Source organism: Pelodiscus sinensis, chromosome 31, assembly GCF_049634645.1.
Source record: "Pelodiscus sinensis isolate JC-2024 chromosome 31, ASM4963464v1, whole genome shotgun sequence".
NCBI lineage: Eukaryota > Metazoa > Chordata > Testudines > Trionychidae > Pelodiscus > Pelodiscus sinensis.
This window is the reverse complement of record NC_134741.1, coordinates 12,637,367-12,698,581: the sequence shown is the minus strand read 5'-3', so window position 1 is coordinate 12,698,581 and position 61,215 is coordinate 12,637,367. Positions and strand designations below refer to the sequence as shown.

Here is a 61,215-nt window from a genome sequence, read left to right as displayed (position 1 = left end):
TTTAGGCCTGCTGACTCCATGTTACTGACCTCAGCTGTGCCCAGACCCAGCCCGGTCCGTCACATGCCCCCAAGTAGATTAAGTTATTGCGGTTCTGGGGAATTTTTGTAGTGCCACCCCCTAGTAGGGTTAGTTGATATGATTTTGTTGATGTGGTTGTGATACCACCCCAAGTATGGGAAAGTGTATTGAGTCTGGACATAGAGAACTATAGGTTCCTTATTTTAAGAAGAATAAGGGATCTTTCAGAAAAGGCTTTATTTTCTGAAAGATCCGCGTCTAGACTGGCGCTTTTTTCCGGCAAAGCTCCGAGCCGGAAAAAAAGCGGCAGCCATTTTTATGCAAATGAAGCAGGGGGGGATTTAAATCCCCACTTCATTTGCAATTGCAATGTGTCTAATTTGCATCCCTTTTACGGAAAAGGGATGCAGTCTAGTCACAGCCTGAGTGATTAAAATGGGTGGCAGTCTAAGAATACCCCCACACTGCTGAAAGGCACTCCTGCATACTACATGTACATGCATCATGGTCCAAGGAACTGTAGGCATTTGACAAAGTGGAATTTTATACATGTGATAATCCATCTATTTAGATAAAACTCTATGCCTCAGAGATTTAATCAAGTGGGGGATCTGAAAAGGAAAGTGGAAACATCAAGAAAGTAGTAATAACATTGTTAAAAACCCTTGCATTAAAGGAGGAAGAAATTAGAGCCCTGAGGAATGAAATTGAAGCTCTGAAAAGCAAAAAAAACAAACAAAAAAACCCAAAACAAAAAAACCCCTCCCTACAGTGAGAGAGAGAACTCACAAACAGCAGCGCCTCTGTGCCAAAATAATGTATTAGAAGAGGGAGGAAAGGATTTCTCAGCTGGTGCACCCATATCAACTGTGCCGCCTCTCCCAAGCTTAAGGGGGGAATTTGGCACAACATCACCCCCCTATTCCTTTCTATGCCCAGCCCCATATGGACCATTGCCAGACATCAATGAAGATAGACAGCAGGAGGAGTACTTAAAAGAAGTACTCGGGATCTTTTTCAGGGGGGATAAGGCAACATGCCACATTTATTGATCACACATAGAATAATCAACACTTATCATATGCAATATATATATATATATATATATATATATATATATATATATATATATGTCACTCATGCACTCACACACACACACACACACACACACACACACAAGCAAACTCCGTCTTGCTGTTGTTACCAACGAGTTGCTCCCCTTAACTTCACTGGCCAGGTGAATTAGATGGGGGAGGGGTGGAGCCGGGCTTCTGCCGATCTGGATCAATGCTCCGATGGTGACAAGATGAAACCCGGGGTCCTCTGCAAGACACCTCACTTTTATAGCAGCCCTTTCATATGCAAATATATCCCAGATTCAAAATCTAGGTCTGTGTCCGTTGGTCCCTTTGTGCTGCAGAGAGGGTGTTTTCCAAAGAAGGTGCCTGCTTCTAATCCCCAAAGCCGTCAATATGTCTGCTCTTCTATCTTGAGCCCACTTGACACCTTGGGTCTAGCTTCCACCCCCTCTTCAACTGTTGAGGCTGTCTGGAGGTGCTTGGCTCCCAAGTCTTACTCATTCACACCTCATTCATTCAACAGGGCAATTGATTACAGAGTGGGGGGGGAAGAGAGTAGGGGGAAGATCTTATTCTACTCCTAGCAAAAGACATTTTTATCACTTTAACTATATACTCAGTTTTCTACAAGTTTTTTATATAGGGTTCTAATACAAAGTTACAAGGTTATATGGAGAGGCACAATGCCAAGTTATATGAAGTAATATATATAATACATAGATTTATCTACAGAGGCATGAAAAATATACAACAGCCTCTCTGGCTGGAGCCTCAGGCAACCCAAGGATATTTCACAAGGCATGAATGGGGGCCAGTCTGGCAAAATATTAATAAATAGTCAAAACCTTCCCCTCATATGCCGTTATATTTGGCTTGAGGGCATGGGCGAAGGTAAATTAAAAGCCACCCTAAGTCAACCGGTAGCAATTGAATTTGAAGATGTAATCACTAAAAGCTAATTTGCCCTAACAAGGAGACACATTTTGCAGCGTAGATCTCTTTACAGAGCAAGGGGAAGTGATCTACCCCAGAGTCAGCAGTATTGGAACACCCCTGCTGCAGCTTGGCTGCTATGAAAACCCCTGTACTAAGAAGTTTAAAAATTATTAGCTGACTTCAACAATAAACATTTGAATTTACCGAATGAAAGGAACCAGAAACTGTGGAGGCTAATTAAAAAGCCCACCCTTCTTATTAAATTAATAATGGACAACAACTGTGTCATTGAAAAAGCCATTTAGCAGGAATCAAGACAGACAATAGAAGGAAAAAGCATGTGTTAAGGGGGTTAGAGGTTTGGAGCCCTGTGGGGGCAAAATAGAAGGAATAAGGAAAGTAGTAATGCCGACATTGGAGGGTTAATAGGAATGAGGAAAGTTTTCATTTGAGGAACAAAGCAAGTGATTAAGGGTATGCGAAGGTGAGAAGTTGACTCCTTGGGAGAGTGGAAGGAATTAAGCAATTGTATGTGTGAGGAGAAAACCTGCTTTAAAAATGACTACCTATCTCTTGCAGCCTCTTTCAATAATCCAGGCAAAGAAACAATCAAATTTAAACATTTGGCTACAGACACTTGGTTAAATCTGCTAAAGGGGAAATAAGGAATTCTATTGACACTTAATTGGTTAACTGCATAAAAGAATGAAATCTATACATTGTAAATTTGTAAATCTGCTTTGTAAGTTTCAAATTAATTGGTTTTATTTCATTTTGAATAATGCCCTCTCACTTAAAATTGCAAACAGACAAAGCACAATTTAATTAGTGCTGCTTTTTCGGGGTATTCAATCCTCAAGGTTAAATTTGCTCTCTAAGAAAACAAATTATTGTTTTCAGAATCCAAGCCCAGAAACTTCACTGTGTCTCTGTTCAAGGCTGAGTTGATAACATTTTTTGGCTTCCTTTCAGATCCAAAGTTGTATGTGCTACAAAATACAGGACTATGTAGCACTTTAAAGACTAACAAGATGGTTTATTAGATGATGAGCTTTCGTGGGCCAGACCCACTTCCTCAGATCAAATAATGGAAGAAAATAGTCACAACCATATATACCAAAGGATATAATTTAAAAAAAATGAACACACATGAAAAGGACAAATCACATTACAGAACAGAAGGGGGGTGTGGGGGGGGGGGGGGGGAAGGAAGGTGAATGCCAGTGAGTTAATGATATTAGAGGTGGGGAAGAGGAAATGTCTGTGAGTTAATAGTAACATCCCACATGAAGACGGATTACAAGCTATTAGAAACACTATCCCAGAGGACACCACTGCCAACCTGGTAGCAGACCTATGTAACTTCGTTCTCACCCGCAAATATTTCCAGTTTGAGAACAATTTATATCTCCAGATCAGCGGCACAGCCATGGGTACACGCATGGCCCCACAGTATGCTAATATCTTTATGGCTGACCTAGAACAACGTTTCCTCAACTCCCGTCCCCTTTTACCCCTTCTCTACTTACGCTACATCGATGACATCTTTATGATCTGGACGCATGGCCAAGAAACACTGAAGACATTCCACAGAGATTTCAACAACCTACACCCCACCATTAACCTCAGCCTGGACCATTCCACACGAGAGATCCATTTCCTGGACACCACAGTACAAATCAACAATGGAAAATTAGACACCACCGTCTACAGAAAACCCACTGACTCATACAGTTACTTACATGCTTCCAGCTCCCATCCAGCACACACCATACGATCCATCATCTATAGCCAAGCCCTTCGATACAACCGCATCTGCTCTAATCCCACAGACAGAGACCAAAAACTTCAGGATCTCTACCAAGCATTTATAAACCTCAACTACCCACCTGGAGAAATAAAAAAGCAAATTGAAAGAGCCAAACGAATACCTAGAAACCATCTACTACAAGACAGACCCAAGAAAACCAACAATAGAACACCACTTGTCATCACCTACAGCTCCCAACTTATACCTGTCCAACACATTATCAATAGATTACAGCCTATACTGGAACAGGACACTAAGCTCCAAGAAGCTCTGGGAGACAGACCCATAGTCTCCTATAGACAACCACCTAACCTCAAGATGATTCTTACCAACAACCACAGGACATACCACACTAATACCAACCCTGGTACTTTCCCTTGCAACAAACCCCGCTGCCAGCTTTGTCCACATATTCACTCTGCTGACACCATTATTGGGCCTAACCAAGTGAGTTATAAGATCAAGAATACATATTCCTGCGCCTCCAGAAATATAATCTATGCTATCATGTGCCGAAAGTGTCCGTCTGCTATGTACATTGGACAAACGTCTCAGACACTTCGCCAAAGAATCAATGCCCACAAAACAGACATTAGACAGGATCACAAAGAAAAAACAGTTGCTTGTCATTTCAACCAGAAAGGACACTGTCTGAATGACCTGCTAACCTGCATCCTACTTCAGAAGACATTCAAATCTGCACTTGAAAGGGAATCCTCTGAACTGGCATTCATGCTAAAATTCGACACTCTCCGCAGGGGAATTAACAAAGACTCCAATTATCTCACCCATTACAAAGATAGCTTCCCCAATTATCACCTCTAATACTATTAACTCACAGACATTTCCCCTTCCCCACTTATAATATCATTAACTCACTGGCATTCACCTCCCCCCCCCCCCCCCCCACATCCCCCTTCTGTTCTGTAATGTGATTTGTCCTTTTCATGTGTGTTCATTTTTTTAAAATTGTATCCTTTGGTATATATGGTTATGACTATTTTCTTCCATTATTTGATCTGAGGAAGTGGGTCTGGCCCACGAAAGCTCATCATCTAATAAACCATCTTGTTAGTCTTTAAAGTGCTACATAGTCCTGTATTTTGTTTCAGCTACACCAGACTAACACGGCTACATCTCTATCACTATTCTGTATGTGCTACAGGCTGCCTCAGCTATTTCAAAGAAATATAAAACCTACTGTCCCTCAAAAGTAAGCCTGTAACATTTGTGGAAACCATTTCATATTTAGCTAGAAGCCATTCTGTATAACAAAAGCCATTTCAGTTTCTTGTGTCTGCATGTATACTAGAGGGAGTGAACTGGTTTTCACTGAGGTGGGGAGAGGCCAGAAGGATGCGCTGTTGGAATGTGTTAATGAACTATTTTGAGCTGAAACTCTCACTCCCTAAAACCTGTTTTTTTCTTTGTTGATAATAATTCCTCTTTGAAGTTTGCTTTGATGGAATGCCCTGGCATCAGACTTGTTTGGTTAAGGGTATAAAATACTAGGATTGATTGTGTTGAGCAGCCATACTGGGCCCGGCTCTGAATAAAGCCATACACAGATGACCACAACTATGAGGAAACTAGTAACCCCACCATTTCAATAATAGCTACTTGCCCTGCTACTCGTTAGTGCCTGATGCCTTAAAAGGCCTCAAGAATCATGGACTTACATGGGTTTCCATTAATAATTAAAACATCCTAGAACCATGCTGTGGACGCACTCATAAGAAAGCTCTGATTGCCATTCACAGAATAGCCACCAAAGTTTTATTTCATGTTCCCTAGATACCTCCAATATCACAGAAAGACTCTTCAGTCTAGACATGCCCACAGACGTGGGGCTTCTTTTCACATCTCTGTCTATGGGGGGGGGGGGGGGGGGAGAGAGGTGCTAAGGAGAGATAGGTTACCACCCCACTGGTCCCTATGGCCAGCATGGGGCTTGAACCCATGACCTTGGTGTTTTTAGCACCATGCTCTAGCCAACTGAGCTAGCAAATCACAGGAGTGAAGCTTGTAAGTGGCCCATTCAGAAAGGCTCCTCAGGCAGCTGCAGGGATGTTGTGGGCTCTGGAATGGGGGGGCAGGAGCACTGCTTACAGATGGGGGAATTAGCTCAAATGGCAGAGTGCTCACTTAGCATGTGCATTGCAGTGAGATGGATGCCACATTCTTCAGTGATGGGAAATCCCCATTTCTCTTTTCACAGGCACAGCAAGCCAGGAGGCTAAGGGCCTCCAGCGGCTCCTACTTGCTCTCCCCAAAAGCCAGCCCTGCTGGGGCAGAAAGCTGCTGGGCCCCAGCCTCCCTTGGCCTGGCCATGGCAGGAGCTGCAGAGACAGAGCTGCCCCTCAAAGGTCTCCAAGGAGAGTTCCTTCTCCTTCCCCCTCCTCTGGCTGAGGCAGGGGAAGGACTAGCTGGCTTGTGGATGGCTCAAAAGCACAGCCAGGCTCTCCACAGAGCTTCAGCTTTTCAGTCTCACACTCCCAGCCAGCTGAGAGATTCATCACCTTCACCTGCTCCTCTGGCCCTGGGGCCCCCACTTCTCTTTTGGGAGTAGCTGGGAGGAAGCCGGAGACTCTTCCTGGGGGAGGGGGGGCTCTGCCTCCTTCCACTCCCCTTTCCAAGTGCCTGGCAGCTGGCATGTCACACTGGGGCTGGGAGCCAAGCAGTAAAGGGGCAGCTGGACCCTCCACCACAGGTCCCTGTAGGCCGGGCGCTTGTGCGGCCCCACAGGGAGAATTTCAGACCCACCCGCCTGGTGGGAAGAGCCATACAGCAGCATGTGGCAGCCCTGCATTAATGAAGGGCTTCTCCCAGCAGGCTCTGGGCACTGTCACTGGACGTGGGGAAGCTTGGGGGGCCTGGTTGGGGGAATAGAGGTGGAGGAGAGTGGGAGCTGCTTTAAAAAAGCCTCTGCAGCTGGCCAGACAGCTCTGTGCCCCCCGCCCCTCCACTTCCCTCTCTCCATCCACAGCCCTGTTCTGTGGGGCTGCTTTAAAAAAACCTCCTCCTCATCTCTCAACAGGTAACTCCAGCTGCTTGGCTCCTGTTCAGAGGGCCAGGCAGGAAGCGCCCATAAGAGAGAGCAACCCAGACCTAAGAATGACTCTGCGCTAACTGGGTGCTGCCATCCTGAAGTTCACTGTCTGCCCATGTGAGTCAGTATGTCTACACTGCACGGCTATTTTGGGATAACAGTGGTATCCCGAAATAGCGACCCTGTGTCTACACACACCACCTGTTATTTCACCATCGCAATAAACCTTTTGCATGAGGGATAAGGGATGGCTTGAAATAGCACATTATTTTGAAATTTGACACTAGGTACATGCACCAAATTTCAAAATAAGCTATTTTGAAATAAGTTCTAAATGAGATGTGCAATTTGCATTACACAAGTTGCTCATCATATTTCTAGTTTAGGGTGCTGTGTAGATGTATCCTCAGTCACTGATGAGGTTCACAAATACAAATAAATGAATAAAATCTGCAGAAGGATTTCATCCCTCAGCCTTCCACAGAGCTGAACTGCCCCAGCTTTGAAGAAGGAAAGATTTGTGTTATGGAAACAACTGAAAGATGTAAAACTCTGTTTCCTAGATAACGGAGCATTATGGGCACAAACAGCACTCCGCATCAAGACCATTAAATAACAGAACCTTTAATTTCAAGCATAAAGTGAACCTATTTCATTTCATGTATCCATACGAATCATGTTGTCTGCTAAATCAAGAAGATGGACAATTTCATTTTAGGCCTCAAAGGAACAGATACCAAATGGCAACTGAACATGTTGCAGTGTTAATGTTCTTTTTATTTGATTTCATATTAAATAAAGTCACATGCTTTGTTAATTATCCTTTGTTTCAGTATTTTTTCTTCTATTACATTATAAAAATATCTCTAGCTAAGCTGTTTGTTAGCAATCAGTGGGCACCATGGTGGTGCACAACTGCACACGACCTCACTAGTGGTGCACATTATGAAACTCCTCCCATGGATGGAAAATCTGCTATCAGAGACAATGGATTTCAGGAATGCGGATTTTGGTAAGCTCAGAGAGCTGATAGTCTTGATTCCCATGGAACCTTGCCTAAGGGGAAAAACAGCTGAAGAGAATTGGCAGTTTTTCAAAGGGACATTGTTAAGGGCCCAAAAGCAAATTATTCCGCTGTGTCAGAAAGATAGAAAATATGGCAAAAGACCACCTTAGCTTAACCACAAGACCTTGCATGATCTAAAAATAAAAAAGGAGTCATATAAAAATGGAAACTATGACAAATTACAAAGGAAGAATATAGGCAAACAACACAGGAATGCAAGGGCAAGATTAGAAAGGCAAAGGCACAGAATGAGCTCAAACTAGCTATGGGAATAAAGGGAAACAAGAAGTCTTTTTATAAATACTTTAGAAGCATGAGGAAGACCAAGGACAGAGTAGGCCCACTGATCAATGAGGAGGGAGAAACAGTAACAGGAAACTTGGAAATGGCAGAGATGCTTAATGACTTCTTTTTTTGGTCTTCACCGAGAAGTCTGAAGGAATGCCTAACATAGGGAATGCTAATGGGAAGGGGGCAGGTTTAGAAGATAAAATAAAAAAAGAACAAGTGAAAAATCACCTAGAAAAGTTAGATGCCTACAAGTCACCAGGGCCTAACAAAATGCATCCTAGAATACTCAAGGAACTGATGGAGGAATCTAAGCCTCTAGCTATCATCTTTGGAAAATCATAGGAGACAGGAGAGATTCCAGAAGACTGGAAAAGGGCAAATATAGTGCCCATTTATAAAAAGGGAAATAAGAACAACCCCAGAAACTAAAGACCAGTTAGTTTAACTTCTGTGCCAGAGAAGATGATGGAGCAGGTAATTAAGGAAATCATCTGTAAACACTTGGAAGGTGGCAAGGTGATAGGGAACAGCCAGCATGGATTTGTAAAGAACAAATCGTGTTAAACCAATCTGATAGCTTTCTTTGATAGTATAATGAGTCTTGTGGATAAGGGAGAAGTGGTGGATGTGATATACCTAGACTTAGTAAGGCGTTTGATACGATCTCACATGATATGCTTATCAATAAACTAGGCAAATATAACTTAGATGGGGCTACTATAAGGTGGGTGCATAACTGGCTAGATAACTGTACTCAGAGATTAGTTATTAATGGTTCACAATCCTGCTGGAAAGGTATAACAAGTGGGGTTCCACAGGGGTCTGTTTTGGGACTGGCTCTCTCCAATATCTTCATCAACAATTTAGATATTGGCATAGAAAGTACGCTTATTAAGTTTGCAGATACCACCAAGTTCAGAGGGGTTGCAACTAATCTGGAGGATAGGGTCATAATTCAAAATGATCTGGACAAATTGGAGAAATGGTCTGAGATAAACAGGATGAAGTTTAATAAAGACAAATACAAAGTGCTCCATTTAGGAAGGAACAATCAGTTTCACACATACACAATGGGAAGCAACTGTCTAGGAAGGAGTATGGCAGAAAGGGATCTAGGGGTTATAGTGGACCACTAGCTGAATATGTCAGCAGTATGATGCTGTTGCAAAAAAAGCAAACATGATTCTGGGATGCATTAACAAGTGTGTTGTGAGCAAGACACGAGAACTCATTCTTCCGCTCTACTCTGCGCTGGTTAGGCCTCAGTTGGAGTATTGTGTCAAGTTCTGGACACCGCATTTCAAGAAGGATGTGGAGAAATTGGAGAGGGTCCAGAGAAGAGCAACAAGAATGATTAAAGCTCTAGAGAACATGACCTATGAAGGAAGGCTTAAAGAATTGGGTTTGTTTAGTTTAGAAAAGAGAAGATTGAGGGGGGACATGATAGCAGTTTTCAGGTATCTAAAAGGGTGTCATAAGGAGGAGGGAGAAAACTTGTTCATCTTAGCCTCTGAGGATAGAACAAGAGGCAATGGGCTTAAACTGCAGCAAGGGAGGTTTAGGTTGGACATTAGGAAAAAGTTCCTAACTGTCAGGGTGGTCAAACACTAGAATAAATTGCCCAGGGAGGTTGTGGAATCTCCATCTCTGGAGATATTTAAGAGTAGATTAGATAAATGTCTATCAGGGATGGTCTAGACAGTATTTGGTCCTGCCATGAGGACAGGGGACTGGACTCAATGACCTCTCAAGGTCCCTTCCAGTCCTAGTATTCTATGATTCTATAATTTTGAACTTTTTGGCTACATCTACATTGGCGCGATATTGTGCAAAAACTCTTTAGCGCAAGAGTTCTTGTGTTAAAGTAGTTGCACAAGAGAGCGTCTACATTGGCCAGAACTCATCGTCAGAGCGATACGCTTTTGCGCAAGAGAGCTCCTATATTGGCGGGACACTCTTGCGCAAAAGCAGGAGCCCGGAACCACTTTGGTGAGGTTTGGATTGGCTTACAGGGGAAATCCTTGGTGAACTTAAGCACAAAAAGGAAGCTTACAAAAAGTGGAAACTTGGACGAATGACCAGGGAAGGATTTAAATGTATAGCTCGAGAATCCTGCAGAGTAATCAGGAAGGTGATAGCGCAATTGGAAGTGCGACTGGCAAAGGATGTGAAGGATAACAAGAAAGGTTTCTACAGGAAATGTTAACAAGAAGAAGGTGATCAGAGAGGGTGTGCGGCCTCTACTGGATGAAGGAGGTAACCTAGTGACAGATGATATGGGGAAAGCTGAAGTACTCAATGCTTTCTTTGCCTCTGTGTTCACTGATAAGGTTGGCTCCCGGACTAATGCGCTAGTGACGCAAGATGAGATGAAGATGGACAGCCTGTGGTGGGTAAAGAACAGGTTAGGAAGTATTTAGAAAAGCTAAACGTACACAAATCCATGGGTTCGGACTTAATGCATCTGAGGGTACTGAGGGAGTTGGCAAATGTAATTGAGGAGCCTTTGGCCATTATCTTTGAAAAGTCATGGAGATCAGGAGAGATCCCAGATGATTGGAAAAAGGCAAATGTAGTGCCTATCTTCAAAAAAGGGAAGAAGGATGATCCAGGGAACTATAGATCGGTCAGTCTTACCATGGTTCCTGGAAAAATCATGGAAGGGATCCTTAAGGAATCCATTTTGATGCACTTGGAAGAGAGGAAAATGATTAGGAATAGTCAGCATGGATTCACAAAGGGCAAGTTGTGCCTGACCAATCTGCTTAGCTTCTATGATGAGGTAACTGGCTCTGTGGACATGGGAAAATCAGTGGATGTGCTATACTTTGACTTTAGCAAGGCTTTTGATACAGTCTCCCACAATATTCTTGCCAGCAAGTTAAGGGATTATGGATTGGATAAATGGATAGTAAGATGGATAGAAAACTGGCTAGAAGGCCTGGCCCAGCAGGTGTCTCGATGTCAGGATGGCGGTCGGTTTCTAGCGGAATGCCCAAAGATTCGGTTCTAGGACTGGTTTTGTTCAATACCATTATTAATGACCTGGATGAGGGGGTGGATTGCACCCTCAGCAAGTTTGCAGATGACACTAAGCTAGGGGGAGAGGTAGATACGCTCAAGGGCAGAGATAGGGTCCAGACAAATTGGAGGATTGGGCCACAAGAAACCTGATGAGGTTCAACAAGGACAAATGCAGAGTCCTGCACTTGGGACGGAAGAATCCCAAGCATTGTTACAGGCTGGAGACCAATCAGCACAGGATATTTAAATCACAGCTCCATTTGCAATTTTGAACGTCTACATTTGCAGGGCTTGCCAAACTGCGGTGAGCCCCGCTCGCCAGCCGCACTGTCCCAAACTTGGCTCTTCCGGGTTGCAATCTACTCGCCATGGATGAGTAGACTGTATTATTTGTCAAGCCCTGTACATTTGCATTCCTCTCTCAAAAGGGGATGCAAGTGTAGACATACCCTCAATTGAGGAGACAAAATCTTGCTGCCCCTGGCATCCCCTGTCTCAGGCTACATCTAAACTGCAGACTAGCAAGATGTGACCTACAACTGAAACTCCTTTTCAAAGAGAGCATCCACACAGAAAAAGCTCATCGAAAAAGCGATCTGCTTTTGTGAAAGATAGAACCCACACTGAAGCTATGATTACTATGCATGTAGTGGCCACAAGTGCAACTGCTTTTTCCTCTTTCCTTATATTTTCAAATAGTTCCCTCTTTCCTATTCACACATGCCTTTTTCCAAAAGAGCTCTCTTGGAAAAAGGCTTCTTCTTCATAGAAAAAGATTGCTGCTGTCAGAAAAACTCCTCTGCTCTTCTGATTTTTTTTTTTGAAAGAACGCAACTGCAGTGTGGATGTAATTCAGTATCTGTCAGAAATCCAGCAGTTTTTCCAAAAAACTCTACAGTGTAGACACACTCTGACAGGTCCCAGTGCATCCAGAATTCACCTAAGTTCCTAGTGGAATAGGGTGGGGATATTATTGTAGCTTTGGGGGTGAAACACACCACTGCACTGTGATCCCTGTAAAGTAAAAGCAGTTTTCCATCAGCTTTCTGGGGCCAAAGCAATAGACCACGAGCTGTTAGAAACATCCTGCACTAAGAACCATCCGTGTCCTGGTTGGGTTTGGGCAATCATTTCAGGGAGGCAGTCTACCAAACAAACAAGGAGGGGAGTGACATGGTTTAGTTCTCGGTAGTTGGTGGTAACCTCCAGGACCAGGTTTATATATGGGCCATATTGGGTCACTGAACCTGCAGGTTCCTGTTCCAATGAGACCTCACTGCTCCAGGATTTCTATGGCAGTGGGAAGGTCTTGGACAGCAGCTCAAGGGATAGGATATTGTCTGACTGCAAGAGGGGTCCCCCTCGATTCTCACTGAGAAAGGATACTACCAGTTTTGACCAGACTCTTCCCAAACTATCAACAAAAAAAGGAAAATGTGTTTAAAGGTTAATGCTGTGGCTGACCCTAACCCACAAACAGAGCCATTCCGGACACATATTAATTATTTACATATCCCACCACCTTCCTCTTCCTTTTGGTACTGGGGGCTATTTAACCCACCCTGCTGGCCCTGAGTTTTAGTGAGGGGCCAACAGTCCATTTGCCCACAACAGCAACACCATTGGCTGTAGCAGCTGTTACAGGGCAGAGGCCCCACTGGCCACATGGAATTAGGACAGGCCCAGATCAGTTTATCAAGTATCCTGATAATCAAGAGAATGGGGAGTTGGGGGGCTGTGGCTCCATCTAGTGGCCACAGGAGGAGTCACCTGTTTCAGGCCCTATGTGCACTGGTTGGGGGATTCACATAGCAAGCAGCACAATGGAAGGGGGGTCAGAACAGGGCTCTACTGCACACAAATCCCAGTATCTGTACTGTCTCCAGGTGATAGGACACCTGCTGCTAATATCACCCTCACATGGCTCCTCACAGCACCCCAGCTGCCCCTGCCATGGTGTAGGCAGGAAAGGATTGTTGCACCAAACTGACAGAGGGAGGAACAAAGGCTGAGAAAGGCAAAGGGCCTTGTCTAAAGTCACACAGCCAGTCACACAGAAGCCCTGATTCTGAAATTCATCCTCAGTCTGGAGTTTCAATCCCTGACTGATCAGAATAAAGTGACCTCCAATGAGGTACAGACCCACAGCCCTGCCTAGGGATTGCTCAACCAGTTGTTTAGAAGAACTAGAACAGGGGTGTGCAAAGATTTAACCTTCCTGCCATGAGCTGTACCACTCTCCTGGGAGAGGGGGAAGGGCTCTCCATGGCACACCCAATGGACCACCTGTTGCGAATGGACACTTACCATTAATAAGACCATAAGAAGAACATTAGAATGGCCATACTAGGTCAGAACAAAGGTCCATCCAGCCCAGTACCCTGTCTACTGACAGGGGCCAATGCCAGGTATCCTAGAGAAAGTGAACCAAACAGGTAATGATCAAGCAATCTCTCTCCTGCCATCCATCTCCATCCTCTGACAGAGGCTAGGGACACCATTTCTTAACCATCCTGGCTAATAGCCATTAATGGACTTAATCTCCATGAAATTTATCTAGTTCTCTTTTATATAATTACATCTGAGCCATTTTTGCTAGTGCTGCAGCTGGGGAGATCAGTTTAATTTATATTATAAAACAGGTTAAGCATTTTGACTTCCTTGTGTTACTTCATTTTAAATAAAGTAAAATATATCCAACACACAAGATGTAAACGTTTTCTTTATTTAAGGCAAGGGTGGAAAATCATTTTTTGGTTGGGGGTCACTGACCTGCAGAAAAAAAATCAGCTGGGGACCAGCTTTAGTATCACACCACACAGACCAGCATTTCTCAAAGTGTCCATAGGTCCCCATGCAGTGCCCCTAGGGCTCCTCACTGATCAGTGGATGAGATTTAGGGCTGTGCTTGCCGTGGTCGCTGGGTTTGGTTGGTTACTTCAATGACAATCCCATGAATTTGTTTTCACAAGGAATTTTTTCATCATTTAAAGAATCCCCACCTGCAAACTCACCCTGTCTGAAAGCTCCTAGGAATTTTCCTCTTGCTCTTTCCAGTGCAGAGGGCAGAGTGTCTGGTGGGGGAAGGGATAAGAGAGGTGCGATGCCAGGCTCTCCTATTTATAACAATGTCCCCACTACGAACTCTGCTTTTCAGTTGTATTAGAGACCAGACAGAGACACACTCAGGTATCGAATATGAAAAGGTCTGAAATCTTCTGTTTCCTCTCTCACTCAGGCACCTCCCAGCAATGAAGCCAACATCCCTGAAGCCTCACACCTGTCCCAGGAGAGACAAGCTGTAAATGAGATTTACTTTTCCCTCCTCATACCTTCCCACTTGGTTTCTCAGTCACTTACTGCCTCCTATTATAACCTAGGTGTTGCTATTACAGGAACTTTACCCATTTTGATCCCTTTTACACTAATGGGAGTGTTCAGAGTTTACAAACCCCTGGCTCAATTTTCAAGGAGTTGGATCTATTTGCTCAGTGTCTCTAAGGAGAACAGCATGATGGGGCCAGCATTCTCCACATGGGAATTGAGGCAGGGGATGGTTGACTGCCCAGCCCAAATTCAATAGTCTCAGATACATACCATAAATTAGCGTATATAACCCGCACTCGTGTATAACCCACACCCATTCATAACCTGCGGTTTTTCCTAAATGTGTAAAAAACTCTAAGATAATCCATGCACGTGTATAGCCCATGGGTTATATACCCTACTTTAAGGTACCTGGTAATTGCTGACCGGCCTGCAGGAGGGGAGCCGCACTTGCACACAGGCTCCGTGCAGCCACAGCCAGGCACAACTCATCCTCCTCCGGGTGGGGGAAGGGAGGATCAGAGAGCAGAGGCGAGTGGGCCAGCCTGCGGAAGGGGAGCCACGCTCGTGCCCAGGCTCCACTCAGCCAGGTGTAACCCACCATCCTCCGGGTGGGAGGAGAACAGAGAGTGCAAGCCAGCTGGCCAGCCAGCAGGAGTGGAGCTGAACTCACGCCTAGAGAAGTAAAAATAAACATATAGATCCCACGAGAGGAGTTGTGTGTGTAAAACTTTGTATAACTCGCAGGTTATATGTGCTCAAACATGGTAAACCACTTTCCCCTCCTCCATCCCTTCTACATACCTTTGAACTCCCTCAGAGTCTCCGACAGCGCAATCCTTTTCTGGGAAAAACTGCTGATTTGTTCTTCTAGTTCAGGAGAAATCTCCTCTGGCAACTGGAACTGCCCCATCTCATACCTGGACAGAAACAATTTTTGGCCCGTTAGTTTCAACTCTAACAGGCGTGGAGTTAGAATTCCTCTAATTCTCCTACCCTGAGAACAGGAGCAACACAGCCCATGGCCATGAAACCTTCCCCTCAAAGGTCCCATCACTGTTCTTCACCTATGGCCCAGAGACCAGCTAGGGAACAAAAGTGGAACTGAGTCTCCATGGCCATCTCACTCCTTGGCCTCCACCTGGGAACCTCCTGTTCCTCAGCACCTTAAGGGCTGTAGAAATCTGCCCACTGAGAACTAGACTGAGACACCAGCTCCCCGCTCCCCAGATCCTTCCACACAGGTCTCCAAGCAGCTCTCGGGTGGGACAGACTCTTGATCCCTGCTGCCTTGGGCTCAATGTGCCCAGCAGTGACAGGGCCATGTTCTAGCCCCACAGTCCTGAGACAGCCAGTCCTGGGGAGGTGACAGCTCTAGGAAACTCATGACATCAAACTGTGTCCCTGAATGGGGAATTCCAGAGTCTTCTGTGAAATGGTGAGACACTCAGAATTAAATGAGTCAGAGACATTTATATCCAACATCTGGTGCTAACATCAGCTCCAAGCTTTCTACGTGTGGTGCAGTATGAGGGGAGTGAGAGCCTGCTCAAGGTGCTTCTAATGTCCTAGAGAAAAGAGACAGAAAAGAAACTCAGCCCCATCGGAGACACACAGGGGACCTCAGGGAAGGGATTTTGCAAATACAGGGAAGAGACATCCTGGCCTGACCCCAGGGCCATCGATTCCCTTAGCAAATGTGGCTTTGCCATCTCTAATGTCTCTATGCCTGCAACCCTACAAAAATTAACTGTCACTCACATGTCAGCAACGCACAAGGTGTTACACAGAGATCTGACAGTTGGATCCCAGTGCTTGAGATATAAAAGACTCCTTCCCGTGTAGGGAGCTGGGATGTTTCTCTCTGTCTCACCTGCAGGAATTCACTCACTGGCTTCTGACACTTTCCCTCAGGATGGGAAATCTGTGTGGAGAGTTTCCTGAGTGAGCCATTCTGGAGCTTGACAATCTCCTCATTCAACCTATCCAGCTGAGCCAGCAGGAGTAGCTTTTGTTCCTCCAGGAACTGCCTCAGCTGCTGAAACTCAGCCACAATCTTCTGCCTCTCGACTTGTGTCTGCTTCTGTACGAAAACAGGGAGAGGGCTGCTTGGGGTATGGATGCAGCCTGGGGCCCTTTCATTGGGAGGTGACTGCGTAGCCATCTTGATCTCTTTGCTGCCTGGAAACTCAGTGGCTTGGCTAGTTCTACCACGTTTGCCAACCACCAACTGGGCTGGAGGGGTCTCTGCTGCTCAGTGTCTCTGCAGTGAAGTCTGAGGGGAGCCTGGCAGAAATTGTGCCCACACTCAAGAGTGACAGGGGCTGTGAAATCCTCCACACAGAGACTTTCCATGGCTGCCTCCAGGCTGGGGAGCAGGGGTTGTGTCACTTTCCTGAGCTCAGCAATGGAGGAGCAGGTCCAGAGGGCGGTGTGTGAGGTACCAGCACTGAGGATACAAAAAAAGTCAGAATTAAAAATCAAAAAAATCAAAAAGTTTTGTTCACCCACCGCCCACGCCAGGGCCTCCATTCAGGCCCCTCAGCCACCTGCTCCAGCCAGAACCGCCCCTCCCATCTCTGCGGCCCTCATGCCACGGCCCCTCCTCACCCTGTGTTCAAATCCCCCTCTCCGCACACTCTGCAGCCTCTCTGCGCCCTGGCCCGCAGTCCCCCCACACCCAGCCTGGTGGGAGCATCAGGGAGCGACCGCCCCGCCCCCGCCCGTTCTCCCTGCCCCGCGCGTTAATTGGAGCCGTTGCCCACAAAGCGCCAGCCAAGCTGGTGTCAGGAGCCGCCCCCCCGCAGCGATTAAACCGCCCGGCCCCGGCCCCAGTCCCACCTCCGCCCCCCTTTGCTCCTCCACTCATCCCCCCCCTCCTGTGCCCGACGCTGCCCGGAAGCGGAAGTAGCCGCGCGGTGAGTAACGGCTCCCTCAGATTTCGCCCCTAGCGCCGGGGTTCCTGCCTCCCGCTCCCCAAAATCTCTGAGCTTCTGACAGCAACCGGTAAAACTCTAACCGCCCTGCACCGCTCCCCACACACGTGTCACGTGTAATATCGGTTGGTGTGAGATGGGGGGGCTGAACCCAGATGCCCCGTCTCAGTCCTGCAGCGCGAGGCCGAAGCTGTTGGGTGAGAAACTCCCCCCGCGCCGGGACGGAGGGTCACGTGAGCTCCGCCCACAGGCGCCCCCGCACCTCACCTGGGCTTCTCCGAGTCCCCAGTCCTGCCCCGCCCCCCTCAGAACCGGCCGCCCAGCAGTACGCGGGGGGCGCGGAGTGGAGGGGCTCAGGCCGCGCGTGCGCAGCGGGCCAGCTCCAGAGGGAGCTGCCTGGCCCGCTGGGTTGGGCTCCCGGGGCCGAGCCCCCCGTCCTCCACTCATGCGCGTGACCGGCCCCTCGCCCGCTGAGCAGCTGCCGCCGCACTCGGAGGGCCTCGCGGAACGATCCAGCCCGGTCTGCGCCTGCTCCAATCGGGCAGCCTCAGGCCTGAGACTAGCTGCTGGGGCCGCTGTATCCCGGTGCGTGCTGGTCGGGGCCGAACTGACCGTGCGGCCGGGGGGGAGTCACAGGGGGCAAAGGGAGCACGGGCTGGAAATGGGTGTGGAAGTGGTGAGGAGGCCAGGGGGTAAATGACACGGGGACCCATCCGTGGTGTTTGCAAAGCGGCCCGTAGGGCGGGGGGTTTCCCGGGGGACGGGGGCATCTGACTGGCCGGACGCAGGGAAACGTTTTAGCAGCAGCCCCTGTTCTGCGTCTGTGTCCGTACCAAGGGACCTGGCCTGCTGTCAAGCAGGGAGAGACAGGGAAGGGGGAGACAACAATATTTGTTCATTTTTTTAATTGTATCCTTGGGTATATATGGTTGTGACTACTTTCTTCCACTATTTGATCTGAGGAAGTGGGTCTGGCCCACGAAAGCTCATCATCTAATAAACCATCTTGTTAGTCTTTAAAGTGCTACATTGTCCTGCATTTTGCTTCAACTACCCCAGACTAACACGGCTACATTTCTATCACTATTCCCCCCCCCCTTGTTACACATGCTGGAAATAACCCTGGCCCACCCCGCAGGGCTGGAGCATGCCCAGGCAGAACCTGGTGCTGGCTCGCAACCGGGCTACATCTACACTGGCAGCTTCTTGCACAAGAACTCTTGCGGAAGAGGTCTTGTGCAAAAGCATATGATAGTGTAGACGCTCTCTTCTGGAAGAGTTTTTGTAGAAGAGATGTGCTTTTGCGCAAGAGCATCCATGGCAGTGTAGATACTCTCTTGTGCAAGAAAGCTCTGATGGCCATTTTAACCTTAGGGCTTTCTTGTGCAGAAATTCATGTTGCCTGTCTACACTGGCCTCTTGCACAAGAGGGCTTATTCCTGAGCGGGAGCATCATAGTTCTTGTGCAAGAAGCCCTGATTTTTATACAGTAGAATGTCAGTTCACTTGAGCAAGAACACACGGCCAGTGTAGACAGGCAGTAAGTTTTTGTGCAAGAGCGGCCGCTTTGGCGCAAGATCGCGCCAGTGTAGACACAGCCCCGGAGTCACTGACCCGCTGCGCACGCGCAGTCTCACCCCACCCCAGATTCCATACAGTGCCAGCTGGGTTTTCAGTGCATCCTGCCCCCTGCTCAGGCTCCACGCACCCCTGCTGTGATTAGCCCTGGAGTGAGCCAGCAGCAGCCTCTGACTCCGGGGTGAGAACAGAGGGAGGTAGCTGATCCCTCGCAGCGGTCACTGCGCATGTGTGATGGACCGGGCCGTGTCTGGGCACAGCTGAGGGCGTCCGCTCAGGGCGAATTGCTCAAATCCGGGGCTCCTTACAGCCCCCCCAGACTGGTGACCTCTCCAAATAGGCCACAAACCAGTCCCACAGAGCACTTCAGCAACCTGCCTGAAGCCTCCCGAGCAAAACCCCTCCAACACCCCAGCAATATCCGTGCCCCAGATGGCCCCGGGCCTATACACAGGTGGGGGGGCCTAGCACCCAATCCCACCTACCCCGAACAAGTTCTGTCCGGTTCCAAGAAACCAGCCACAGATCCCTGGTCAATTTACCCTCTGGACCTTACCCACAAATCACGCTGGGCCAATCCTTTAGAATCTATATCTAAAGGTTTATTATTACAAGAAAGAAAAGCATGAGAGTAAGGTTATTAAAGTACAGTACATTACATGCACCGAATCTCCCAGTCCTCAATGCAGGCTCTAGCAGAGATGTTGCAGCTGCTGGTTTAAAAGTTCTTATTGCACATCCTACGATCAGGATGGGTTCACAGGTCTTCCAGGCTCTTCAATCCCTGCAATGCTGCCTCTGGGATGAAGTGCTGAGCTGAGAACAAAATGGCATTGACCACATGGCCTCTTTATACCCCCTTCCTGGCCTCTTCTGGTCTCAGCCGGTCACCTGGTCCTCAGCCTCTCTCTGCTGGCAGCTCTTGGGTCTCCGCCCTCCTGCTATAGGTGTGTCTTTGGCCCATCAAGTGCCATGTTCTACAGGGTTTCCCTACTCAGCCTGTCCATAGCAATGCTTAACCACATTCCAAGAAATATTCAGCTCCCACACAGATTCCTATCTACACACATAGACATTATATACTCACATAAACAGTGTACACAGGATCAGCAAACAACAAGCTCCCATTCAATACCCCACATGGCCCCCTTCTATATCATTGTTGGGGCCAGCACCCCCACCTATGGGTGCAGCAGCGATCTGGCTGCTTCCCTCCAATTCAGTAATGTGACAGCATGCGCTGCAAATTATGAGGGAGCCATTGCTGCAGTTAGTCGCCAGCTGCTTCTGGCAAGCGCTGGGTTAGGGATGGGGCCAGAGGAATCGGGAGCTGTGGGGCTCGGCCAAGGAAGTCAGGAGGAGTGTGGGTGGGGACAGGTCATGTGTCCACTGGGGAGGTGCTAAGGAGGAATGGGGGTTGGCTGAGGCTGGGGTGGATCAATTGCTGGGGGGGGCCTGTGAGGGGAGGTATTCCCCAGGATGGGCTGCGTGGGGGTGTAACACATGGCGGGGGGGCGGGGATCAAAGATCACATGACACTGGCACCAATCTGGTGACGGGGGGGGGTTGTTACCTGGGGCAGAGAGAATTTCTCTGGCTGGGCCCCACCCTGTGGGTCAGGCTTCCTCTGCTAGCCTGGTGGGGTGAGCATGTCAAAGATGCAGCTCTCCTGAGGTGTCTGAAGGGGGGTGGGAGCAGAAGGGAGCTTGGGGCAGGGTAGTGGGGTGTGTGGGGGTGTGCAAGGTCCAGTGGGGGGTATGAGTGGGAGGTTGCGGGGAGGGATCTGAGGAGGGGATGGGGGCAGTAGGGAGGGGAGGGTGTAGGAGACAGGTGTGACCTGTAGGGGATGTAACAGTGCAGTTCATTAATCGATAACCAAAAGCTAATTTGTTATTGCTATAGACCAGTGTTTCTCAACCTTTTTTTATAAGTACCCCTTAAAAAAAGTACCCCAGTACCTACTGATTTCAGACACATAATTTGTTTTCTACCACTGCAACACGTTTGTTTAAACAACTTAATCGTTGCCGTTCTTCCATGCTATTAATGGAGGATCTATGGGGTCTGAGAGAGAAGTTGGGTGCAGAAGGGAGCTTGGGGTTTGCGATCTGGGAGGAAGTTTGGGTGAAATAGACCATTGTTTCTCAACCTTTTTTTATAAAGTACCTGTTTAAAAAAAAATACTCCTAGTAACTACAGTTTTCTCTCACACATTTTTTTTCCTACCATTACAACACATTTGTTTAAATAGCTTCATCATAGCTGAGCATGCGATGAAATTTTTGGGTGTAAAAGGTACAAAAATAATAAAGAACTGTAGAACTTAAAACAAAAATTCCATTTTCTCCAAATTTCAGTTGTGTTGAAGTACCGCCAGACTTCCCTTGAGTACCCCAAGGGTAGTCATACCACTGGTTTAGAAACACTGAAATAGGGAATCGTGACCTGGGGCGGAAGTGCAGGGATTTGGGCTGTGACCAAAGGTAGTGAATTTGGGTGCAAGGTCTGAGCGTGGGTTATGAGTGTAGGAAGGGATACAGTGTATGGGGATGGAGCAGGGGTATAGAATACTTGGATTACTTGGGGTAGGGATGCAGAGGGTTGGGGATTCAGGGGCTGGGGTACCAGAGGCACCCCTCTTGGAGGAGGGTGTGAAATGGATCAACCCCCTTTGGAAACCTCTTCAATTGCCTCTGTTGCCCTGACAGGTTGAAGTATCACATCCACACTTTGCTCCAGATCGTCCCATCTTGTTGGAGGCAGGGCAGGGAAATGGCTGTGGTGAAGCCAGCTCAGGTAAGGAATTTTGTGAGAGCTGTGTGTGTGAAGGGGGCTTAGTAGAGGGGGAGGGCAGAAAATACCCAGGTGAGGCAGGAAATGTGGAACTAAGGTTGAAGAGGATCCTAAAGGGAGCAGGAAAGAATCCATTGATCATCCTTCATGTAGGAACAAATGATACGGCTAGATTCTCGCTGGAACGAATCAAGGGAGACTATGTCAGGTTGGGGAGGACGCTTAAGGAAATCGAGGCTCAGGTGATTTTCAGTGGGATTCTGCCTGTTCCTAGAGAAGGGCAACAAAGCTGTGATAGGATTATGATGCTCAATAGGTGCCTCAGGCAGTGGTGCTATAAGGAGGGCTTTGGGATGTATGGCCATTGGGAGGCATTCACGGACAGAGGACTGTTCTCTCGGGATGGACTTCACCTAAGTAGGGAAGGAAACACATTTCTAGGATGGAGGCTGGCACAACTGATTAAGAGAGCTTTAAACTAGGAATTTGGGGGAGATGGTTGGGAGATGTCCAGGTAATCTCTACGCCGGATTTTAGCATTGAGAGGGAGGAAAACGAAGTAAGAAAGGATATAGCCAGGGTAGGAGAATGTACATAAGGAGGAAGGGCAGAGTGGATACTAGTCTAATAGGTCATATCGGAGGTAAAATGTCCATGCCAAATGGGGTAAAGAATGTGAGTGAGGTGAAACAGCAAAAATTAAGATGTTTGTACACCAATGCGAGGAGCCTAGGTAACAAAATGGAGGAACTAGAGCTACTGGTCCAGAAAGTGAAACCAGATATTATAGGAATAACAGAAACATGGTGGAATACTAGGCATGACTGGAGTACAGGTATTGAAGGGTATGAACTGTTTAGGAAAGACAGGAATAAAGGTAAAGGTGGTGGAGTAGCATTGTACAGTAAACTTCCGATAATCCGGCACCTTTAGGACCCAGGGGGTGCCAGATTATCAGCTATGCTGGACTATCAGAAGGGGGGGCTATGAGGGGTCTGGAGTGGGGTGGGAGAGGATGCCACCCCAGACCCCTCATAGCCCACCCTTACGATAGTCCAGCTCTGCCCCAGGTGTTCCTGATTCAGCCGCTGCTGGTCAGTTTCAGCAGCAGCTGAATCGGGGATGCCTGCAATAGAGCAGCTGGGGCGCTGCCCAAAGGACGGCGCTGTGGGACCAACCCGGCAGGACCCCAGCTGCTCTGCCCCAGGGGTCCCCGATTCAGCCGCTGCTGAAACAGATCAGCGGCTGATTGCAGGAAGCCCGGGGCAGAGCTGTCCTTTGGCACTGCGGGACCAACCTGGCAGCACCCCAGCTGCTCTGCTCCCAGCTTCCCCGATTCAGCTGCTGGTCAGTTTCAGCAGCAGCTGAAAGGGGGAAGCCTGTCTGGCTGCCACAGCACTTCTGGGTTCCTGATGGTGCTGGACCATCCGGAGTCCCAGAGCATTGGATGCTGGACTAATGGAGTTTTACTGTATATCAATGATGAGGTAGATTGCAAAGAATTAAAAAGTGAAGGAATGGAGAAGACGTTTGTCTGGGCAAAAATCACATTGGGGAAGAAAACTATTAGATCCTCCCTTGGGATAGTGCTTGGGGTGTGCTATAGACCACCAGGATCTAATTTGGGTATGGATAGAGACCTCTTTAATGTTTTTAAAGAAGTAAATACTAATGGAAACTGTTTAATCATGGGAGACTTCAACTTTCCAGATATAGACTGGAGAGCAAATACTGATAATAATAATAGGGCTCAGATTTTCTTAGATGTGCAGGCCACAGTGGGTCGGTGAGATTCTGTGGCCTGCATTGTGCATGGGGTCAGACTAGATGATCAAAATGGTCCCTTCTAACCTTAAAGTCTATAGGTGTGTCTAGACTGGCAAGATGTTGTGCAAAAGCAACTGCTTTTGTGCAAAAACTTGCCAGCTGTCTACACTGGCTGCTTGAATTTGTGCAAGAGCACTGACTTTGTAATGTACAAAATTAGTGCTTCTTGCGCAAATACTTTCCCGCTCCCGCTCAGGAAAAAGCCTTCTGGCGCAAGAATACTTGCTCAAGAGGACCAGTGTAGACAGGGAAGAATTGTTTTGCGCAAAAAAGCCCCTATGGTTAAAATGGCAATCGGGGCTTTCTTGCGCAAAATCGCGTCTAGACTGGCCACAGATGCTTTTGCGCAAAAGCACTTGCCAATCTAGACACGCTTTTGCGGAAATACCTTTAATGGAAAAACTTTTCCTTTTAAAAGTATTTCCAGAAAATCATGCCAGTCTAGACGCAGCCTATGTGTCTATGAAATGGGCAAGGTGGGATAAAACTTCTGGTACATGCTTAGCCTAGGGCCTGATGGTCTGAACAGGCCCATTGGGAGGGGGATGAAGTTCTATTTCTGAAAGAGAAAACACCCCATGGACAGGTGTGGGAAACTAACCAGAGTCTCCATTGGTCTATCAGTAGCGACTTGTTGTCGTACTTCAGTAACTTCAGTGGTCTATACTGTCAGTGTGAGTGTCAGCGTCAGCGTAATCTGGTCAGGGTTCTTGGGGTTTTCCCGGAGCACTCCTGACAGAACCTCAGTCTACTCCATCGGTGATGATAAACTTTCGGCTGCATGCCAAACTATCTGTGCTCACTTTATCTAGAGTGTTAGAGCCCGTGCACTTGGGTCAACACAGGATATCTCTGAGAGCCCCCGGAAACAACAGATGCAGGCAGGTTTGAATTCAGTCGAGCAGGTTTATTGTCAAATGCAAAGCTCTAATAGTTGGTAGCAGAGATCCTACAATGCTACACCACTGTGCCTTATGGCCTGCGTTGACAAGGTACCAACACCTAGCAGGCCTATTGCCATATAACAGACATTAACAGCAGTTAGTCAGAGTTAAGCCGCTGTACATTCTGTACGTTTTAGCAATGACACCTGCCGTTCAGGCCCCTAGTGCGCCCCTCCCTCTCTCCCTCCCCCCAAGGTCGGCTAGAGAGCACCCTTAGTGGTGTTCTTTTAGAGACAGGTACAGGTGCATCACTTCTTTACATACCAGGTTACCACCCTCTGTTGCCTAGTTACCACCCTTACCTAACAGAAGGAGGGCTTACTTACGTAAGTGACCTTCATGCTGTCAGTTCCTACCTGGTCCTGAACCTAGGTCGGTAACTGCATAGCTCCCAGGGAGTCCTTGTACCGACACATTCCTTACTAAGATGTTCTGCAAATCTCTTTTAGTGTACAGTCTATACCTGGTGCCTCCTTACGTCCTAACTGACCTGCTCACACAGTCATCCCTCGGGCCTCTTGCTTGACTAATATACTGCTGAACCAAAGTCTTGCTCACTATGTTACAGGCCTCTATTTAGGCCTGCTGACTCTATATTACTGACCCACAACTTACTACACTAGCCAGGATGGGCAGGGAGGGTGTCTCGAGCCTCTGTTTGCCAGAAGCTGGGAATGGGCAACAGGGGGTAGATCACTTGGTGATTCCGTTTTGTTCATTCCCTCTGGGGCACCTGCATTGGCCACTGTGGGCAGACAGGACACTGGGCTAGAGAGGCCTTTGGTCTGACTCAGCCTGGCCTTTCCTGTTGCTGTTCCTCACATTGGAGACCGAGCTCACTAGCCAGAGGCTGCTGGGATTCCTGTCCCCGTGGCCTCTGCAGAACTCTGCTTCCCTGGTAGCCTGTGGCTGGCAGGTGAGTGACTGAGAAGACCCTGCTGGGAGGCACAAAGATCTCTCCCTTCTCTCTCCCCTGGAGCCTCCTGGCCTTTCTGGGCAGGATTGAGGTGAGATTCTACTCCGGCTTCCTCTATTGTGAGTAGTGGGGCTCTGGCTGGGGCAGCAGATGCTGAATGAGGAGCCCTGTTGTTTCAGATGCTGGTGACGTTCGAGGAGGTGGCTGTGTATTTCACTGCGGGGCAGGGGGTGCTGCTGGGCCCTGCTCAGGGAGCCCTCTACAGGGATGTCATGCAGAACTACGAGATGGTGGCTGCATTGGGTAAGGATTCCTGTTACCTCAGCTACCAAAGTCCTGGGGCCAGCGTTTCTGCATCGGCTCAATTGAATTAGAGTGGAGTAAGACCTACAATCCCCATGTGAAAGACACTTGAATCACCATGCTTCCTTCTGAGGAACAGGAGAGTCAGATACCTAGGGGACATGCTAATTCAACTTGGGGAGAAGAGAGCTCAGATCTCTGGCCCCAACCCAGACATGCAGCTCATCCCTTGCTGCAGCTAGCCCCATGTGAAACTTTGTCCAGCTTCCCAGGCAAATGGTGTCCTCTAATTATACACCCCTCCAAGGCTAAGATTACCATGAGCCTCAGTCATTGTAAACATTCTGGCCTGGGCATCCTCCCTCAGTGAGTCACCCCCAAATTCACCTCCACATTGAGATAGTGGTGCAGTGTTCAGAGCATTACTACAGGACAGATATAGACAGATATAGGAGGGATCCGGGAAAAGCTATGCCTAAGTCTAAGGAATGTCTGCTTTTTCAGAAAAAATTCTGAGAACACAGACATGTTCTTTCACCATCCTTTTAAACCTTGTTTGAGGAGGAGGAAGAGATGTCTCAAAAGAGAAGGTTTTACTGAAAGTTGGTGTGGTATACACGGGCCAAATTTTGGAAAAGCCTCTTTAAAAAAAAAAAAAAAAAAAAAAACAGAAAGAAAGCAAAATTTGCATACTTTTTTCAACGTTTCTTTGCAGTGTAGACATAGCCTTAGAGTGGGCAGGGTGAAGGGCAGAGGCTACAGCAGAATTACTGAGCATGCTCAGTGCCCCTACATTCTCCGTAAGTAGCACAGCTGTACAGGGAGCAGCTTTCTACATACCACAGGTCTCATTGCTCCCTGGGAGCCTTGCAGGGCATGTAAGAGTTTCCCCTTCCTTCCCCAGGAGCAGTTCCCCGGTGCCCAGAGCTGCAGATGAGCAGGTTGGCCCGAGGCTGCTTCCAGTGGAACTTGTTGTGCTCCTTGCCCAAGACCCAGGGAAACTGCCACCACATCCCAGTGTGTGTGGGGTGGGGAAGCAAGCCCTGGAAGGAATCAGAAGGGGGTTGAAGACGGGAACAGGGATTTGTGAAGTGGGGGCAGGGGAGATGCAAGAGCTGGGAGCAAGAGCAGCCTGGCTGAGGAAGCGAGAGACCTAGGTTGTACAGAAGGAAATGGGGGAGATACAATGGCAACTCTCCCACCTCATGGGGCAGGTGGGAAGACGGCAGAGGTGACTGGTGGTAGCAATAGGGGACCCCATGTCCCGGACAATATTTCAGTTGCTAATTGCTACTAGGGTGCACCAAATGCCCCCAGCCTCTGTGGGTGCCCCTCCCTCTGCAGGCACCAGTCGTCCACCCAGCAGCGAGAAGGGAATTCTTTACATTTTGATTTTTTTAGTGTTGTAGATATTGGCAAACTGGTCCATTACAGACTGGCAGCATTTCATTTGCATATTTGCATATTGATTTTTCCATAATAAATATGCAAATAAAATCTTCCTGGTCTGCCAACATTTGTGAATGGGTTTGCTGGTCTGTGGTATAAAGTGGGAAGCCCTGATCTAGTGGATATGGCTGTGTGAAAGCTGAAGCCAGACAATTTCAGGCTAGAAAAGAGGCACAAATGTTTGGTAGGCACGATGATGAGCTACAGAAATCCATGGCCACAGGAAGTGGTGGATTCTCCTTCTCTTGATCTCTTCAACTCAACGCTGGCAACTTTCTAGAAAACATGCTGTGAGGAAACAGAACTTTGTGCTTGGATTTCTGGGCTAAGTGTAGTGGCTTGTGCCACAGAGGGGATCAGACTGCAGGGCTAACGTTCCCCTTGGATACTGCAAATCTATGAATTTTAGGGTCTCATCCTGCAAACACTCATCACGCATGCTTAACTGGCATTAACTTCACTGCATCTCTGTTGTGGAGAGGGGTATAAAGTCTCTGTTGGTTTAGTCCTTATGAGAAGGCCTGAGTCTGTGCTACAAATAAATGGAGGAAATTGAGGTATTTTAGCTGCAGGAACCTAAATTTAGACACCTAGATCCATGCTCAGGCAGCATAATTAGTGGCTTGTTTCTTGAAAACACTGGGGCTACATCTACACTGGCCCCAAATTCCAGAAAAGTGATGCAAAGCAGGTAAGTCAGAATAGGGAAATCCACGGGGGATTTAAATATCCCCCGCGGATTTAAATAAACATGTCCGCCGCTTTTTTCCAGCTTTCTACAAGCCGGAAAAAAAGCGGCGGACATGTTTATTTAAATCCGCGGGGGATATTTAAATCCCCCGCGGATTTCCCTATTCTGACTTACCTGCTTTGCATCACTTTTCCGGAATTTGGGGCCAGTGTAGACGTAGCCTGGGTGCTCAGAACTGAATCCCATTGTTACAGGTGCAGTAATGTTGAAACTCAAGCCAGGTGACAGAAATGAATGTGGATTTGGCATCTAATTTGTGCGTGGTGATTATGGAATATCTAGACTCAGCAATTGCCCACAATGGCAGAGTCTAGCATATCCATCACTAGGGACAGAGTCTGGGGAGAATGGGGGTGTGGAAAAGGATTTAAAGCCCCTTTTGAAATGTCTCCAATTCCCCTTCTTCCCCTGCTAGGCTGCAGAACACCCATGTCTGTCTCCGGCTCAATCCCTGGCCTGCACAGCCAGGGACAGGAAATGGCTGTGGCGGAGCCAGTGAGCTTTGAGGAGGTGGCTGTGTTTTTTTCTGAGGAGGAATGGGCTCTGCTGGACCTGGGCCAGAGAGCCCTCTACTGGGATGTGATGCAGGAGAATTATGAGGCTGTGAGCTGGCTGGGTAAGGATTCCTGTCCCCTCGGGTATCAGAAGCTGGGTGGGCTCCAGAGTTAGATTTGGTTCAGGGACTCTCATTGCCAGGGCTTGACAAACAGCGGTGAAATCTACTTGCCAGCCCTGCACTGCGCATGCGCAAGACCCGCATTGCACATGTGTGCACCGCCAGTAAATTGGCGACGGGCTGAAATCTACTCGCCATGGGTGAGTAGAAACAGCGATTTGTCGAGCCCTGCTCATTGCCCCCATCTGCGATGTCAAGAATATTTGCCCCAATAATCCTGGCTCCTGTGTGAGAGAATGTCCCCTCCATGCCCCCTTCCGACAGGAAGTCGGGATCAGGAGTGTGGAGCAGCCAGCCAATGGTTCATTTTCCTGCTCTGACAACTTCCCCTGCCTCATTCTGGCCCAAGTACAGCATCTGAGCCGAGGAGCAGGGTGAGCCGAGCCCCCAGCCAGGAGCTCTCTGGACAGAGCCTTTGGGGCTCTAGAGGTCTGCTGGGTCCTTTCTCTCCAAGCCCTAGTGACCTGCCAAGTGGCAGCAGCTATCTGACCCCTGCCTGGGGGCCTCAGTGTGAGACCTGCCAACCCTGAGAACTCCTTCTGAGCAGTGTGTTCCTGTCCTGCCCTGGCATGCCAGGAGGATGGAATGGGGTGTGAAGGACACTTAGTTGTACCCTACAGAGTGCATCAGAGCACTCAGCTCCTTGGGGAATAAGCTGGGCTATTCCTGAGGCAAGGGGGATGCACCTGGCCTCCAGGAGAGTGGGTCGTGGGATCTTGTCTGTGTAAGATACGGAAGGAGCTTCTCTGGGTGGGAGACTCAGATCCTGGCTCTGGAAGCAATAATGGTACCGACCCTAATGAACAACATCAACTCTTCTTTAATTGCTCCCCAAACAGGATTTTCACTCTCTAAAGCTCATGTGTTCTCCAGGGTGGACCGAGGGGAAAAGCTGCAGATTCTGGATCTTCAGGGTTGTAAAGAAGGAGAGATCACCAGTGACACCCACACAGGTGATTAGTCAGCTAAACTGATTCACAATCCATTTTCTCTGTTCTTGTAGCAGGTGGCTCTTGTGCAAATTCATCAAGTCTAACTGACCCTTCAGCCTGTCTTCAACTCCAGTGTTAGGGTGCTGGGTGGGCAAAAGGGTTATGTGGAAGAAGAGTCTACTTGGCTTCAATCTTTCCAGCCATTCTTTGAGCGTGTTCCCCCTTTTCTATTTCTGTTTTAGAGTTTTCTTTCAGCTAAGCAAAGGAAATAACTCTTCTCTGGATTCCCTGTCCCAACAGGAGGTGGGACACTGACTGAGAACCATGAGAAGAATTTTCAGCAGGAAGAACCAGCACGAATGGCTCCATGTGGGATGTTATTGGGAGGATCTGAAGGGCATGCTACTCAGAGTCCTGAGGAAGGAGAGGCCTGTGAGAGTCAGTGTAGCTCACAAAGGCGGCAAGAAAAACATCCAAGGAAGGGACAGGGTAAATCCAGTCACAAGAGCAGAGGGGTGAAAACAAACACAGAAAATGTTCAACAGAAAATCCCCCATCAGCAGTCCCCCTGTGCTCACAGTGACTGTGCAACTCTTATTAAACATGAAAGAGCCCACATAGAGGATAAACCCTTCAGCTGCTCTGACTGTTGGAAAAGCTTCAGTCGGAGCTCAAATCTTCTTACTCATCGGAGAACGCACACAGGGGAGAAACCCTTTAGCTGCTCTGATTGTGGGAAAAGCTTCAGTCGGAGCTCAAATCTTCTTCTCCATATGAGAACCCACACTGGGGAGAAACCCTTCAGCTGCTCTGAGTGTGGGAAAAGCTTCAGTTGTAGCTCTAATCTCCATATCCATTGGAGAACCCACACAGGAGAGAAACCGTTCAGCTGCTCTGACTGTGGGGAGAGCTTCATTCAGAGGTCATATCTTCTTATCCATCAGAGAACCCACACGGGGGAAAAACCCTTCAACTGCTCTGACTGTGGGAAAAGCTTCATTTGTAGATCAAAGCTTAATACACATAGGAGAATCCACAATGGGGAGAAACCCTTCAAGTGCTCTGATTGTGGGAAAAGCTTCAGTTGGAGGACACAGCTTGTTAGACATCGGCAAACCCACACAGGAGAGAAATCCTTCATCTGCTCTTGAGTATGGGAAGAACTTCAGTAAGAATTCAAACCTTGTACATTGGAGAACCCACACAGGGGAGAGACCCAATACCAGAGGGCTACGTCTACACTGGCCCCTTTTCCGGAAGGGGCATGTAAATTTCATGAGTCGTCGTAGGGAAATCCGCGGGGGATTTAAATATCCCCCGCGGCATTTAAATAAAAATGTCCGCCGCTTTTTTCCGGCTTTTAAAAAAGCCGGAAAAGAGCGTCTACACTGGCCCCGATCCTCCGGAAAAAGCGCCCTTTTCCGGAGGCTCTTATTCAAAGTATTCAAAGTAGGAATAAGAGCCTCCGGAAAAGGGCGCTTTTTCCGGAGGATCAGGGCCAGTGTAGACGCTCTTTTCCGGCTTTTTTAAAAGCCGGAAAAAAGCGGCGGACATTTTTATTTAAATGCCGCGGGGGATATTTAAATCCCCTGCGGATTTCCCTACGACGACTCATGAAATTTACATGCCCCTTCCGGAAAAGGGGCCAGTGTAGACGTAGCCGAGGTGGGGAAAACTTCTCAGCAAGCAGAATCTGGCCTGCCTAGGGCTTTGATCCTGCCCATGAGTCAGTGCCAGGCCCCACCTCCTTATGGGCATGTGCTGCAGAGGAAGGAGCTCAGCCCTGCCCCTCTTTCTACCAAGCAGCCCCTGGAAGTTTTGGAGGGTTTTTTTAATTTGTTTTTTGGCTTCTCACTTGTGTGGTGTCCAGCTGAGTTTTCTGTGGATCAGTGACCCCCAACTGAAAAATGGTTTCTCCACCCCTGTCTTAAATAAAGGAAGACATTGAAACTTTTTGTGTTGGCCATAAAGTTTTATTTTGTTTAAAGTGGAGTTTGACAGAGTAACACAGTCACAATGCTTGATCTGTTTTATAATGTAATTAAAACTGATCTCCCCAGCTGCTGCACTAGCATAATGGCTCAGGTATAATGATATAATTAACTGTGTGTGTCCATTAGCAACTTGTAGTATGTGGAAAGGTTTGCATCAACTCAGTGTGTGTGGTGGAAAGAGTGTGGCCAAAACACAGGTCTCACTGTGAGCAGGCTTTGAACCTGTGCAGGGAAACTATTGCATGCGTTCCCAAACTGGGGAGAAGTTTTGCTGCTATTTTTGGCGGGGGCGAGGGGGGGCCTGCGGGTTTTTCAAAAAACAAAAAGGGAGGCATGATGCGGAAAAGTTTGGGAACTGCTGCCCTATTTGATTTCAGTTCTAACACCTTAACCACTCAGGCATTACAGCTATGAGTGCAGTAGTGCCGTAGGGCCAGGAAAACTGGTAAATAATCCCAGTACCCAGGCCTGACATCACCTGCCACACAGAATTCAAACAGCAAACCTGGCTCCCGAAGCACAGCAGGAGTTTGTGGTTTCCCAGTGCAGGTAAAAATCCTGTTTCCAGTGAGGTCTGTGTTTTGGCCACATGCAAGCTGCACAACCCCCAAGACATTCTCCTCACACTCCTCATCCCCCATCAATCCCCTTCTGCCACTTTCAGAGAGATGCCAGGGATGGTGCCTTATGCTGGGTCCCTAAGGTCTCAGAGAAACTCAGCTCCTTCAGCCTCTGCCTGCCTGTGTATCAAAGCTTGGGGAACTGTTCCTGCTGTATATGAGGGTGAGATGCTGCTTCATTCTCAGCCTATCTTGTTTCTGAGGTTTAGATGGTGTTTGTGTTTATTTCTTGCGTGATCTGCTTTGCCCTGTGTGCTCACATCACTCCAGCCAATCTCTGGATTGATAGAGCTTTTCGCCTTTTTCTAAACTACGGTGTGTTGCTAGATGTGCTGCAGGAACCTGTGCAGGAACAACAGCTGGTGCATTGGCCTCACAACATGGCGGGGTGAGTGCCCCGGGTAGCACACTTACACTGCTGAGGCTTGTGACTTGGTCAAGATGGGACAGGGCTGGAGAACCAGGCTTTGGGGATGGGAGTAGCTGCAGCTAGGTCTGGCCCAGGCTGTATAAATATTTGTGTGAGGGCAGCATTAGGGGCCATTTCCACTTTATCCTGGCAGCACAGGGTGAGAGGGGCCCAGGCTGGGGAGACACAGGATGTTGGGAGGGGCCCAGTTTCAGGTGGCAAACCAGGGGGCCCTTCACTATCAATAACTTAGTGCATCTCTCTCCCAATAGTTCTGTCAGTACCAAGCTCTGGGGGCAGTCAGCCCTGTCAGTGCAAGGAAATAGCAGAATGAAGGTGCCTGTACAGCCTGGACCCAGGGCTGTTGTGCATGTAACACAGACTCACAAGTCCTTTTCTGTCACTGTTTCAATCCGTCCCCACTCCCAAAGATCATGGTGCTTTCTCCCACCTCTGGGGCTGGCAGTGAAGATCAGATGCCTTTCTAGAGTTGATTGAGTGCAAACCTCACTACTGTGCCATGCAGGAAGCTGCTGGTACTCGGGGGGTGCAGTGGTTCAGATGAGATGATTTAATTGTCTCTTCTGGCCTTAAGTCTGCAGGTTGCATATGGTGCCCTGAGCAGCCTCTGATATTCCCTACTTGAGCCCCAGAACTAGCTGTGACTAGGGGACGGGGAACAGGAGAAGCAGCTCAAACAGTAGCGACATCACAAGGGCCTTTTGCAGCACCTCAGGTCATTGGTTGGGAGGCAGTGACCTCACAGAGGTTCCATGACAACAACCAGGTGGGACGGGCTGCAGGGCTGGAACAATCTCAAAGACCCCCTGTCCCCCTGCTCCTCCATTGCTTGGCTGTCTGGAATCTCCTTTGTGAGTTTTCCCCTTGAGGGCAGAAGAGATTGAGGGTCACATCTGGGAGTGTCTCTGGAGATTTCCCCAAGCTGCAGTGGGAAAGGGACTGTGAAAGGCATGGTTACAGGAGGGGCTGGCACTGAACTGAGCAGAGCTCTGTAAGAAGGTTGCAAACACCTGATGTGTGTGTGGGGGGGGTGTTGAACCAATGTGTGCAGAACACAACAGATTAACAGTCCATCATCTAGATCACTCGGTCACCTATTCTGAGCTGTAGGTGTTTATTTCAAACTACCCAAGTCAGCACTGCTGGGAGCCTTTGTGCCACTCTCTGGCTGGCCAGGGACACCCAGGGCTGGAAGGTTTTGGTTTTCACAGTGTTCCCTGGGCTATTGGACAAAGCTCAGTGCTGATGATAAACCCAAACACACCCTGGGTGCCTAGAGACAGGCTGACTAGTCACAGCCTAGCTCAGAGTGCTTTCTGCAATGGGAAGATGTGCGTGGAGCAGGCACAGGGGAGCGGCACATGGCTCTGTTCACTCTGCTATGTTGCATGTGATCCCTGCTGTCCTGTGCTGTTCTGCAGGAACTCTGTGTGTGCCTCAGTTTCCCTGGGCACCGCACTGTTATCTAGATGGGGATGGGAATTCTGGATGTGACTCACTGAGGCCTGCTCTGTACTCGGCTGGGCAGGTCGGCTTAAGGGATGCAAAATGCCGACCTGCCAGGGAAGCTGAATCCAGCTACCAATTGTACGTCTCTGGTCCCTGGGCTAACAAGTCTATTCTACACTGTCCCCATGTGACGTAACAAACCTTCTGTTCTACCTGCCGGCTAAGAGTCACGTCCGGCTGTAGATGGGGTCGCGGGGCCCGGTGACACCCGGTGACTTACTGGTGTTTCTCACTTGCTTCCCAAACCTCCGCTAATGGCACCTCAGCCTGGGATCATCTGCCTGAGCCTCTTCCTGCTCTTCAGCGTCATTCTCCACCAAAGGCTCATGCTGGGGCAGGAAGCCTCTTCAGCCCTGTTTTGCTGATGGGAGAAAGGAGGCTCATGAGAGTCAGGTGACATGCCTGGGGCTGGCCAGGAGAAGTTCTGGGGGGAGGGGGGACAGAGGGGACAGATGCTTTTTCTTAGGGGGAGGGAGGGTGGGTGTGTTCCTGTTCCTCCCCGTACACTCTTTCTGGCTGGCTTACCGAGAGTGCCTGTCTCCCCACTTCCTTCTTGCCTCTTGAAGAAGTGACATGCCCAGCTGGGCTGAGCTGAGGGTGAGGATGGTGGGGGTGAGACTGGGAGCCACATCACCTGGTGCCTCCCAAATGGTGTCCCCTGACAGAGCCAGCCCCTCGGTGTGGGCTGCAGCTGGGCAGAGCAAGTGGGGTCGGGGGCCACAGTGCAGTAGTGTGACTGGGTTCTAAACAGCAGAGGAGGAAGCTCTTGCTGGAGAGGAGTGGAGCTGTTTGAGCTTGTATGCAGATGTTTTCTTGAGCAGAGCCCTGTGGGAGCGGGAACGGGAGCGGGTTGGTGAGCAGGGCCCAAATTTGGTAAGTGGGGTCGAGCTGGGGCATCAGGATGGGAATGAGCAGGAGGGACACGGTGTGGGATAGTCATGTGGGGCCGTGAGGCCATGCCTGTCATGAGGTGAGTGTGTTTGTGCAATTGAGGTCAGGCAGTGGTTGTGCCTGGGGACCTTATACGTAGCTAGTAAAGAAACTACTACAATCATGTAGGTGGTTTTCTCAGGGAGAGGCTAATCTGTTGGGCTACGTCTAGACTGACATGATTTTCCGCAAATGCTTTTAACGGAAAGGTTTTCCGTTAAAAACATTTTCGGAACAGAACGTCTAGATTGGCACGGACGCTTTTCCGCAAAAGCACTTTTTGCGGAAAAGCATCCGAGGCCAATCTAGACACGCTTTTCCGCAAAGAGCATCTACCATTTTTGAGATCGGGGCTTTTTTGCGGAAAACAAATCTGGGCTGTCTACGCTGGCCCTTTTGAGCAAAAGGACTTTTGCCCAAACGGGAGCAGCATAGTATTTCCGCAAGAACACTGACAATCTTACATGAGGTTGTCAGTGCTTTTGCGGAAATTCAAGCGGCCAATGTAGACAGCTGGCAAGTTTTTCCGGAAAAGTGGCTGATTTTCCTTGCACTATGGTTGTGCTGACTCCTGTAATTTCCCCAAATGGCGGAAACTTGACTGTACAATTTGGGGCAGTGGGGGGACTACATTCATGCTTTTCTCTGGTACTCGCTGTGGGGGAAAAAATAGAGCTGTTTTCTGCTTATGCTTTTGCTATGCTGTTTTTTCAGCTACTTTCTTGTATATTTTTTTCCTACCTGGTTTGATGTTACTATCTCAAATAAGGAAAAATGGATCTTGCGCAAAAGGGAGTTTTGCACCAAAAGGTGCTGTCTAAACAGTGCTTTTTTGCACAAAAGGGAAAGGAAGAGGAAATGCAAATGAGAATATAACATATGCAAATGAGCACTCCATTTGCATTTGCTTTTCTACAAGAGGCTCGGGCTATGTCTACACTGGTGGGTTCTTGTGCAAGAACAGCCGTTATTGTGCAAGAATCCACGGAGCTGCCCTCCCGCTCTTGCACCAGAAGATTTACAGTACAGTGTGGTAAGAGAGGGCTTCTTGCGCAAGAGCTATGCTCTTTTCTTACAAGTGCAAGCTCTCTTGTGCAAGCGGGCAGTGTGGACGAATGGCAGGGGTTTCTTGCACAAGAAAGCCCTATGGCTAAAGTGGCCATTGGAGCTTTCTTGCGCAAGAGAGTGTACACACTGCCATGGGCGCTCTTGCACGAAAGCACATCTTGCATATGGCAGTGTGGACATGTTTTTGCACAAGACTCGTTGCACAAGAACCCTTGCTCAAGATGTTCTCGCGCAAAAAGCCACCAGTGTAGACATAGCCTTGTAGTGTAACCATAGCATCTGTTTGCAGCAGGCTCTGTTCCTTCTGCCTTTCCCTGGCTTATCTGGAGATTGCCAGAAGCTGCACAGTCTGCTCCCCTGTGCTCCTAGCTGGCCTGGAAGCTTCTTCTCGAAAGTGCCTCTTGAAAAACTTTCTGTGTGCAAGTATACTTGTGCAAGATATTCTTGTGCAATAACCCGCCAGTGTAGACATAGCCGAGATGTGCTTTTGCGCAAGAGCATTCATGCCGGTGTAGATGCTCTCTTGCGCAAGAAAGCTCTGATGGCCATTTTAACCATAGGGGCTTCTTGCGCAAGAAATTCATGTTGCCTGTCTACACTGGCCTCTTCTGGAAGAGCTCTTGCACAAGAGGGCTTATTCCTGAGAGGGAGCATCAGAGTTCTCGCACAAGAAGCCCTGATTTTCTACAGTACAACATCAGTTTACTTGCGCAGTTTACATTCTTGGCCGTTTTCATGCAAGAATGCGCCAGTGTAGACACAGCCACTGAGTGCTGCAGGGGAGCATGAAGCTATATTGCTGAGCTGCTGGCAGAACATTTTGGGGAACAACCAGCAGCCGGCCGGTAGGAGCAGTGGCAGGCGGCCACCGGAGCAGCTGGTGGGAATGACTGGCAGGTAGTTGGCAGAGCAGCTGGTGGGAACAACCGGTGGGATAGCTGATGGAGTGTGGCAGAATGGCTCATGTTAAAGGCTGCAGTAGAATCCTATGGAGAGGCAGGGCCATTGGCCTCAGACCATGTAAGGTGCCCCCTTATCAACTCCCCCATTCCACCCAGGTGACTTTGGGGTTGTTGGACTCTCTATGAAGAGACTTTTGGGGTGTTGGACTTTTGGGGACTTTGGGTGATTCTTGCATGGGGTGGGTCTTTGCTCATGCTTTAGTCTATGAATCCTAGTTGTGGTGTTTTCCCAGTTTTATGCTGATGTCAGTTACCTCAGGTTAATAAAGATTTGCTGCTGTACCAAGGCTCTGTGCTTGTGAGAGGGGAAGAATTGCCTCTTTGAGGCACCCAGGAGTGTGTGTAAGATTTTCCAGGTCACTAGTTGGGGGCTTGAGCCGGTGTTGCATTACATTGTTGGGAGGGGACCTCTAGATACTGAACCCAGTCCTTGCTGCTATTAACTTGGCCTGGGAAAAGGGTTACATAAGTGCTCTGGGAATAGTGTGATTGCGAAGGGGGAAGTGATGTGCTATGTTAATTGGGTGGGTTGGAGATTTCTGATACTTCAGGCCAGAAACCTGTTTTCTCACTTTCAAATGGTCCATGAGGCTGCAAAGGACCAAAAGAGGGAAACTGCCAGCTGGGAATGAAACAGGCAAAGCTGGGATTTCTCTACTGCTGGATTTGTGAAGAAGCCAGCAAACTCCCAAGGGATGGTCTGTTCCTTCTCTCCCCAGGAAGGGTGATCCCCTCCCATAGGAAAACACTCAGACAGAAAGCAGAGAAGCTGGAGCTGTGGGAGACACAAGCGGGACTGAAAGAAGAAAAAAGAAATTACACACAAGAAGAGGGGAGGAGGTGGCTCTTTCAGTCTAGTTTTGAAAGCCCTAGTGGGGCAACTCTGCCTCCCTGAGGCTTGTTCCCACTGCTCCTGTCACAGCCAGGTAAAGGGAGGCCACGGCCCAGCAGCTTTCTGCTCCTGCATGGCTTGCTTTTGGGGAGAGCAAGTCGGAAGAGGGAGGGGCAACTGGAAAATGTGGCATCCATCCCACTGCCTCTCGCATGCTAAGCAAGCGTTCTGTCATCTAGTTCCAGAGCCCACAGCGTCCCTGAAAATGCCCAAGGCTCCTTTTTGAAAGGGCCACTTGTGAGGCTAATACCTGTGGATTGGCTAGCTCTGCTGGTTAGAGCATGGTGCTAATAATGCCAGTGTGATGGGTTCATGCCCTATGCCAGCCATGGAAAAGGTTAGGCTGGTGGCCTCTTTTCCTTTAGCTGCCTGCTAAGGACAGGGAAGCAGAAATCAGAAAGAAGCCAAGGGCTTTGCAGAAAGGAGACCAGAGATCTGGTAGCAGGAGGCTCCATCATGCACAAACCCTATGCAGGCCCAGCCTGCTGGAAGGAGGCTCTGGACACCTCCATCTCTCCTCTCCCTCAGCTTCTTCCTTCATCTGGGGGCCCAAAGGGACTTGTGCCCTGTACCCAGTCACCTTCCCCAGTGGAAAGAGAAGAAACTTTTGGCAGGGCTCTCATTTTACCCCCAACCTACTGACCTGATGGCCTGACTTCTTGCTCCCCACTGTATCCACCTCACAGTCTCCTGTGGGGCAGCCTCTCTGGCCCACACTGCTCCTGTCACACTCTAGAACAGAACAGCCCCCAGGGGTAGGGCTGAGCCATGGGGCACTGGGGGAGGAGCAGGGGCAGGAGGAGCTGAGAGTTGGCCTCAGACCTCAGGGACCCAGCATGAGGCACCATCCCAGGCGTGTCTCAGAAAGGCGCAGAAGGGGATTGAGGGGAGAGTGTCTCAGGGCTCGGATAGCTTGTTGCCTTGGTTAGGGGAGTGGCCAAAACACAGGCCTCATTGTGAGCATGATTTGAACCTGCACAGGGAAACTCTATTAGATTTCTAGTCCAATGCTTTAACCACTTGACTATCACAACTGTGAGCTCAACAGTGTCCCAAGGCCAGGGAAACTGGTACATAAGTCCAGTGCCCAGGCCTGATGTCACCTGCCTCACAGAATTCACACAGCAAAACTGGTTCCCAGAGCAGAGAGGGAGTTTGGAGGGTCATTGCTGGGCTGTGGGGTGAAGCATCAAACCAGCCCCCTCCTGTTGGGCCTATGAGTGTTGAAGAATCTGGGCCCCTTGCACCTGGGCAACAGCAAACAAAAAGTGTGTGGGGGGGCACACAGAGACGCTGTTGGGCTGCCTGGGCCTGGGCCATGAAGTAGGAAATGGTTGAGGCTGTGGGTGGCCAGGGAGCTCCCCGGCCCCTGTGATTGCCAGGGTGGAAGCAAAGGGCAAGGCTGAGAGAGATGAAGCCTCCTGTCTCCTCCCCTGGCCTGAGGCAACAGGGCTTCTTCCTCCCGCATGTGCGGGGGCAGGAGGGAGCCACTCAGGCTTAGCTGAAGCTTTTGTGCTGGGACTGGAGGCTTAAGTCCGAGCTTAAGCCTTAGCGGAACTTGTTCCTTCCCCCTATTCCTGCCTTGCTGCCTCCTTTGGTCAGCAGTGCACATGAGGCAGCCAGGAGAGCTGACTGCCAAGGGCCAAGGAGGCCAAGGCACAAGCCTCTCAGAAACTACAGGTCTGAGGCCTCTAGCTTGACCAAGCTCATGCCAAGGGGCTTTCTGTGGTGACGGGTGGGAGAGGGATGCCAGGCCCAGGCCAGTGGGAGAAGGGACAGTGCCTGCCAGGGCAGAAAGGGGAGCTGCAGAGTGAGAGATGAGTGTTTCTGACTGGTTTGGAGTGACAGGGAGGTTGTGACCACAGGACATCTGTGTGAGACTCTCCTGGGGGTCACAGGCCAGGGGGAGAGCTCCTTGGTACCACACACTGGCCGCTCACTCCTGCTCCATGGTTGTCCCAGTGCTATGGGTATGAGCAAGGTGCCTGTAACTCCCTGCTGGGACTCCTGCTGGGAGCATGGGTCCTGCCCTGCCTGGTGGGGGGGGGGGGGGAAGGGACAAACACATGGCTGGTTCACAGTGTAGAAGCTATTTTATGTTTAGCTAGAAGCCATCTTGTATAACAGAAACCATTTCAGCTTTTTGTCTTTGCACGTAGGCCAGAGTGAACTTTGCGCCAGGCCAAGACAGATGTGCTATTGGAATGTGTTAATTGGGCTGGTTCAGAGGGGAGAGGTACTCCCTCGTACCTGTCCGCCCTCTTGTTGATAAGGCTTTGTTTTTCCTAGTTTAATTGATTATTTCTGTAATTGGATGCCCTGATGTCAGACTGTTTGGTTAAGGGTATAAAGATACTAGGATTGATTGTATTAAGCAGCTTTACTGGGCCGGACTTTGCTGGGACCACGTTTGGCTCACTTTGCTTTACTGATCAATAAAGCAATCAGTTGTTAGCCGCCTAAACAGAGAGGAGCGTGTTTTTGCTTTGACAATTTGGAGGTTCCACCGAGATTCCTAACGCGCCACTTGCCTGTATGGATGGACCGTCACTCCACTTCCAAACCTCTCAGAGCGCTCAATAGAAGGTAAAGGGGATACCTGTTATGAAATCTCCTGGCGAGGGCTTAGGATTTGGAGTGACAGCCGGCCATTGGGGTAAGGGGAGCTACAGAATTCAATTTTGTGGAGCAGCTAACATTTTTGTCTGTCTGTGTCTGTTTTTGTCTATTAGGCCTGTCTTATGTGTCACAGTTCCAAAAGGACACACCAGTGTCTCTAGTGAGGCAGCCATACGCTGGACCCTCTGTGTTCGGACGCTAAAAGCTGGTGTGGTGCCATTACTCTCTCTCGGCACACGGAACTGTGGGGAAGCTTTGTTGTCTCTCTCTGTTATTTGTGGGCGTAGTATTGACCTCTGAGGCTAACCCCAGGCCATAGTACCCCATTCAAGCCAGGCTGTCTCCAGGCACCAGGACGCGGTGTTATGCCAGGCTGGGACGGGTGCCGGAAACCCCTGCGAGCCAGATGGACCTTGAGTCCAGTGCCTCGCAACAAAAGGGGGGGGGGACCAGTGTGAGCAGGCAGATTTCTCTTAATTCGGTGACTCGCAGAAGGTGTAAGCAGGCGGACTTTTAGTTCAGTGCCTTACAGAATCTAAGCGTGTGCAGAAAATGGGGGTAGGTCAGTCTACAGGAATTCCAGTGCCTTTATGATAAGAGCTTTCTGGTATAGGATCCTAATGAAGTCTGATATTAAGTGCCGGATGTCTTAGGGCAGCGCCACTTAATAGAAACACCCATGAGAATTGGACAATAAAGAAAGATGCATCTAAATGTGGAAACTGTAGGAAAAATGTGAAAAAAGATAAAAAAAATTTTGTGAATTTTTTTTTTTTTAAATGAGTATGAATGTAATTAGTGAAGAATGAATGCCTCTGCATAGGTCTGAGACTTGAGCTGATCCCAGCTGCACCAGGGCTCTCCCACGAGGGAGCTCTGAACACAAGGAGGGGGGGTCAGCTGAACCTCGAGACTCAGCGGATATGTGAGGGAGTGACGACTCCCCTTATTTCATGAGCTGCTAAGGTCTGACACTCTAGACCCGGCAGACTCTTTCTTTGGAGTGTGTAAAGTTAGTTTAAGTGGGGGTTAGTCTAAACACCCCCCACTCTGCCGAAAGGCACCCCTGTGTACTACATGTACATGCATAATGGTCCAAGGACCTGTAAGCATTTAACAAATTGGAAAAGAGGAAAAATTAAAGCCCTGAGGGATGAAAGTAAAGCTCAGAAAAGCAAAAATCCTCCCTGCAGTAAGATAGGTAACTTAAAAGTTGTTGCAGCACCTCTGTGCCAAAATAATGCACAAGAAGTGGAAAAAAAAAGAAAAGAGATTTCTCAGTTGGCACACCCATATCAACCAAGCTTGGAGGGGGGGGGGGGAATCTGGCACAACATCACCCCTCTATCCCTCTTTATAATGCATACATAGGTAGAGAGGAAACATGAAAAATAACTGAAAGGAATTAGTTCTTCCCTTTGAAAACACGGGCTCCTGTAACAAACTTGCCCGATCCAAAGCAAAACACAAAGTTTAAAATAAGTTTAACAGTTTAAGGAAAGTGTTCCTCCAAATCCTAAGGGAGAGGAGGAAAAAAAAACCTGCTTTAAGAAATGACTCCTTGTTTCTTGCAGCCTCTTTTAATCATCTTAGCAATGAAACAGTCAAGTTAAACATTTGGCTACAGACACTTTGTTAAATCTATTAAAGAGAAAATAAAGAATTCTACTGAAGCTTAATTGGTTAACCGCATAAAAGAATAGAATCTATACATTGTAAATTTGTAAAACCTGCACCCTAAGGGTTAAATGCGTCTTCCAAGGAACCTAATTATTGTTTAAAAAAATCCAAGCCCAGAAACTTCAAAGTGTTTCTGTTCAAGGCTGAGCTGATAGCACTTTTGGCTTGCTTTCAGATCCAAGGTTGTGTGCGTCTGCAAACTGCCTGTCTGTTCTGGAAGGGGGGGAGCACTGTCCCCCATAGATCATCAAGAAGCGCTAATATCATCTTAAAATTAACTAAAGAAAAAAAAAACCATGGTTCTGTGTCATGACATAATAAGTTTGTGTTCTGTGTTCTGTCCAGATTTGTTTTGTGTGTGTCTTAATTTTGATATATGTATTTCTAACATTGTTGTGTGTACAATATTATTGTTTTAATGAAAGAATAATTTAAGTCCCTTGAATAATCTTAACTTCGTGCTTTACACAGATGGCTTTTTTTGCTTTTATAATTCTAATAGAGTTTTAGTAGCAGGCTATGCAGTTTGTACTGTCTAGAATGTAGTGAAATCTGCTCCTCTACCTGCTGTTTTTCCCTTCTCTCCTACCATCACCAGTTCCTTTGCCATCTCTGTCAGAACTGGCCCTCCTGCAAGACCAAGCCCCAGAATCAGAAAAGCAGGAGTGGAGACTGGCAGAGTGCACCTTGCACCCAGACCACTTGTGGTGCAGCTCTGATGGCAACATTGTTGCCCCAGTGGTCTTGCTACCTCACCTTGCCTCCGTGCTCCATGGATTGTCACACATTAGCAAAGGGGGGATGGTAGCAATCCTTAAAACAAAACTGGTTTGCTCCCAAATTCTCCCAAGCAGTCAAAGATTACTGTCTGGCTTGCCCTGTCTGCCAAGCCCACAATGTGGGTAAACCTGTAAAGATAGTTCCGGCAACCAGACCTCCGCCTTTGGGACCATTTCTGAATTTACAAATGGACTTTATTCAATTGCTTAAATGTCAATCTTTTGAATAATGTGCTGGTTATTGTTTGCTTGTTTTTGAGATGAGTAGAAGCTTATTCCTGCAGGAAAGCTGATGCCAACACAGTAGCTAAGAAACTTCTAAATCATTACATCCCATCATGGGGAATACCCCTGGTGATCTCCAGTGATAGAGATACCCACTTTACTGGGCAAATTGTTCAAAAAACTGGAAAAGTACTACTCTGTCAGACAAGCACTGCACTGTGCACGACACCTGGAGAGCGCAGAAGCAGTAGAAAGATGAAACAGGATTTTAAAGAACAAACTTGCTAAAATATGTGAGAACTCTGGCTTAACATAGATAGTAGCACTCCCGATTGCCCTAATGAGCATGAGAGCCACTCCTAATCAGAAAACTGGACTCAGTCCACATGAAATTGCATGTGGCCGACCTATGAGACTGTTAAGCAGCCCAGACATTAACCTGGCTGATGCCACACTCGTTAAAGGAAGCATAGTCAAGTATTGTCAGGAACTTATGAGGTGTGTACAGTCCTATCATTCACAGGTTAAGGACGCCTTCCAAGAGGCCCCAACTGAGCCGTGCCATAAACTACAACCAGGAGACTGGGTTTGCGTGAAAGTTCACAAGCGAAAGACTGCCAGGTGGAAGGGTCCCTACCAAGTCCTTCTGACCACCCATACTGCTGTAAAGTGCGAAGGATTGCCCACCTGGATTCATGCATCCCACTGCAAACCCGTTCTGGCCCCCACAGAAGTTGGCCCCAACAAGGAGCACCACAGACCTGGTACCAGAAACCCAGGTCCAGAAGTAGATGAGGATCAGCGCAGGCTTGGTACCGGCAATCCAAGCCCTGAAGCAGATGATCCTGAAAGACTGAGGCCAAGGTACCAGCTGCAGCCCAGAAGGACCTGCCAGCGATAGGTGAAGCAATCTACGAAGTCCTGAAGAACAGCCAGCATGAGGCTGGACAAACAATTCATGTTGAGCTTATGCTTAGTCTTGTTTTTAATACCTAGTAGTTATAACCTATATGGTTCAAATGTGTTTACGCTTTTAATGAACCAAGTTTCTCAAGAATTTAATTCCACAGGTTGCTGGATATGTGCTCACAGTCCTGTACATTCAGAAGGAAGCATCCCAATGATTCCAGTCCCACTGAACAACACTCAAATGAATGGCCCATTGTGTTTAGTGATCTAAAGCCAAATGATACCTGGCAGGATAAAGGGTTTACTAGCCCAGGGTACATCCGCCTAGCCCTGACACCAGCTGGAAAATACTGCTGTACATGTAATGGTTCAGGAGCCAGGGTGAGAAAAAGCCAAAACCGAATGGCCCTAGACTATGTCCTAGCTAGTAAGGGCGGGGTTTGTGCCTTAGTGGGAAGAGAATGCTGTGTGTATATTTCTGACACCAGCAAAGAAGTAGAGGAAGATGTCTCAGAGATTGAAAAAAACTGTGGAAAGCCTAGACAAGAGAAAAGCTGGACCCTCTGAGGTTGGTTGGGAGGCTGGTTTGGACATGTGGGAACTTGGATTTTGCAAGGTATAGTTTTAGTATTAGCTATATTCTTTTGTGCCTATTTTTGTTTCTTGCTAATCGAATGCTGTATTTCTTGTATTCTGGAGAACAAGAGACAGACCCTTACTAAAGGGAATGTGGAAGTAATGATGTTAAAATATGATGAGCAGAGAAAGGAACAAGAAATGTATATAAATACTTTAATGGAAATGGAGATGTAAAATGGTTTTGTGGTTAGCCTTTAAAAGGCTAAAAGGGGGAAGTTGTAGAAGCTATTTTATGTTTAGCTAGAAGCCATCTTGTATAACAGAAACCATTTCAGCTTTTTGTCTTTGCACGTAGGCCAGAGTGAACTTTCTATCACCCCATGCGCCAGGCCAAGACAGATGTGCTATTGGAATGTGTTAATTGGGCTGGTTCAGAGAGGAGAGGTACTCCCTCGTACCTGTCCGCCATCTTGCTGATAAGGCTTTGTTTTTCCTAGTTTAATTGATTATTTCTGTAATTGGATGCCCTGACATCAGACTGTTTGGTTAAGGGTATAAAGATACTAGGATTGATTGTATTAAGCAGCTTTACTGGGCTCGACTTTGCTGGGACCACGTTTGGCTCACTTTGCTTTACTGATCAATAAAGCAATCAGTAGTTAGCCGCCTAAACAGAGAGGAGCGTGTTTTTGCTTCGACAACAGGGTCTCTGACACTCCAGCAGCAGGGCCTTCCAGCCCTTCAGCCGAATTCAGATCAGGCTGGTCAGAGCCTCTCGTGTTCACTGAGGGGGATTCTGCACTTGCTGCCTTGGGAGCCACAGTCACATTACAGAGCTCCTCCAAGGCTGTCCACAGCGCTGCCAGGCCATCCCCAGCCGCTCTCCCATGCCTTCAGCAACATGGCTGCATTTTATCCTTCCCCCCTTCAGTAACAAGCAGCCATTCCCCACCAGCTCCAGTGGAGCAGCGTTAGCACCAGTGTGGCTCCGTGTTGAAGCTTTGGCTGTGGGAGACTGACTTTTGGAGGGAGAAGAGATGTCAAGGCGCCAAGTTTCACCCATGACTAAAAATCCCCTATGGGCCACACACCTTTGGTCCGGTAAGGGTTCCAGTGAGAGCAAGGCAGCGAGGATCACTGGACCAAGCTGTTTTCCTCACCGTGGCCATTGCTGAAATGTTCATCCTGACCAACAAGCCTGGCTTGTTCATCCTGACCCCAGCAATGGAGAGCGACTATGGGTAGGCAGCCACTGCATGGTAGGAACTGGCCCAGGGTGGGAATACTTGAATTGCCCCATGGGGGTTGGTGAGTTTTGGCTCGTCCCCACCAACTCTGGCAGTGGACTGTTTCCCTGCCATTAGGGCCTGGGTCAGGACACAGTGGAGGAGGAGGACCTGGGCCCCCCAACCCAGGGGCTGAACCCTTTGCTAGCCCATGCTAAGAGTACCCTGTTGTTGGACTTGAGATGAGAAGACTGTACACTTGTTAACTAAGGACGTTTCCCAGGGGACTTTACCCTAAAAGGCTGTGTTTCTCGTGATCTGAGCCCCTCACTGGGGAGCCTCAGCTGGGCGAAGGCTAGGCCTCTGATAATCAAGGATTCTACTCATATACTTTAGCTGAGAAGGTGGTGCTTCTGTTAATTAAGGGGATGGATTTCCTTAATAAAAGGGCCTCTGATGAACAACTGGAAACAGGGTGTTAGCGTTTGTTTTTGAGGGATTCCGGAGCACAACTTGGGCTCAGCCCAACCGTGTGACAGGATACCCATTGGCAGGGAATGTGAGACACACCCTCTCTCTATTGGTACAAAAAAGTAAGTTCATGTGGCAGGAGTGAGGCTCAGGGGATTTGGATTGTGGAAAGTGACTTAAGGTTGGGGCACGGTTGAGGAACAGATGTGTGAAGGCTGGCTCTAGGGACGAGAGCCTCAGGGATAAAACAGAGGTTTGCAGTGTGAACGATTGAGGGCAGGGTTCCCTCTAAGGTTGAGGCCCACCCACCCCCAAAGAAGAGCTACAGAGTGACTATTCAACTGCTCCAGGGTGGGCCGTGTGGCAGCAGCCCTTGACAGAGATAGGGCAAGAGCCACAGTGGGTGCCTGCTCCAGCAGTCTGACTGGAGCCAGAGCCATAGCTGTGTTGTGGGCGGTGCATGCTTTGGCAGCCTTGACCAGAGCCTGAGCCGCAGCAGCATCACAGGCAGTGAGTGCTTTGGCAGCCCTGGCCAGAGCCAGGGACATGTGGTAGTGAGGGACTGGGCTGTTCTAGTGACCAGGACCATGTGGTGAGGACATCTGGTTCCAGCTCCACTTCACTAAAGAGCTCCACCTTGGGATCTCAAAAGGTAAATCTGCAGGTTATTTGAGGGTACGTCTACACTAGTCCCCTAGATCAATCTAGGGAGCCTAATGAGGGCGACCGGAATTGCAAATAAAGCCCTGGATTTAAATATCCTGCACCTGATTTGCATGTTCCCAGCTGGTCGCCCTTTTAGAAATTGACTAGCCTGAAGTAACTGCTCGTATCTACACACAGCAGTGAAACGGGATTCTGGAATAAAGCCCTAAATCGAATAAGGAGGTATTCCTTGTGGAATGAGGTTTACCATCTAATTCGATTTAGGGGCTCTACTCTGGAATCCCATTTCACTGCCGCAGGTAGACACGGGCAGTTACTTCAGGCTAGTCAATTTCTAAAATGGCAACCAGCCATTGACATGGCAAATGACTAGAGAAACGTTCTGTGCCCTGATCATATTTAAGAGCTTAAACCATGTCAAGGAGAACAATTCTCTCTGATCCTCTGTAGCCTTGTTACTTGTAAAGGCATCAATCACATCAATAGTGCTGATTGTGCCAATAACTATTTTTCTCCCTGCGGAAGTTATTTCTCTCAATCTCACTCTCTCCCACACACTGTGTAGAAGCAACTAAAACATTTTTAATTAATGTTGATTATTTTCTATTCATGGTAAATCAATATGCAACCAATGATGACATATTAAAAGGACTTTTCTATGACTGACGGGGTCTAAAGCATGCAGATACTATAAGAAATAATCTAATTATTGGTTATACGTCCTATATATAGTGTAGTAATGTAAAGAAAAAGAGCTAGATGAAATTTTCTGGTGATATCCCTAAATTCACCTTCTGAATGTCATTAACTTGCAACTGCAGAATGAGCTTTAGAGTCAATGGCGAGGGATGGTACATTCACTTTTTATGCTTTACAAATTAGTACTTTCACTAGATTACACTGGGAAGAAAGTGCAGGGGTTGGGATGATGGGGACACTGCAGAAGTTAGGGGCAAAGAGGGCACAATACAGGGTTGGTAGCAAAGGGTGCACAGGATGGGGGGTGCAGCAGATGGGGGAAACTCATGGATGCAGGACCAGTGGAGCAAGGCTGGGTGGGAATGAGACTAGGTGCCAAGCTGGGAAGTTTTCAGGGTGAGTGTGTGCAAGGTCATGCACCTTGTTAATTATCCTTTGTTTTAGTATTTTTCTTCCATAAAAATTTAAATTGCATGTGTGTGTGTGTATGCAAAAATTCTCAGTAACTCTCGTGTGCCACAGTGGCACACATCTGAACAAGTGCACAGAATGTCACTCTTTGTGCTCAAGAAAAAAACTCGCTCCACTCGTGGATGGAAAATCTTAGAGGGAATACTGGTTGAGGGCTCCAGCTGGGGGTGTTATCTCAAAGATGGAGGGGACTGACATGTAAGTCATTGAAAGGCTACATTGAGGACAGAAGAATCCCACAAGCTCTCGCTCCCCAAGCTTAGGTGCTACTGTGAAGGGGAAGAAGGAAGATACACCTCTTGCCTGGGAGACACGTCTGGGCCAGGGTTGAGACCAGTGGGTAGAGGTATCTCTCCCCACCAAAGCCCTATAAGTTTGCATGGCATTTAATAGCCACCTGACCAGACAGTTTAAAAGGAACTCAGGTTATAGGTTTCTCCCCTCTGCCGGTCCTCTGAAGGCTAACAGGATTTGAGCTCTGACTAAAGCTTTCCTCACAGTCAGAACAGCTGAATAGTTCTCTCCTCTCTCTGAGTTGTCTTATGTTTAACAAAATCTGACCTGTGTTTGAAGCTTTTTCTGCAATGTATTATCTGATGGCTGGTAACACAGGAGCACTGACTGAAGCTTTTCCCACAGTCAGGACAATTGAAAGGTTTCTCTCCTGTATGGGTCCTCCTATGCGTAACAAGGCTTGAGCTCTGACTGAACCTTTTCCCGCAGTCAGAGCAGCTGAAGGGTTTCTCCCCGGTGTGGCTCCTCCTATGGGTAACAAGGTGGGAGCTGCTACTGAAGTTTTTCCCGCAGTCAGAGCAATTGAAAGGTTTCTCTCCTGTGTGAGTTCTCCAATGGATAACAAGGTTTGACTTCTGACTGAAGCTTTTCCTACAGACAGAGCAATTGAAAGGTTTCTCTCCTGTGTGAATCATCCTATGTATAACAAGGTGTGAGCTTCTATTGAAACTTTTCTCACAGTCAGAGCAGGTAAAGGGTTTCTCTCCTGTGTGGGTCATCCTATGTCTAACAAGGTCTGAGCTGCTACTGAAGTTTTTCCCACAGTCAGAGCAGTAGAAGGGTTTTTCCCCGGTGTGGGTTCTCCAATGGATAACAAGGTTTGACTTCTGACTGAAGCGTTTCCCGCAGTCAGAGCAATTGAAAGGTTTCTCTCCTGTATGGCTCCTCCTATGGGTAACAAGGTCTGAGCTGCTACTGAAGCTTTTCCCACAGTCAGAGCAGTAGAAGGGTTTTTCCCCTGTGTGGATCCTCCTGTGTTTAACAAGATGTGACTTCTGATGGAAGGTTTTCCCACAGTCAGAGCAACTGATGGGTTTTTCCTCTGTGTGGGTTCTCCTATGGTGAACAAGGTCTGAGCTCCCTGTACAGCTTTTCCCACAGTGAGAGCAAATGAAAGGTTTCTCTCCTGTGTGGGTCTTCCTATGTGTAACAAGGTATGAGCTGCTACTGAAGCTTTTCCCACAGTCAGAGCAGGTGAAGGGTTTCTCTCCTGTGTGGGTCATCCTATGTCTAACAAGGTGTGAGCTGCTGCTGAAGTTTTTCCCGCAGTCAGAGCAATTGAAAGGTTTCTCTCCTGTGTGTGTCCTCCTATGGGTAACAAGGTGTGAGCTTCTACTGAAGCTTTTCCCACAGTCCGAGCAGCTGAATGGTTTCTCTCCTGTGTGGGTCATCCTATGGGTAACAAGGTATGAGCTGCTACTGAAGTTTTTCCCACAATCAGAGCAATTAAAAGGTTTCTCTCCTGTGTGGGTCATCCTATGTCTAACAAGGTGTGAGTTTCTACTGAAGCTTTTCCCACAGTCAGAGCAGTTATGGGGTGTGTCTCTTGTATGTATTTTCTGATGGTTCATAAAGTGTGAGTGTTCACTGATGGTTTTCTCAGAGTCAGAGCACTTGAAGGGCTTCTCTCCTGTGTGGGCTCTTTGATGTTCAAGAAGAGTTTCACAGTCACTACAAGTGCAGGGTGATTCTTGATGGGGGATTTCCTGTTGAACGGTTTCTGTGTTTCTTTTCTCCCTTCTGCTCCTGTCACTGGAGTAACACTGTCCCTCTGCTGGATGGTTTCCCTGCTGTCTTTCTGGGCTATGCTGACTCTCACAGCTCTCTCCTTGCTCACGTATCTGGAAAACATACCCTTCAGATCTTCCCAATAACATCCTACATGGAGACACTTGCTCCAGTCCGTCTTGCTGAAGACTCTTTTCATGGTTCTCAGTCAGCGTCCCATCCCCTGTTGCAATAGAGAAATAATTGAGACAGGAGTTATTCTCCATGATGAGCTAAAAGGAAACTCTGAAAGAGGAATAGAAAAGGGGACACACTCAAATAATGGTCAAATTATCATGAGTGGAGTTCATCCTCCTCCTTCACAAGCCTTCCACAGAGGAGAGAACACAGTCTTTCCTCACCCACCACACACTGACTGGAGTGCAAGACAGACTGAACAGTCAGACTTCATGAAAACACATAAATTACATCTGCTATAAGGAGACAGAAATTGATTTCTGAGTCAGTTTAAGTGATTGCTCACCTGTGTGGGTGTTGCAGATGATCTCCCCTTCCTCACAGCTCTGGGGATCTGGGACCCGCAACTCCTCCTCCCGCTCCACCCAGGAGATCACATCAGTTTCGGAGACTGGAAATCCTGTTTGGAGAGCAATGAACCAAGTGCTGATCTTGTTCATTAAGGTCTGTGCCATTACTGCTTCCCAAGCCAGGATCTGAGTCACCCACCCAGAGACGCACCTTTCCTCACCTTGCAGAGACTTGCCTCTGGCTGGTACAAAACCCCTGGACACACTCACCTGCAGTAAAGGTGCGTCACCCCCCCGCTTTGGGAATGGCCCAGCTCTCTCTCAAGGGGAGCTGAGCACTCTGCTGCACAGCTCAGTCCCTCTCACAGTTCATTCTATGCCCCCGGCATCCCAGGGCTGGACAGGAACACACTGCTCAGAAGAGGAGCTCTAGTAAGGGCTTTCAGGTCTGACATCAAGGTCCCAGGCAGGGCTCAGACAGCAGCTGTCACATGACAGGTCACTAGGACTTGAAGGACCCAGCAGATCTCTAGCTCCCCAAGGCTCTGTCCACAAATCTCCTGGCTGGTGGGCTGGGCTTGCCCTGATCTTTGGCTCAGATGCTCTACTTGGGCCAGAAGGAGGCAGAGGAAGTTGCCTGAGCATCTATGTGAATCCTTGGCTGGTTGCTTCAGGTCCTGCCTATGCTTCACACTCCTGATCTCAATTGCCTGTGTCTGGGTGGGCCCTGCCAGATGCCCACAACAGATGCCGTTTCCATGGCTGCCCAGGGTGGCGCTGGGCTTCTCTCAGGGGAAGCCAGTGCAGAGATAGGCCATGCTGCTTCTCTGGTGCTTGTAGCTGTTGCTCAGCTCCCCCTCTGCAGCCTCGGTTCTACTCTGCCAGCAGCAGCCTTTGTGTGGTTTCCCAGTCTGCCTCTTGTGGCGAGCCTGGTCTTTGATTTGATGCCTCTCTAGGGCTGCACAGAATTTCTCACCTTTACACCTTGTGAGCACGTTCCCCTCAGCTTCAGCCCCACCCCTTCTCAGAACTTCATTTAGTGTTCAGAAGGGCCACCTGTGACATGACCATGGAGCTCATTGTGCTACTGCTGTTACACAACTACAATAAACCTTGTGCAAAGTGTGTTCAGTGCCATGTCAATGGGAATGTTCTGATGTGATGACTATGATTATCTTGTTTATGTCCATTATTTTTTAACTGGAACAGGATGGACTTTGGCACTGGGTACCAACTATCCAGGAAAGCACATTCCTGAGGAGGAGGAGGCCAATCAACACACAGATCTCAGTAACTCCAAACACACAGTCCTAAGAGGTGGCTCAGAAAGACACTGACCCTTGTGCACAAGAGTGAGATGAGGGGATAATGGATACGGATGTTTTGTTCAAACAAAGAGGCAGGAGGCTAAGGTGGTAGAACCCATGGAACACAACATGCATCTTGTTTGTGTCAACGTATTGAGAGGAGAAGGCACAGGAGGGGCATGCTGATGCTGGCTGAGGGGCAGCGTTCTGATTGCTGACTGAGCGGATACCGTTATTGGGTTGGGACAAGTCTCACTATACCTGTGCCTGAGGAGCTGGAACACTAGCACCCTGCTCCTTTTCACAATAAACTTGGCCGAGTGCCTTAGCATCTGAATGGAGCCTGGGCCTTTCTTAGTGGCAACGTGAAGGTGTGCTGAATAGATAAGCCGAACGCTCTGCCAGTGTTGCTGGCATCAGAGCTCCAGAAAGAGCCGCCTAACCTGAACAGCTGTAACGACGCTCTGTGGCACTAGCAACAATTAATATGGCACTGCAATCGCTATGGAAAGCAAAATTAACAATCACAGCAGCACCTGGGAATTCTAGTGTAAATCAGGACCCCACTGTGCTATCGCAGTGCTCATATGGAGCTAAGCATCACCCCTCTTTAGTTTAGGTATCCTTCCCAGCCCTGAGAAACAGGGACACTCTATAATAGCTATTAAAGAGAGAGGTGACCGCACACAGAGAGTGTAAGAGACTTGATCAAGAACACACAGGAAGTCTGTGATGGGCAGAGAACTGAACACAGGTCTCCTGAGCACGAAGCCAGACAATCACACAGGAAGAAAAAGTCCCTACCCGAAGATATTTCACTCTAAAAAGACAAGACAAATGACGTGATTTATCTCCACTGTCAGGGCTTGACAAGCGGCGGCTGTGACAGACCGGGCCGTGGCTGGGCACAGCTGAGGGTGTCCGCTCAGGGCGAATTGCTCGAATCCGGGGCTCCTTACAGCCCCCGACTGGTGACCTCTCCACACAGGCCACAAACCAGTCCCACAGAGCACTTCAGCTGCCTGCCTGAAGCCTCCCGAGCAAAACCCCTCTAACACCCCAGCAATATCCGTGCCCCAGATGGCCCCGGGCCTCATACACAGGTGGGGGGGGTCCTAGCACCCAATCCCACCTACCCCGAACAAGTTCTGTCCGGTTCCAAGAAACCAGCCACAGATCCCTGGTCAATTTACCCTCTGGACCTTACCCACAAATCACGCTGGGCCAATCCTTTAGAATCTATATCTAAAGGTTTATTATCACAAGAAAGAAAAGCATGAGAGTAAGGTTATTAAAGTACAGTACGTTACATGCACCGAATCTCCCAGTCCTCGATGCAGGCTCTAGCAGAGATGTTGCAGCTGCTGGTTTAAAAGTTCTTATTGCACATCCTACGATCAGGATGGGTTCACAGGTCTTCCGGGCTCTTCAATCCCTGCAATGCTGCCTCTGGGATGAAGTGCTGAGCTGAGAACAAAATGGCATCGACCACATGGCCTCTTTATACCCCCTTCCTGGCCTCTTCTGGTATGCAGCAGGTCACCTGGTCCTCAGCCTCTCTCTGCTGGCCGCTCTTAGGTGTCCACCCTCATGCTTTAGGTGTGTCTTTGGGCCATCAAGTGCCATTGTTCCACAGGGCTTCACTACTCAGCCTGTCCATAGCAATGCTTAACCACATTCAGAGAAATATTCAGCTTCCATACAGATTACAGATCTACACACACAGACATTATATACTCACATAAACAGTGTACACAGGATCAACAAACAATAAGCTCCCATTCAATACCCCACATGGCTCCCTTTCATACCAATTTCTGGGGCCAACACCCCCACCTAGGGGTGCAGCAGCGATCTGGCTGCTTCCCTCCAATTTGGTAACGTGACACCCCCAATGCAAAATTGATGCAGGAAGTGATGCCAGTAACATCACTGAGGGCATCACAGGCCTCCCCAACCAAAATGGTGGCGTGCCTCAGTTTCCCTTCTCATACAGGACCTTCTGGCGGGAACCCTTTTTGTCCTGTAAGAAGTTCCAAGACCAGTTACAAGTGTTAACCACGAAATAGCAACATCACAATGTCCCCTTACATACCGTCTGTCGTTTGGAACATCTCCAGACAGATTACATGGTATTTTCATAAGCTCATGCACACTGTATACCGTTACAATTCTCTGCAACAATAATACATTGGTTACAAGAATTAACATTAGTAACAAGAACAATCCTATACCAGGTGTATACTGAAATTCTCCATCAGGCCCCATCTCTGGCCCCACACTATTGCAGTTTTGGCCCCTCAGGTTTAAACTGCAAATCTTCTTGACCAAAGCAAGTCCTGCCCCTCCCCCTTGTCCTCTGGGCTCCAGGCCTGAAACCTCTGGCCTGACCAAGACAAAGGGCTGGCTGGGTGTGACTCCCTGGCTCACCATGGCCCTGGAATTCTCCCCCTTCCCCCACTCAGTGGGGTAACAGCAGTAAGCTGTAGACTCCCAAGTCTCTCCTCTGTCCACCTCCAACCTCTGTTTCCACATGGAACCAGCTATCCATTTCCCTGATTGAGTATGAGTGTCCACCGTGTCCGGAGATGGGAGCTTAACTGCCATCTCCTGCATCCTAGAGAAAGTAACCACACAGCCGTTCTGCCCTGCATACTTAGCTACACAGTCCTTCTCCTGAATCTGAGACAGTAACTTCCCACTCTCCTCATTCACCTGGGAACGATCCTGTTCCATACCCACTGACTTCCCAGCCAGCTGGTCACCCACAGTCACTGGGTTAGCAGCCTGCTCCAGCTCTCTGGCTGTTCCTGCCTCATCTGGAACAACCCTCAGTCCCTCTGAGACTTCTCCAACACCATCCACACTGGGTTTCCCTAAACCCAAGTCAGTGGTGTCACTGCTAACAGACAAGTTCTGTCTGTCAGGCACTGCAACAAGTGCCTCACACAAGAAGCTGCTGCCTTTTACAGGCAGAGCTTTCTCCTGAATGCCTTCTCCAAGCCAGGCATCGTCACCTCCCTCAGTCACAGCAAACTGCTTACTACAAGCACTGCCAGGACTCTCCTCCCTATGAGCTTCCTTAATCAGCAGTTCACCCTTCCTTGGCTCTGCAGTAGCATTGCCCTGCTGAGCACCAACCAATTCCTCCTGCAATTAATTCCCTTACTCCCCGAGTTATCTCTGGCCCCTCAGGTGGATTCACAGATAATCCCCTCTCAGGCACATAGACAGACTCACAAGAGACAGGGTCAGAGGCATCTTCACTCCCTGCGCAGCTCTCTAGATGGCTGTAAACGTCCACACCATCATTAGGCACCAGAGTTAACACACCCTCATTCTCTTCTTGTGCCCGGGCTAAGGGGTCTCCCTGCTCCCACAGAGTCGCTCCCCCCTCTGCGAGCAACACAGCAGCATCAGGCACAATATCAGGGTCACCACTGTCTGGTCTCTGGGGTTCTGGTAAAACACTGACTGACTCTACCTGAGTCACCTCATCCCTCTCCCCAGCAGACACAAACCTTGGGCCACCCCCTTCCTGGGCCTTAGCCATATCCAGACCCAACTCTGGGACAACAACACTGCTCTCAGCCTTCACAGGCTGTGGGGCACCTTCCTCAGACAAAGGAAGAAACTCTTCCCCACACAGACAGACAACCAGAGACAGCTTCTCCCTTGTCCCAACACCCCTGGCTAATCTCAGGCATACAGCTAGCCACTGGGACAGCTTCCTTTACTGCCCCACTGCTACTTCCACCAGCCAAATTGCCAGCTTGCACACACTGTGCTTCTTCACACAAATCACTTTCAGCTTGTGCAGGTTCAATTTCACAAACCTCACCAGCCAACAACACCTCAACCAAAACTCCGCTCTGGCCAGCCACTCCAGACTGCCCCAGATAAACACTTTCCTGATTTTTGGGCTCTTCCTGCCCCGGTTCTGATTCCAGCCTCACCTTGAAGGCATCAGATGGGCCCTCACCCACAGGCTCACTGCCTCCCTGCACAGACACACAGCCATCTGCCACAGGCACACATGGAGAGACACTTTCCCCTTGGTTACAGGGAGATTGACCAGCCTCAGAGAACTTCCCAGAGTCACCTGTACCCCCCTCACAGCGCCCATACATGCTTTGGGGCTGGGTTACAACATTAGCTGGGCAAAATATGTCTGCCATATCATAAGCACACCGCATACCCACAGAGTTATACATTGAACCTTCAGGAGAATACAGTCTCTCTTGTTCTTTTAGTCTCTTAAGCTGGAGGTCAAGTCTAGTATTGTCCTCCTTGGCTAGGGCCATCTTCTTTGCATGCTCTGCCATTCTCTCTGCATGTTCTGCTTTTCTCATCTCAAGTTCCCGATCCATCTCCTGCTTTCTCTTAGCAATTTCTTCATCTGCCTTCTGCCTTCTTTCAGCAGCTTCCTTGGCTTGCTCCTTTTCATCCACATCTCTGGTTAGTAACAACACTACCAGATCTAGTTTAGAGGCTCTTTTCCTAAAGGCAATGCCTCTTCCTGAGCACAAATACTTCAGAGCCTCTCTATTTAGGCTCTCATACTGGCACTGACTCATTTCAGCTGCCCTTTACCCAACCAAACTCTCAGTACTAAAAATCAAATTTAGACAGCGTGGGGTCCTGATCCCAAAGCTCAATTGACCAAGATCTGTGGATCCTGCCGACTACGCCACTGTGACAGACCGGGCCGTGGCTGGGCACAGCTGAGGGTGTCCGCTCAGGGCGAATTGCTCGAATCTGGGGCTCCTTACAGCCCCCGACTGGTGACCTCTCCACACAGGCCACAAACCAGTCCCACAGAGCGCTTCAGCTGCCTGCCTGAAGCCTCCCGAACAAAACCCCTCCGACATCCCAGCAATATCCGTGCCCCAGATGGCCCCGGGCCTCATACACAGGTGGGGGGGTCCTAGCACCCAATCCCACCTACCCCGAACAAGTTCTGTCCGGTTCCAAGAAACCAGCCACAGATCCCTGGTCAATTTACCCTCTGGACCTTACCCACAAATCACGCTGGGCCAATCCTTTAGAATCTATATCTAAAGGTTTATTATCACAAGAAAGAAAAGCATGAGAGTAAGGTTATTAAAGTACAGTACGTTACATGCACCGAATCTCCCAGTCCTCGATGCAGGCTCTAGCAGAGATGTTGCAGCTGCTGGTTTAAAAGTTCTTATTGCACATCCTACGATCAGGATGGGTTCACAGGTCTTCCGGGCTCTTCAATCCCTGCAATGCTGCCTCTGGGATGAAGTGCTGAGCTGAGAACAAAATGGCATCGACCACATGGCCTCTTTATACCCCCTTCCTGGCCTCTTCTGGTATGCAGCAGGTCACCTGGTCCTCAGCCTCTCTCTGCTGGCCGCTCTTAGGTGTCCACCCTCATGCTTTAGGTGTGTCTTTGGGCCATCAAGTGCCATTGTTCCACAGGGCTTCACTACTCAGCCTGTCCATAGCAATGCTTAACCACATTCAGAGAAATATTCAGCTTCCATACAGATTACAGATCTACACACACAGACATTATATACTCACATAAACAGTGTACACAGGATCAACAAACAATAAGCTCCCATTCAATACCCCACATGGCTCCCTTTCATACCAATTTCTGGGGCCAACACCCCCACCTAGGGGTGCAGCAGCGATCTGGCTGCTTCCCTCCAATTCGGTAACGTGACAGCGGCAAGCCCCACTCGCCAGCCGCGTGGTTTGGCATGCTGCGCAGCCGCACTGGGCTATAATCTACTCACCATGGGCAAATAGATTAGCCCATTTATCGAGCCCTGTCCATTGTACACAGACGCAAGTGAGCCCCAGAGAGAATGAAGCTGAACTTTTGAAAGGAAACCCTGCCTACGCCTCAAATGCCAGGAGATCTCTGCTCACGTTTATCTACTACAGAGCTACCTCGGACAAAATACTCAGAGCATCAACTGCTTCATCCACCCTCCCTCAGCCCCAGCATCCAGCCACTCCCACTGGCAAGTACCAGCTTGTCATAGAGATTAGCTACAGGCAGGGAAGGACTCTGGGAACCACACCCTCCTTCCAGTGGCTGAGCACATTGCCACAAGGGGACCCTGCAGGCACTAAGAGTAGCCAAACCCAGACCCTGATATCTGGTACCTGCTGTTCCTGCCTGAACCCTTCTACTCACACTTCCAGTCAAGGTAGAAGATGGGCAAAATAGGCAGTGAGACCTTAGTTGTGGGCAAAGCAGCACCACTGTTATGACCCTGAATCTGCTTTTTCTGGGAGGGGGCACAGAGGGCACAGTCTTTCACACAAAAGCCAGGATTATTGGGGCAGATACTCATGACATTGTGGGCAAAGGCAATGAATGATCCTGAATCAAACCCAACCCAGCTGCTTCAGAGCCCTCCCAGCTTTTGTTACCCAAAGGGACAGGAATCCTTACTCAGCCAGTTCACAGCCTCATAATTCTCCTGCATCACATCCCCGTAGAGGGCTCTCTGGCCCGGGTCTAGCAGAGCCCATTCTTCCTCAGAGAAATACACAGCCACCTCCTCGAAGCTCACCAGCTCCATCATGGCCATTTCCTGTTCCTGGCTTTGCAGGCCAGGGGCTGAGCTGGAGACAGACATGGGTGTTCCGCAGCCTGGCAAGGGGAGAAGGGGAATTGGAGACATTTTAGATGGGACTTTAATCCTTTCCACACACCCATTCTCCCCAGACTCTGTCCCTAATGACACACGTGTTAGACTCTGCCATTTTAGACAAAAGTTTTAGTCTAGATATTCCATAATCAACACACAGGAGTTAGATCCCAAATCCATATTAATTTCTCTCCATACCAGGCTTGAGTTACAACATTGCTGCGTTTGCCACAATGGGATTTAGTTCTCAGCAGTCAGTGTTTCTGATAACAAGCCACATATTTATCTGCCTGAAGAGGGACATAGGTTAAATGTAGTCTGGTATATTTAAAACCCTTAGTCTTAATTCACAGATTTGCAGCACAAACTGTGCTCTCTCATCTGAGGGAGAGGTTATGAACCCTTTCCATAACAGTGAAGTTAACACCACCATTCAGATGCTTATTATTAAACATGTGTACTTATTATTAAACACGTGTGCTGAGTGTTTGCAGGAAGAGATCTTAAAATTCATGCATTCATGGTATCAGAAGATATCCTTAGTTGTGCAGTCTGACCTCCCTCAGTGGCACAAGCCATTACACTTAGTCCAGTTACCCAGGCACAGAGCTCTGTTTCCCCACAGTGTATTTTCTAGAAAGTCCCCCAGTGATTTGAAGATATCAAGAGATGGAGAATCCACCAGTTCTTTGATAATTTGTTTCAGTAGCTAATCCTCTTGGCTTTCGAACATTTGTGCCTCTTTTATAGTCTGAAATAGTCTGGCTTCAGATTTCACGAATCTGCTCTCACTAAACCTTATCCACTTGACAGGGTGGGCAATTCATTTTGTTGGGGGGCCAAGTGTAAAGTGGCTGAGAGTTGCATTCTTCCATGACATTAATGCAGGAAATGCAGGGTCTGGGATGGGCACTGGAAGGAGGACGATGCTTGGAGTACGGGTTTGAGATGCAGAACGGATAGAGTGGTCTAGGAGGGAGTTTGGGTGAAAAAGGCAGGTTGTGATCTAGGACACTGGATTAGCCAACTACTCGTTAGACATATAACAACTTTAACATAATTTAATTTAGAGAAGTGACTTAGTGGACAAATAAGGAGCTGTGGGTTTCTGATGACTGAGCGCTCTTGCATATTTAGCTGCAGGAGGAGGACAGAGTTTGGGTATGCAGAGTGGGGGGCAAGAGTGGGGAGCAGAGATTAGGAGGGGAAGGGAGAGGTTGGGATGTCAAAAGACTCCCGTCCAGAGCATGCCTATCTGAGTGACTCCCGGTCAGAGGCCAAGCACCTCAGGCAGGCAGGGAGTGTGCCCAGCCCTCTCACAGGCTGCAGGGCCATATCCGGAGGGGAGGGGGCATCATGCTTTGTTTCTGGCCAGAAACTGGCCAATGAGATTGTCCTGGGGGTGGCAGCACCTGAAGCCTTTCCCCTCCCCTCTGGGCTCACAGTCACTTTCTGAGTGACTTGCAGATGGGGAATGGCATCCGTGGGCTGGATCCAATGGCTTGGTGGGGTGGATCCAACCCACGGGCAGTACTTTGCTGAGGCCTGCACTAGACTTAACAGCCCTTGGGGATCCAGCAGTTTCTCACCATGAACAAACTGATACTGTTGAAGCCAGTCCGTTCTCAGCCTTTCATCCCATTTATTGTTTGAAACCAACCCCATACTGAAACTAATTGAGCAGTGAAATCTGAGCCTAAAGGTGCCCTCCTTTAGCATCACAAAGCCATAAACGAGTGTTTCTCCAAGTGTCCACAGATCCCCATGTAGTGCCCCTGGGTCTCCTCATTGATCAGTGGATGAGATTTAGGGCTGAGAGTGCCGTGGTCGCTGGGTTTGGTTGGTAACTTCAATGACAATCCCATGAAGATGTTTTCATAGGAATGTTCTCATCATTTAAAGAATCTCCACTTGCAAACTCACCCTGTCTGTAAGCTCCCAGGGATTTTCTTCTTGCTCTCTCTAGTGCAGAGGGCAGAGTGTCTGGTGGGGGAAGGGATAAGAGAGGTGAGACTCCAGGCTCTCCTATTTATAACACTGTTCCCACTCTGAACTCTGCATTTCAATTGTATCAGAGACCAGACAGAGATGCACTCAGGAATTTAGTATGAAAGAGCCTGAAACTTTCATTTCCTTCCTCACTCGGGCACCTCCCAGCTTTGGAGCCAACATCCCTGCAGCCTCACACCCATCCCAGGAGAGAGAAGCTGTAAAAGATTTACTCTTCCCTCCTCACCCCCTCCCATTTGGTTTCTCATTCACTTACTGCCTCTTATCATAACCT

The 61,215-nt window shown here is 48.6% G+C and overlaps 2 protein-coding genes, 1 long non-coding RNA gene and 1 other non-coding gene across 12 annotated transcripts in view; 1 reads left to right on the top strand and 3 right to left on the bottom strand.

Annotated features, from left to right (window-relative positions):
* Positions 1-4,790: 4,790 nt before the first annotated feature.
* On the bottom strand, positions 4,791-17,744 carry LOC142821454 (uncharacterized). 5 transcript variants are annotated; one of them, XR_012898230.1, is made up of 3 exons: positions 15,408-17,201; positions 15,015-15,278; positions 4,791-14,556 (listed from the first exon to the last, which is right to left on the bottom strand). It is a non-coding gene; the product is annotated as an uncharacterized LOC142821454 (long non-coding RNA). The 5 variants fall into 5 exon arrangements; XR_012898233.1 differs by having other exon boundaries at positions 4,791-15,278; positions 15,408-16,171; positions 16,365-17,201; XR_012898231.1 differs by adding an exon at positions 17,445-17,744 and having other exon boundaries at positions 4,792-15,278; positions 15,408-17,052.
* Positions 5,783-5,856, bottom strand: TRNAF-AAA (transfer RNA phenylalanine (anticodon AAA)). Its single transcript has one exon. It is a non-coding gene; the product is annotated as a tRNA-Phe (tRNA).
* A 52-nt stretch (positions 17,745-17,796) lies between the features above and the next one.
* Positions 17,797-31,016, top strand: LOC142821445 (uncharacterized). The gene is made up of 6 exons (XM_075912424.1): positions 17,797-18,124; positions 21,826-21,913; positions 25,777-25,900; positions 28,516-28,716; positions 29,616-29,729; positions 30,009-31,016. The coding sequence occupies exons 1-6, from the start codon at positions 17,985-17,987 to the stop codon at positions 30,857-30,859; spliced, it is 1,518 nt and encodes a 505-aa protein (XP_075768539.1). The 5' UTR covers positions 17,797-17,984; the 3' UTR covers positions 30,860-31,016.
* A 16,516-nt stretch (positions 31,017-47,532) lies between these two features.
* Positions 47,533-61,215, bottom strand: part of LOC102458255 (uncharacterized) — an 18,417-nt gene continuing 4,734 nt past the window's right edge. For all 5 annotated transcript variants that reach the window (XM_075912321.1, XM_075912320.1, XM_075912325.1 and 2 more), the window contains 4 exons: positions 60,855-60,914; positions 58,733-58,933; positions 50,983-51,096; positions 47,533-50,682 (listed from right to left, as the gene is read on the bottom strand). In XM_075912321.1, coding sequence (XP_075768436.1) covers positions 48,938-50,682; positions 50,983-51,096; positions 58,733-58,933; positions 60,855-60,914 — 2,120 coding nt within the window. In that variant the 3' untranslated portion in view covers positions 47,533-48,937. The remainder of the gene's footprint in view (positions 50,683-50,982; positions 51,097-58,732; positions 58,934-60,854; positions 60,915-61,215) is intronic.

Excerpts from the sequence above, each read along its gene's own strand:
- LOC142821445 (XM_075912424.1), top strand. The coding sequence starts at position 17,985 with ATGCGCGTGACCGGCCCCTCGCCCGCTGAGCAGCTGCCGCCGCACTCG. Across the intron at positions 28,717-29,615 it reads TGAGGCTGTGAGCTGGCTGG|GATTTTCACTCTCTAAAGCT; the intron begins GTAAGGATTCCT and ends CTCCCCAAACAG. Across the intron at positions 29,730-30,008 it reads CACCAGTGACACCCACACAG|GAGGTGGGACACTGACTGAG; the intron begins GTGATTAGTCAG and ends CTGTCCCAACAG.